The 72,089-nt window shown below is 39.8% G+C and overlaps 1 non-coding gene across 1 annotated transcript; it reads right to left on the bottom strand.

Moving 5' to 3' along the window:
- Positions 1-40,116: 40,116 nt before the first annotated feature.
- Positions 40,117-40,307, bottom strand: LOC130019561 (U2 spliceosomal RNA). Its single transcript, XR_008791865.1, has one exon. It is a non-coding gene; the product is annotated as a U2 spliceosomal RNA (small nuclear RNA).
- Between the last annotated feature and the right edge of the window lie 31,782 nt (positions 40,308-72,089).

Below are 72,089 nucleotides of genomic sequence, written 5' to 3' on the forward strand. Positions count from 1 at the left end.
AAACAGAAAAAAAAAGTAGAAGGAGTTGGGAAAGGCAATGCACTGGTAAGGTCTGCTACCACAAGAGCGCACCAAGCCTGATTCACTTTATGAAGGGCTCTGCTCTGGCCCGTTGGTTCAAGCAGCAGTTCGGAACCATGGCTCCTGGCCCGCCAGTCAAGTGGTGTTTAGAGGAGAAGCAACGTTTGCAATTCTCCAAGCTTCTTTCAGGGAACCATCAGGTTTCAAGAATTCCTGTGTGATTAAATCTATACGCAGAATCCACTGTTGTCTCAGAGAGCCTGCGAGCAGATGTTGTAAAAACACATAATGAAATCAAATAACCCAATAGCGCTCAGCAGATGCTGGCCTGCTAGAGCGGGGACAGGAGATGGCTGGACACCAAGGGTTATTAATAACACCCTGGACTTTGATGGTGGCTTTCATCTGAGCCTCCAAGCGCTGCACGGTCATTTAAGTAATCCAGGGAGTTATTTTCTTGGATAGAATCTTTAAATCCAACGGATCTTTTGAAAGTTTGTTGCTTTGAATAGTATACCCCTTCTGGATTGCTCTCCAGGGAAACATGATTTTGATTTACAAATCGTATGGAGATTTTATTTTTTTAAAAGTCGGATCATTTCTAAAAACAATAGAGAGCGCACCACCTTTGGCAATTTATGTGGAATTCACAAGGGTCTTCCCTCCACCCCCCCCCCCTTTACTTTTCATCTCCAAATCGCCTTTGTGGAATCACTGGAGCAATAGAATGTTTCTGTGCAGCGAGGCTAATCGGATCTAAAGATCCTGCCTGAAATTCCGGTAGCCACGGGCCCCAGTCTTGGAGCCCACTGGCGACCCTGCAGCATAAGCTGCACGTGCAAACGGTTGCACGCAACCAGTCTTTCTCTGCCACAGGCAGCTGGTGCAGGGTCAGGACCACAGCAATGAGGCGGCCCTGTGACCAGGAGAGCCAGTCGGTCTCTACCCGGAGAGGACTCAGGCTCGGGCCAGCCAGCCAGTCAGTCTTTGGGATTCTCCCCCCGGAGAATGAGGCCTGGGAGACAGGCTTCTCCTTGGCGCGCAACCAGGCGCGGTCCTCCCACCCAAGCTGATGCTGACACTCATCAGAGCCAGGCTTCACCAGCTACAGCTGCGATGGACCCCCGGCTCCTGCTCCACGGCCTGGGGAGAGGGAAGCACGCAGGGGGAGATGCAACGGGGAAGAGGCTTGGGCTGTGTCTCATTAACTTGTCACATCTCTTGCCTCCAAGTGTAGGAGGACGTGTTTTGCCTACTGAGCAGTCCCTGATTGTTTCATCACCGACTCCTGAGCTGAAAAGGGTTTCAGCGTAACACAGCCCAGATCCGGATCAGGAAAAAAGTCCTGCTGCCAGGAGCAAAACCACAGCAAAGGATGCGTCCCTGAGGGCGCAGGCATTCACCTGCTGGGCTCCCAAGCGAGCAAGCGCTGGCCCATCTGTCTCTGCAGATCTCAGCATGAGGACTGAGGCCGGACCTCCAAGGCCTACACAGTGGACTAACAAGGGATGTGTTTGCAGCTGTCAGGAGGCCGGTTGCTGCTGTGCTGCAGATCCTCAGGGCTGGACAATCTTTCTGGCTGATATTTTCCTTTTCCTTTGTTTTTTTTTTTTTTTTAAAATAGTGGGAAGCAGGAAATTTCCTTTTCTGGCAATGCGCAAATGTTTGTAATTACGAATGATGCCCACCAGGTGGCAGCACACAGCGTTTGGTCCCTGCGTTCTCCAGCAAGTGAAGCGTTGTTACCGGCTGGCCCAGGCAGCCCAGCTCGGGATTCCATGACAGAGGAGTTATGTGCTTTAGTAGAGTGTTTTAACAGTGTGTCCAGCTTCTCCCGGGTAATCCTCTTCTTTACCCAAGAAGGGAGATACAATTTTCTGCCACAATTCTTTTATTGACTTATTTTTTGACGGCACACCCGGGGATGCACAGGGGTGACTCCTGGCTCTGCACTCAGGAACTACTCCTGGCAGTGCTCAGGGGACCCTATGGGATGCTGGGAATCGAACCAGGGTCAGTTGCGTGCAAGGCAAACGCCCTACCGCTGTGTTATCACTCCAGCCCCTGCCACAATTCTTGGTAGAAGGCCAGCCTTTGTCGTTTCATTTGAAATCAGGCTATCTTTCCTTTGGTACTTTGTGCCTGCGGAAATGAATGTTTTTCTCTTGAGGGAAAGTATCTGCTCACCCCTGAATGATTCTTTTCTTCTTCTTCTTCTTCTTCTTTTTTTTTTTGGTTCATACCCGGTGTGTTCAGGATTTACTCTGGGCTCTGTGCTCAGGGATCAATCCCGGTGAAAGGCAAAGTGTCCTATCCACTGTATTATCATTCTGACCCTAATGATTCTTTTCTAAAGAATTTTCGTGAACTGCGGGTTTCCCTCTTGTCATTGATTGGTACATGTGGATTTACTGATCTCCAAAGCATTTGCCTGGCAAGATGAGGGACTGAAAAGGGGACACGAGGTCTTGCCCCTTGAAAGACTGAACATGTCCTCAGAAGGTACTGACAGCCAAACATACACAAAAGCCCACTTTGTGAGTGTAAAGTAGTTTCTCGTTTGCTGTCTCACTGCCTTGCCCTCTAGTTCCAGCAGGCTCCTCTGAGTTCTCTGAACAAGTCAGCGTCTGTTGGTCCGCTCTGCTGGACAAATTTTTAAAACCCAAATGTTGTTGAGTTGCTAATTTATTCCTCACAGCTGTGCTTCTAAACTCCCTTCACATTTCTCAAAGTCTTTCCAATCTGCCCCCGTGTGGCGACAGACGGAGCCCTCTGGTCTCATCTGTGTTCACTGCCCCCATTTCAACGCCCCTTCAAAACCCTCTACCCATCTTGTTTCATCAAGTCTTGCAAGAATCTTCTCCACGTGTTCCTCCTCCAGGTCTCTTATGACAATCCCCCCTCCCCCCCCGTTGATCTCTGACAGGGAGATTCTTTCTGTCTTAGAACCGCACCCTTGGCTATGTCCCCCAAGACATTCATCCACCCCTCCAATCCTCCACCACCCCCCCCCCCCCACCACCAAGTTCCTTCTATTGCGTTTACTGTTTGGTGCACGAAGGCTTATGCTTTTCCAGCCCTGTTCTAGCTGCCAAGTTTCAGTTATATTTTAGAGATCTTCTAGACTTTCCATATCATTCTTTCATGATCACCAAAAACTAAGTATATCCAGAATCAAAGTTGTCTCCTCCATGGACCAGGAAATAGCCATTGTTTCTTCCCTAGTGCCAATTTCAATGCCATCTCTCTTCCACTCACTTGGAAACTTTAATATGTCTGTGTTTTCTCTAGTTCCCTTTCTGCCAATTCTGATAAATTATCAATTCCATCACTATCCCCTCCTTATTCATCTCGGCAATATGGCAGCTATGGTGTACTTCAAAGATCCTCCTCATTGGAATCAGATGGGTGGCATTAGCTTCTCTTGTCATCTACGAGACATTGAGCAAGTAACGTTTACAACCCCATCTTCAGTGTCAATCAATACATAGCAATAAAAAAAATGACAGCATCCAGAGATTGTGGTCTCCTGGAGATCGCAAAATCCATCTCCCCTTTACTTATGCATAAGAAAAGCAAGTCAATGCCATGAGTTATGTGGTATCTATGCTGGCACCCAACACTGGAGTTATAGATCATTATGCTAAGTTCCCCCGCCCCTTTAATCTACTAGGTCCGCAGGAAGTCCCCATTAAGTGAGAAATGTGGCATAACACATGGAACCAACACTGACACTGAACAAGAGGACTGTCTCCCCTGATCTCTGGGCTACACAAGAGCAAAACCAATTTCAAAGTGGGCAAAGGAAAGGCATAGAGTTTAAGCAAGACAACTTGTGAGTTCTTGTCAGGATTACTGGCACCCTTCTCATCTTTCTGTAACAGTGCCCCAAATTTGCCGTGACAGGAACTTACTTGTCTTACCAACCCCTATCATGGATAGGTGCACTATGCACAAACCCCTGCCCCCAGGGCAAGTCTCTTTCAATCAGCACATCCAGTGTTCAAGTTAGTCACTAGCGGATGGATCTGTGGAGGTATGCAACCTGGACAGTATGTAGAGCTCAAGCTTTTGCTGGATCTGAGGAAAACTAGATGTGAGCCTTACCAATCTTGGCATCCTTCCTGCATTTGTGAAGGAAAATCTGCCAAACATCAGGCTGGTGCGGTGAGGATGGAGTAACAGAGAAGTAGAGAGATATCCTGATGACATCATTTGATCCCTGCATTAAGCTATTACTGAAACTAGCCTTTTTCTGGTATGCCTTATCAGTCAAAAATATTTTCTTATAATTTTAAGTGGAGGTTTCTGGTACTTGTGATCTTAAAATTCTTTGTTGAGATATTCCGGAAAGAGCAGGATAGATTTGAAGCTCTTGTCCTTTATATGAATGCATGTATACAGCAAATAGAGTATATATGATATATAAGGACAGGTTGTATGAAATATGGCATATATAATGATTATAATATACAACATATCCTTGAATAGCATTGTTTAATTACAACGTTGAAAAAAATTCTGGTCAATCTTGATCTCAATGACACTTTTTAAGGATCTTCTTTCTTTGAGACAATATATTGAGATACGTAACATATATACACATATACAACATATAGTAATTTACATAATATTTATAAATATATCAATATATATTTGCTCGAGCGGGCCCAGTAACGTCTCCGTTGGAGACTTTGTTGTTACTGTGTCTGGCATATCGAATACTCTCGGTAGCTTGCCGGGCTCTCCGAGAGGGGCGGAGGAATCGAACTCGGGTCGGCCATGTTGGCCGCTTGTAAGGCGAACGCCCTACCGCTGTGCTATCGCTCCTACATTTAAAATGATACAAATATTGTATTGTATAACAAATATTATGCAAGATTTATGATCAGGAATAGACAATAATGATGGCAGTAAAACCAATGTTTTATAGTCAAAGTTAGCTGGTAGTGTGGTTTACCAAGGTCTGGCCATGCTGAATGAGTTGCATGCTCTTATATCCAAGTTCCCCTGCAAATCTCTAAAGATATAATTCACCTGTTTCTCATGTGACTGCGTTAGTGATCCTAGTGTTCAACTTGAGAATTTAGACTTCCAGAACCATCACTTGATCACTTGACTTCCTGTTAATTGTCGATTTGCTGAAGTGGGCACCAGTAACTTATCCACTTGTCCCTGTCCTGTGCTAGTGTAGCCTAATGGCATCTGTTCTAGGAACATGAAGAGCCTCAAACCGATCGTTCAGGATCTTGATGAAGAAGTCTGACCATCTGGTAGGTGGGTGGCCACGCAGTCTTTTGACATCCCGTGGAATCCAGTCGGTAACAGCTCTAGTCCAGCGGTCATCTCCAAATCTCATTACGTGTCCAGCCCATCTGATTTCTGACGCCTTGGCAAACGAGACAGCGTCCCTGATTCTTGAACGTCAACGGAGGTCGTAACTCCAAATTCTTTCTCTCATTTGAGTGAAACATGATACTCCAAGCATAGCTCTTTCGATTCCTCTTTGGGAGACGCCAGAACCATATGATGCCCAAAGCTTTTATGGATTATTAGAAAAAGCATCTTAGAAGCATTTCAGAATGTTACAGTTTGCCATGGAATAAAGGAATTTTGCTCCAACTCGGGAAGTGCAGTTTAGGAGAACGAAGTCGCTTAAGCACAGCAGAAGGAAATGAGATGAGGAACCAACTTTGATAAGCACACTCTGAGTTTCATTTACCCAAATTCAGAGTTTGTGCTGGTTCTGAGACCAGAAAGTTACAAAGTTAAAAACTTCCTTAAAACAACATGAAAAAAAAAGAGCAGGAGTGAAGAGAAATGTTAGGTGCCCTGTCAAGCATATACATGGCTGTTGTTCTGGGTTTGTATACAAATTTTTCAAGGGATATAGTATTTAATAATCTATTTTCTGTCTGGTGGGTTTTCATAGTAGCACTTTAGAAATGATATAAAAGTCTCCACTACATTTTAATACGCTGCAACTTGAACCATATGTTTTATGAAGTCGTATGAACCCTGCAGAATCAATCGCCATATGAAGTTGAGCATGCATGCTGAACATTTTAGGGGATGTTTCGCTTCTCATTATACCAAGTTTACGATATATAGACTTCATCTCTCCCTTACCACTGAACTTCATGGTAAAAGTCTACTTCCTGTACATAGAATATTGCTATGAACTCAACATCTATTTAGTGTAACCTTGCAGCAATCATTAGGGCAGTTGGCCAAATAATTCAGGTACCAAGGCACATGGAAAAATTGGCCCCTTCCTCTTCTTTTGAACTTAGGCATAACCACGTGACCTGTTTTAGCTCCTGCAATGTGAGTGAAATAAAGTGGCAGAAGCATTAAAATCCAGTATGTATTTCTCATAAATCCCCCCAGCCCCACCTTCGCCCAACTTTTTGCCCTTTCCTCCGCTATATGCTTTATATCCCACTGATCGTTGGAATGGGGTTGTTTATTATATAAGTTGAACATCCTGGCAAGTCAATGAACAGGACCACAGTATATTCCATTTCCTATACATTAATCGCTAAAGCATATGTAGAACTTAAAGAAAGACAGTAAGGCAGCAACAAAGATCCAAAGGCAACTTAGTGGGAAATCAACCACAAGATTGAATTTGGGGGGTGCTTAATAAAGGGGGTGACTGAGAGGGGTACACTGGTGATGGGAGAGGTATTGAAATAATATTCATGCAGACCATTATTTATAGTATTATAAACCAGAAATGAATAACTGAATATATATCACTTGATCACTTGGTCACTTGACATCCTGTTACTCATCGATTTGCTCGAGCAGGTGCCAGTAATGTCTCCATTCATCCCTGTCAGGTGCTAGTGCAGCCCAATGGCTTCTGCTCGCTCCAGGAACACAAAGAGCCTCAAACCAATCGTTCAGGGTCTTGACGAAGAAGTCTGACCATCGTGTAGGTGGGCCACCATGCAATCATTTGTCGTTCCATGGAATCCAGTTGGTAAAGGCTCTAGTCCAGCGGTGGTCTCCAAATTGCATTACGTGTCCAGTCCATCTGATTTTCAATGCCTTGGCAAATGAGACAGCGTCCCTGATTCTTGAGCGTTGATGGAGGTCGGAATTCCGGATTCTTTCTCTCACGTGAGTGAAGCTTGATACTCTAAGCATAGCTCTTTTGATTCCTCTTTGGGAGACATGAATAGCATTCTCATCCTGTTTTCGTAGGGCCCAGGTCTCTGAGGCATATGTTAACGCAGGAAGAACAGTGGAATCGAAGAGATGTGCCCAAACCCGGAAGTTGTTCGTATTCTTAGCTATTTCTTTGACGAAATTGAAGGCGTTCCAAGCTGCTCTCTTCCTCCTGCGCAACTCAGGTGGGAGGTCATTCATCATGTTGACTTCATTGTCCTCATGAGATTAAGCTGTAACTCGATCTTTCCACGGTCGAAGTTGGCCAGCATTCTCTGATATTTGGTGTTATTAGAACAATGTTCATCAGTGAAGAGGAGGTGGTGTAGTTGCCGACTGTCTATCTTCACTACCATTCCTTCCCATTCCAGTCATTGCATGACGTTCTTGAGGGTGGCACTGAAGAGTTTTAGTGAAATGGTGTCGCCCTGTCAAACCCCTCTCTTTACGTCGATGATCACTTCCTTGTAGAATGGTGAGATCCTGGTAGTGAATCCATAATACAGCTCACGGAGGATCCTGATGTATTGAGTTTAGATGCCCTGATTGCTAGGGCTTCAATGACCGCTTCCATCTCAATAGAATCAAAGGCTTTCTTTAAATCAATGAACCTTAAACAGAGCCGCATCTTGAACTCCCGAGAAACCTCTATGAGCTTGATTATCATGTGGATATGGAAGATTGTGTTGAATCCTTTTTGGAACCCGGCTTGCTCACATGGTTGTCCTTCATCTAGTGTTCTGCCAATCCTATTCAGGATGAGTCCAGTGAACAGCTTGTAGACGATAGACAACAGGCAGATTGGATGATAGTTGCCAAGGTTGTGGATGTCTCCCTTCTTTTTTTTATTTTATTTTGCAGACTTTATTACATATACAGAAAACCCTAAATACTCCATTATGAATATTAGAAATAATTAACTTTCACTATGAGAAAATCGCAGGCAACAAAAAAATCATTCAATAATTTTGTTGCATTTCTATATGCAAACAACAGACTAGAAGACAAAGAAATCAAGAAAGCAATTCAAATTATTGATGGCAAGAAAAGAATTAAAAACCAAGCAATATAACAAATAAGGTAAAGCATGCATATATGAAAAACTATGTCAGTGATTAAATAAATAAGACACAAGGAATTTGCGAGGTATTCCATGATCATGAATTAGAAGTATCAATATTTTTCAAATGATCTTTTACCCATGTATTATCCAGATTTAATGCAATCACTATCAAAGTTCTACTGTTGTTCTTTAAGGCAATAGAATAAATATTACCAAAATATTGTGTGAAATTGCAACATCTCCTTACTTTTTTAAAAAAAAATTATTAGTGAAACACCATGAGGTACAGTTGTAGACTTGCAAATTTTTGTGCTTGGGTTTCAATTATACAATGATCAAGTACTCATTCCTCCACCAGTGCCCATTTTCCACCACCACGGTATCCCTCCCACCCCTGCATTCCCCCTGTCCCACCCTGCCTCTGTGGCAGGGAATTCCCTTTTGTTCTCTTTCTCCTTTTGGGTGCTGTGGTTTGCAGAAGAGGCATTGAGTGGCAATCATTTTTGGTCTATAGTCTACTTTCAGCATGTTTCTCCCATCCTGGGAGGATCCTCCCAACACCCTTTATTTGGTGCTCCCTTCTCTATCTGAGCTGCCTTTTCCCCTAGCATGTGCGGCTAGCCTCCAAGCCATGGAGTGAACCTCCTGGTACTTATCTCGGTTATTCTTGGGTGTTAGTCTCCTATTTTGTTACTTTATGTTCCCCAGATGAATGCAATCTTTCTATGTCTGTCCCTCTCTTTCTGACTCAATTTGCTTAGCATGATACTTTCCATGTAGTACCACTTGTATGTAAATTTCATAACTTCACCTTATCTAACAGCTACATAGTACTCCATTGTGTAGATGTACCAAAGTTTCTTTAACCAGTCATCTGTTCTCGGGCACTCAGGTTTTTTCCAGATTCTAGCTATCGTAAACAGTGCTACAATGAACAAACAAGTGCAGATGCCAGTTCGAATATACTTTTTTTGAGAATCGTCCACACTGTTTTCCAGAAGGGCTGAACCAGTCAGTATTCCCACCAGCAGTGAAGGAGAGTCCCTTTCTCGCCACATCCATGCCAACACCAGTTGCTTTTGTTCCTTTGGATGTGGGCCAGTCTCTGTGGCGTGAAATGATATCTCATTGTTGTTTTGATCTGCTTATCCCTGATTATTAATGATGTAAAGGATTTTCTCATGTGCCTTTTTGCTATTCAGATTTTTTCTTTGAGAAAGTTTCTGTTCATTTTGTTGCCCCATTTTTTGATGGGGTTGGATGTTTTCTTCTTGTGGAGTTCAACCAATACTTTGTATATCCTTGATATCAACCCCTTGTCAGATGTGTATTGGGAGAATATCCTTTCCCATTCTGTAGACTGTCTTTATTTTGGTCACTGTTTCTTTGGAGGTGCTGAAGCTTCTTAGTTTAAGATAGTCCCATTTGTCTATCTCTGTTTTCACTTGCTTGGCCAGTGGCGTGACAGTGGATGTCTCCCTTCTTGTACAGTAGAACAGTCCTGCTGGTTTTCCATTGGGACGGAACCTTGCATTTAGACAGGTAGCGCATAAAGAGCCAAGCCAGTGTATTGATGAGTACTGAGTACTGACGGCAGGTTCTTCAGGTGTTCAGGTCTGACCTTGTCTGGATCGGGTGCTATTCATTTCTTTACTGGTAAATTGGCATGTCAGATTTTGGAAGGGAGAATGTTGGGAATGACATATCCATCCTGTGGAATTTGGTATGTGGGCAGGTGGACGTGGCTATCGAAGTGATCTGAGTAGAAGTCATGGATAATCTTCTCCATTGCCCTTCTGGAAGATGTGATAGATCATTCAGGCCGTCGGAAGGGAGTCATCTTGGTCTTGTAGTTGGTGAAGGACAGGCAGGCGTGGGTTGCAAATGAATACATATATATATATTATAAAAAGCAGACACTTTTTAATTATAAAACATTGAGATTTCTAGGCTATTCTTGGTCAATATGACAGAATGTAAATCTTGGTTTATACAGAACTAAAAGCTATTACAACTTAATAGGCAGAAACTGGGAAGAAACAGATAAGCCCCTTAACCTCTAATTGCTTATCATTTTAAGAAACGAGCAAGACTGAAGAGAGAGTCTAGAATGTCTAGGGCACTTGCTTTGCTTGCATCTGGCCCAGCTTTGATCCCCAGCACCACTCTTGGTTCCCTGAGTACCTCCAGGAGTGCCCCCTGAGATCAGATCCAGCAGTAAGCCCTGAGCACCGTCTGCTGTGGCTCAGAAACAAAACAAAATCAACAAAATGAAATGATGCAAAGAAAAATTATAGAGGACAACACTTAAAATATTAGTTAAACGAATAATTTTGTTCGGATGTCCTTTTGAGATTGTTTCTGTGTCCTTGGTTTATATATCAAGGAGGGTGACTGTCGGGTTTAAGGTAACTATTATTTATGACTTTTCTGAGACATCTCCATGCTATTTTCCACAGGGACTAAACCAGGCAACATTTCCGCCAGCAGTGAATGAGAGTTTCTTTTTCTCTGTAAAAAGAAACTCTCAGATTGTTTCTAGTTTTCTGTTATGTGTCACTCTCATATGCACACCATTGTTCATGGCAGTACTTAGCACTCTAGGTGGGATGTGGAATCAATCCAGGTATCCAACCAACAACAGATGAGTGCATAATGAGGTTGTGGTATATATACATACAATAGAATACTATGTAGCTGCAAGGAAGAATAAAATCATGCAGGTTACTGCAACTTTGTTGGAACTGGAGAATATCATATTGAGTGAAGTAAGTCAGAATAAGAAAGACGAATACCAAATGATTTCACTTGTCTGTGGTATATTGGATAATAAGACAAGGGAAATCAAAGTGCCATAAAGGGGGCGATGCCTAAATTACCCTGGATGGAGTCTGAAGTATAGAACTGAGAATAGGGAAAGAGAGAAACGGAAACGAGGAAAGCAAGAAAAGGTAGATAAAGAATAATAGATTTAGGGGACAGGAACACTAGGCACACAAGTGGTGAAGAGGTGTAATGTTACTTTGTATGTGAGTCATAGAACCAACAAAACTGAAACCAAATTACAATAATCAAACTTAAAAATATCTCTGTCATTGAGACAGGCTATGAACTGTGGGAAGTTGGCATTGGTTATTGGATAAGTATTGGGAAAATTTATACCTGAAACTCAACTATGAATAACTTTGTAAATCAATAACTAAAGTGCCTAAATTTTTTCAGGTATTTATTTAAAACTTTGAAATATATTATGATTTGTTTTTCATGGCTGGAACAGTAGCACAGCTGGTAGGGTGTTTGCCTTGCATGTGGCCGACCAAATCAGCCTAGGTTTGATTCCTCCGCCCCTTTCGGAGAGCCTGGCGCTACCGAGAGTATCTCGCCTGCATGGCAAAGCCTGACAAGCTACCCATGACGTATTCGATATGCCAAACACAGTAACAACAAGGCTCGCAATGAAGACATTACTGGGCCCGCTCGAGCAAATTGATGATCAATGGGAGGACAGTGCTACAGTGCATTCTTCATATTATCAATTGAAACATTTTTGATAATCCTTTTCATTAGTAATTTTATAGAGGGACTAATAATTTTAACATGGTTGCAAGTGTGTGTTAGATAAACTTTTAGAGATTTGATTTTCTGTTCTAAAAGGAGTGTTTACTTTTTAATTCTTGATTAACCGCCTCTATACAAATTCATATTAGTGCATGTGTTTTGGATAGAATCACTTTTGATTAATAATTTATTGTTGAAGAAGCACATGGAAGGCAATCCTTGGAGAGCACTTACACACATTATTTTTATTGCTGTGTGAAATTGACTTAGAATCATCAGAAAAAATACTTTTTAAAAATGAAGACATTATCCTCAATAGAACATCTATAAAAAAATGAAATGAGATACTGGGTTATTTATACCTGAGTTCAGAATGTTTTACTTAATGGAAGATTTTATATCTTCACTGAAGTAAAGCCGTTTTTGTTAGAAACGTTCAGAATCACTGTCACTGTCACTTGTCCTCCCGTTGTTCATCAATTTGCTCAAGAGGGCCCAGTAACTTCTCCATCATGAGACTTGTTATTACTGTGTTTGGCATATCAAATTTGTCACGGGGAGCTTGCCAGGCTTTGCCGTGCGGGCGAGATACTCTTGGTAGCTTGCTCCAAGAGGGGCGGAGGAATTGAACTCAGCCATGTTGGCTGCTTGTATAGAGCAACTATCTTTTTTACTAGTTTTCTGCTCCCTAAATATATGGATTACACAACGCTGAGGGTTTCAAATACGTTCATGCTGTTATTTACTGTTGGATGCAATAGGAGTTCTGAGGGTGTCTATGAACAACTTAACTTTAATGGAAAACTATTCTATGCACAGAATTTTCACAAGAGAGGGCTCATGGTTTTCATTAGGTAATCAGAAGGGTCTACAAACATCACCTCTAATTTTCATCCATTTTCATTTTTAACTATGGCTTACCTCGACCTTTTTCCTATTCGACTGCTTGCTTTCTTCTTCCTCTTATTTGGTACCACTCTCCTTGAGAAAAGTTGACTTTGTAGTTTTTCTCCTTAGGATTTGATCTCCCTAAATTTTAAAAGCTATATGACACCTTCTTCTTCATGTGGTATGGTCACTAAATGGAATCTTCTAGTTAGTATGTTTAATGCATGCCCAATTTAAAATATGCTATTAAAACATATTCAAGTATATTAAACATTATATTTTATTTGGCCATAGAGCTCTCTTCAGGATTTTTTGTTGTCTTATGTTAATATTATGATCATGAGTTTTCATTCTATGAACAAACGTTCAAATGTGCTTTGGGGAATTTTCTTTGGTCTCTGCATTTCTAAAGTACCGCAAAATTATGGAAGGTCACCAATAATTCAGAGGAGATAAATCTATCTTGTTTGTTTTTTGCCAGTTGAGCTGCATAGTTCTCTTTAAAACATAGATAATTACGTGTACGTATTTTCTTTGTTCCTAGAGATATTTCAGACACATAAAAATTCTAGTAGTTACAGAAATACAGAATATAGCAACAAAATACTTTCTATTACTAGAACCTTAAAAGTAGATACTTTCTTGATTGTAGAAGACAATGACAGAATAGCACTGTAGCACTGTCTTCCCGTTGTTCATCGATTTGCTCCAGCGGGCACCAGTAACATCTCCATTGTGAGACTTGTTGGCATTGTTTTTGGCATATCGAATATGCCACAGTGAGCTTGCCAGACTCTTCCGTGGGGGTGGGGTACCCTCGGTAGCTTGCCGGGCCCTCTGAGAGGGATGGAGGAATCGAACCCGGGTTGGCCGCTTGCAAGACAAACGCCTTACCCGCTGTGCTATCGTGCCAGCCTTATCTTTTTAGAAACATGTATATATAAAAGAAAAAGTAATTTATGGAAAAATAATCTAAAGAAAAATAATTTTTCATCAAAAGATGTCGGAAATACAAGGGTTACAAAGAATCTGAAAGGTATACTACAATCCATCAAGCAGCAAGAAGGTTAGTGAGAAGGTGTACCTACATTCTCTTATTTCCTTCTTTTTATTTTTTGTTTTTGGGCCACACATGGTGATGATCAGAGGTTACTCTGGACCAGTCCTCATAGTGCTCAGGGGACCGTACAGGATCCGGGTACTGAACTCAGGTCAGCCACATGCAAACTAGGGACCTTACCTGCTGCACTATCTCTCCTGCCCCTCTCCTATGTTTTTGAAGATATAATTTGGGGTCAGAGTGAAAGGTTTAGTATAAGCAACAAACACTTTCTAACAGAAAGCCTTCTGGGTAGAATACAGAAAAGAAAGAACAGGGTAGAATATTTTGCACTGTACTTAAATCAATACCAGTGCTAGAGAACTCGAAAAGTCTGTGCAGTGATACTAAGAATGCTAAAATTCAGGGCTTTCTCATCTCGAGTGGACTGCTGGGAGGGCAGCATGGACTTCAACAATGGCAACTGAAATCGCAGCAGCAGAGTGATTGGCGATGTTAACGTCTTGGTTATCCCAAGGAAGAGACCACTCCTGAACTTGAGTTTGGGACCATAGAAGGTATCATAATGCAAGGTAGGTAACACAAATGTGCTTCTTGAAGCTTTTACTTCTGAAATTCATATTTTATGCACAATTAAAATTAGTTTAAATTTATTTCTTCTCCTCCGATTCATTCTTCTTTTTCTCTAAAACAAACATTTATAGCCTTTTGCTATTACTTGCTTTTTATTCTATTCTTCTCCTTGTCTTTAATTCCTCCTTCTATCATTTTTTCTCTCCCTTTGCCGTTTTCTGTCCTTTCCAAATCCCTCTTATCCATTCAGAGAAGCCCATTTTAATGCACTCAGCTCACAATCACCACACACTGACTTAGATTGTCTCTCCCTGGACTTGCTAAGGTCTTTTCACCCATTTGGAAAGAGCTGAATTCTACCTGGAACTACGGATTGGCTTTAAGCAGCTGAGAAGTTGCAGATGCATAGGGTAAAGATATTTGCATATACATGACTGTAATAAATACCCAGGCATGTTTTTTCATTTACCACTTACCTCTGAAACCCAAAAGGAGTTAAAGTGAAGAGACCTTAAACGTACATTAAAATTTTGGTAGATGAAACAGTGATCAGATGCACACGCATTTAGGTTCTTATGGCAAAGTACATAAACAATAAAAATATAAAGGAAATTTCTAGAAATTTCTCAACATGGTAAATGCAGGAAATGAAGGGAAATTGGCTTCCAAGAAAGCCTGGATAAGACTATGTTTACAGCTGTTAATGTAAACAAGGAAACCAAGTGCAGTGCTCACAGCATGAGCACAACATCATGTTTTTGTTACAGTGACTGAAAACTATGCATAAAAATTGGAAGATTATTTGGTATTTAAATACAAATGTGAATTTAGTTACAAACCTCTGAAGATGCATTTAATTTCACAATTACTCTTAACTCTGGCATCTTATAGCAGATATTTAGTCTTTAACCACCCATGCCTAATTTCTGACCTATCAGGATTTGTACTGATTCAATAAAGTAAATAGATATTTACGTCAAACCAGAAGGATATCACAACATTGCTAGAATGTTACGTGCCCAAAGGGAGAATGCTGATTCTGACAGCAGGGATTATAAATATTTGAAACTAATTAAAACCTGACACACTTTACTTGATGTATGCCATTTTCAAAATGTCTAATTGTTTGCACAATTTAAAATAAGGGGGGAAAACACGACAACTTTACTGAGCCAAGAGGGAGTTGTTTGAAATGGTTCAAGTTATGTTTAGATTCATAGAGGGATATTTGAAAGAACGCTAAGGCTGCTGTAAGGGAATTTTTTCAGATGCTTAAATGCAAATATTGTCTTAAAGTGCTTAAGACAGTCTTTAAAAGTAAGCAGGAATTTTTAAAAAATGATAGGGTCAGAAGCACAGAGGTGAAGGAGGAGATTGCTTGGGATGTCTGTTCCTGAAGAGTCTTGAACTCTTGGACATGGACTTTGTTCTTTACTGGGCCCCCAGGCAGAAAGAAGGTAAGACCAGCAAGGCAGGAGGAGGCCTGAGTGCGAGCCCAAGGAACATCCCCATCTCTTGCTCTCCAAACCAGCAGGCTATGGCTACCTTACTAAGGATGGGTGAGGCATCCAGGTTCATTTTGAGTACAGAACCCTGAGCAAGTACAAAATACCTATGCTGAACCCCATGCTTTTCCTTCTTAGAATTTGACTCTAAAATCAACACCACAGTGCCCACACCAAAAGATCAAGTGGAAACCACAGTTCTGCTATATCCTTTCTTCCTAAACTCTATCAGCTTAAATTTGGCTTATATTCATATTATATTATGTCTGAGGTAAGTGGAGTCTTATTTTAGTTTGTCCTTCTATAGCTGATGGTTGGGTTGCTCTGCATATCAGATTTTGTGGGCAAATATGGATACTTTAAAGACCCTTGTGTTTTAAAAAGTTAAATAAGGGGAAGTGATTCCAACTGTAGTGAAGACTTGCAATGGAAATACGCTGGTAAATGTTGTGGCACTGTTCTCCATGGCTTTTCTGCTACAGTTGAGGTAGGACCTGGTGCAATGTTCATTAGAGTGGAACATTTCTGCAGAAAGGGAAAACCTAGGCCTGAATTGGAGAAAGTTTCAGTTTCTTTAGGGAATTCAGCTTCCCATGGGTCTAAACGGTCTACTTGCTAACAAGAATGTTTTATCAAGACAAGAGGTTGCCTTCAGTTCGGAGTTTCAATCCAACTTAAAGAAATTCTGTACCAAAATTGCATTTAGCATTGGCAAGGGAGAAAAGGCATAGGAAAGAACTTCTAAAGACTTCTTGGACATCAAATGGCTATTTCACAACAACATTGTGATGAGTTAAGTGTAAATGAATCAGAAACATACGGACCAAATTTCTTTTGAAATTCACATGGGTTTAAGAAATTAAGGCAAAAAAGTTCTTGGCACAGAGTATTTTGGGACTTGCCAAACTTAAGCCATTCGAGAAAGAGTTGGAGATACTCTTTATGGACCCTGATTACTGCTGGCCTCTATCTTTTTCCTTCTCTACCCATTATCAAGGTGCTGTGGAATACAGAAAACTTAAGGATAGTCAAAGTGAAAGAACATGGTAGGTTCAGCAATACTCCAATCTACTAGAGAAGAACTTGTTCATGCCTTGAAGATCTCAGATTGACTTTTGAGCTAGAGGAGCCAGTCATTAGGATCCTGTTCCATTTGGCTAAACTGATCTCATTGTGGCTGCTACAGGAAATTAAGTAATTAGGGAAAGAGATTTTGTATTTTTTTTTTTTGGAAGAGAAGACCTTCGGTTCCAGCCACAGCCATGCTTAAGACCACTCTCCACACATTTGGACTAGCCTCACACATGAAGGAACCAGTAGAGGAACAAAGGTGTTCCTCTAGATCTCCAAGCCTGCTCAGATTGGGACTGGCCTCCTCCACTCAGATGCCCCATCTTCCAGTATGTAGGCGTTACACCCACGAACTGCCCCCGGCACCATGTAATCAATGGCCAAGACCCAGAGACTATAAAACCCAGCTCCAGGAAGCATTTTATTACTAGTTCTTACTCTGGAGAACCTGGCAGGTTACCGAAAGTATTCTGCCCACACGGCAGAGTCTGGAAAACTCTCCGTGGCATATTCAATATGCCAAAACCCGGTAACAATGATGGGTCTCATTCTCCTGACCCTGAAAGAGCCTCAAGTGTGGCACTTTCTAAAATCTCAGGACTAGGACTAAGGAGACGTTACTGGTGCCTGCTCGAGGAAATCAATGAACAAGAGGATGACAGTGATACAGTGATACAAGAAGAGAGTGGCGACTGAGTAGTGAATATCTATTCTCAGACAGGTAGAAATTTGTGTAGAAGAATTAACATATTTTCCCAGTATTGATCTCAATCCCTCTGTCATAGGGGGAACATCTTCAGGCCAAGAGACTCTGTGATATTATTGTTTGTTTACTGCATGCAGACTTTTTTTTTTATTTATGAGAGATGCCTATAATGGCTGGTGTACTTACTTGAAATAATTACAAAGGAAATGGTTTGCAAAATTACAAATTGTGTGTGTGTGTTTGTCTGTGTATGTGTGTGTGTGAAGTGTGTTAATCAGAAAGTATCATCAGAAGAAAGGGTCATTTCAACAATGCTTTGGGAGTTGGAAATTAGCTACATATTTGTAAAGTGGTTTCTACTGCAGTAATTTAGCCAAATGGAATTAACCTAGAAAATTGGAAAAGGAACCAGAGGACAGTTTTTGTAAGATTAGCAGAATGACAGATAGTGATACCTAATATCTACCAAATGACTGACAGTAAGAGGAAGACTCATAAGAGAAAAACTCATTTAGAGAATGTGGACTATGAATTCAACCTATTCCTTAAATTTCAGAAATAGTTCCTTGTGCTTAGCAGCATGGTAGTATGCAATGATCTCCCACTCCTTGATGGCACCTCAGGTCTAGCACATTCTTTCAGAGGTAGTTACAGAGATTGGATAAACCACCCTCTCCCGAAGAATGTGAGTGTGGTATCCAGCCCAGAGTAAGTACATGACAAAATGCAAATTTTGTCAGGTGAATTAAAGTTTATATTTTGGAGTTAACATTAAAAAACAGGACACAAAAATGGATGATCTGAAGAAATACAATGGAAGTGGAGGCAGAGACCCCTAAGAAAAAGAAGGTCAAAATGCATATTGAAAAGTTGAAGAAAGATTAATGAAGATGAGAAACTATTGTAGTTAGCTGCCTGAAAGTATTTCAAAACCTTTCCAAGGGATATTTTGAAGAAAGATATAAGGAAGCTTAGGAGTAGAAAAATGGCGACAGAGAGGTAGCAAGAGTAGATGTTGGCTAGAGTTGTGATCTGTTCCACAGGTTTTGTCTCCTCTCAGTGCTTTCCAACAAAACTTGAGCACCCATTATATGCCAGCAGAAAAAGGAGACAGGTAAACAGTGTATGCCAGCAGTGTAAGGCAACGACGAACACAGAACTGAGTGAAATAAAAACTAGAAGGAATAAATAAATTGCTTCTATCTGAGAAAAGAGGAGCTTGCATTTGGTCAGCTGTTGAAACAGAGACATTTCACTCCATTTCTTGCCTGACCTCATTACACACCTAGAGACAATTCAGCCTCAAGCTTTCAATGGGCCCCAGCTTCCCTGTCTGGTTAGTGCAGCAGTTGTCAGGAGTTTGCTTGCAACAGAATAGTTTCTCTTTCAGTTACGTATAGATGCTATGCCAAAGCCTAATGGAAGCCCATGTCCAGAACTATGCTCTCAACTGTGGCAAACTGCGTCAGAGAGCACAACAGTTCGTGAAGTGGAATCTTCACATGAATGCATGCCCACCCTTCATCCTTCACCTCAGCCATGCCATAGCAAGGGGCATTCTTTGGTAACCTTCAGGGCTAATGCAATTAATTAATTTCCTAGGCATCTGTGTCTACCATATGCAAGAAAGCTGTTTTCATTTCCTAAGAAAAAGCCATAGGAAACCAGTTGTCATTAGTTCAGGTGTTTGTGTCTTCCAACTATTTATTTTTTAAAGACAAAGACATTATGCTGTATATTTCGTTGACTGCGTTCATTGGCTTTTTGAGGTCCAAGGTCCTTTCTTTTTGTGTCTTTCCCAATAATAAGTACTTTGAGGCATCCTTGCCCCTCATTCCAGATCTTCTTTTCCTTTCTTTCCTTATTATTCAAGCAATCATCTGTATGTTTTCCCTCTAATTCTAAAGGACCTGGGCCTCTAGATATGTCTTGGACTTGTCGGGGTCACAGAATGGATGACAGAGGCTCTCTTCAATTTTTTTCGGGCTCCTTAGGATTCTGCCTAGTTGAGTTTTATTTGCCCTTTAGATTCCTGCCATTTACCACCACTTGCTTTTTCCATAAATTACTTTGTTTAAGTAATAGAATTTTTTAAAATTGAAAAAAATGAAGCTTTGACAGCAATAATATTTTATCAAAATTGGAAGCCTCAGTAATGTTTGTTGTTTAGGAATATTTTGTGGTGCTAAAGTCATTTTAGTAGTTTGAACACATTAAAATAGCCTGACAAGGTACCCGTGGCATATTCAATGTGCGAAAAAACAGTAACAACAAGTCTCACAATGGAGACGTTATTGGTGCCCATTGGAGCAAATCGATGAACAATGGGAGGACAGTGCTACAGTACTACTCAATAACTTGGCTCGGAAAATTGTCATGATATAGTCAATATAAAATACAGTTTATTTAGAAACCATTGGACCTAGTTAAGTTCATTAGACTTTAAAAATGTTGTTTATTTTTTTTTTGCTTTTTGGGTTACACCTGGCAATGTTCAAGGTTACTCCTGGCTTTGAACTCAGGAATCACTCCTGGCAGTGCTCAAGGGACCATATGGGATGCTGGAAATCAAACCCAAGTTGGCCACGTGCAAGGCAAATGTTCTACCCGCTGTGCTATCACTCCAGCCCCTAAAAATTTTTTTTTAAATAATTATATTTTAACAAAGGAGACTGTGAGTTGATGAGTTGTGAGGAATCTGACAGCACTTATTATATATATATATATATATATATATATATATATATATAAAAACTGGGAGGATAAAACCCAAATACTATTAGAATGATTTTCAGGAAATGTAAAAACAGAAATCACCACCATGAAAGAAACCTGCAATTTCTTCTGAGTTTCTCTCCTGGGACTTCCTTTATTACAGTAGCTCACTTTGGCATCTGTGAGTATGCAACAATGACCCAGTATTCTTCCTGTGTCAGACTCTGATGGATATGTTCTTTTTGCCACCCTAGTTCTAACTTTTGGCCTTTTTGTTCTTGATTCTTGACTCACCCCAATCTTTCCACTTACCTTATTCAAAAACCTTTAAATCAGAAAACCCAAGTATGCTCTTTTTTCTTTTCAGTTTTGCAGTTTTTCTCCGATGGTTGTCTGAGATGCTCTGTGCCTGGAAAGACATCTCATCTCTGAGTAGTACATGCGGTATCACAATTCTGGGAAGCAGAATGTTAGCGAAATTCTCCAATAGATATCCACTACTAAAGAATGTTATCAAGATTCTTCAGTAGATATCCACTACTAAAGGCAGAGTTGTGTTTAAGATATCTCTGTAGTTTACTTGGTGGGGTGTTTTCCTGTAACTAAAGGGTAAGCTAATTTGAAGACATACATCTTATCATCTCTGCTTCTCCAATATTTGTGTACCAGTGTACTTTATACAGAGTAGGTTCACCAATACTTGATATCATTCAAGTTAAGGAATAAGGGATTTGAGAAAATATATAATAGTAGAGTATTTAAACCTGTTCTATCTTAATTTGAAATTTTAAAGTATTGCTGCAGGATCTTTACTCTAGCTCTGTGGTTTTTAGCCTAGTTAAATATTGCCATTATTCCGAGATTAGTACCAGGAATTTTGCTCCATGACTTGGAGGCCAGCCACATATGCTAGGGGAAAAGGAAGCTCAGATAGAGAAGGGAGCACCAAATAAAGTGTGTTGGGAGGATCCTCCCAGGATGGGAGAAGTATGGTGAAAGTAGACTATAGACCAAACATGATTGTCACTCAATGCCTCTTTTGCAAACCACAACACCCAAAAGGAGAGAGAGAACAAAAGGGAATGCCCTGCCACAGAGGCAGGGTGGGATGGGGAGGAAGGGGGTTGGGAGGGATACTGGGATTAGTGATAGTAGAAAATGGGCACTGGTGGAGGAATGGGTCCTCGAACATTGTATAATTGAAAGCCAAGCACAAAAATTTCTAAGTCTACAACTGTACCTCATGGTGTTTCACTAATATAAATAAATAAATAAATTTTAAAAAATATTGTCATTATTTCTCAAAGGAGTGAATGTTATAAACTATTTAGTTTCTATATTAGTTGACAATAACTTGCATGGAGATAATAAACTTTTTGGAGATTAATGTACACATAAAGCTTGATCCTGAAGATGCACTTACTTAGCTAAAGTTTGGGTTTGTTCAAGTCTTTTCCTGGTTTGTGGGTCCCTTCCAGCACTTCTCACAGGAAGCCTGCAGATGCATTTTCTCTGTGTTCACCTGTGCCTGGGCATATCCTCAGTACCCATGTAGCGCTCTGTAAGCAAACACCTTTCTCTTCATACTTGAAGTCAGAACACTTAATAATACTAGGAAGCTGCCTTGTGTTATATAACAGTGACTTTTACACACAACATCTGAAGTTAACATTTTAACAGTCCAGTGATATGGAATGTGGTTAACTGGTATTGGTCTTCAAATTCTATTGCTTCCTTTTTTCTTTTGTAGTGGAATTACTGAGTTATAGCCAAAATAAAGTTTGATTTCTCAATTTTCTTTGTGGTAGGTTTGAAAGTGATTTGCCTTTGGCCAATAAAAGTGGAAGCATTGCATATCCCACAGGACATCTATGAAAGGGCATTGGAGCACTCATCTTACTGTTGGCTGTAATACAGACATGATGATCGGAGTTTGAGAACCTAACGGTAAACATCTCATGCAGAAAGTGACAGAGCAACAATGTGGAAAACTCAAACACTGATTTCACAGAGTACGTGTCCAACCCTGATCGCCCCATCTCCAGAAATCCTTTATAAAACAAAGTAAAATACCTTTAAAATGCTTTTGTCTATATTATAGGCAGTTCCATCTAAAATTGGTTCCAGAGAGACTGAAAGTTATGTGCTCTTTATGACACCAGTAATAAGCGAAGTTGGTATTTTTTAACTCTCCTAGTTTTCTCGACTTTTAGATGGAATGCCCTTGAAATTACATTTGAAGTCTAACTTCATTGAACTTCATTGTGTCACAATTATCCAGATACTACGGTTTGTTAAGTCTTCTTGTTTAAGTGTGGTTTATCCTTCTGTCACACATTTACTGTGATCATTAATTTGATTTGTGAATTGGTTAGTTACTGGTAATGTGAATGTGAGTGTTTTCCTGACAGCTACTTTTAGATCTACTAATGTTTTCTTTTAAAATTTTAAAGGATAATACATTCTATATAACAAGGAAGGAGGACTCACTCATCATTAAACTATAATTTTTGAAAGCAACATTTTCATAACAAAAATATCCAAGCACCAAGTATTAATGCTTCTAATGAATTAAAGAAGTACAATTCCTTTCATCTGTTGCACATGACATATGGGGATATAAGAAATTAGTTGATATTTAACTATTCTGTATTATAATTGAATCTTCTTCAGTTGTGTATTTTACATGAGAATGACATTTCCTCATTTCAAGATACACAGAGGAGGAAAAACTGCTTCTTCTATTAATAGTAGCATGGCCTCAGAGAGTCATAATTTCTTGTTTTGGCCTAACACTATTTTCTTTTGAGAAAAAAAAAACAGTGTTTGTACCTTTAGGAGTTTTGCTTATCCAACAAACATACATTTTTGTGTGGATAGGACAGTAACATTTTAAAATATTATGTTCTAAATTCTTATCATTGTGTTTTATCTTTCTGATATTAAGAAGATAAAATATACAATCATTGCTTAAATTTCCAAAATTTTGGTTAGTTTCACCAATTTTATACTAGCAGTGCTATTATACAGTCTCACTACCAAGCTCTAGTATCCTTCTACCATTATCTCAATTTTCCCTCCCTAACTTGTTGACCCCCACTCAGGATGAGAACGCTATTCAGGTCTCCCAAAGAAGAATAGAAAGAGCTATGCTTGGAATATCACGTTTCACTCAAATGAGAGAAAAAATCCGGAGTTCCGACATCCGTCGACGATCAAGAATCAAGGACGCTGTCTCATTTGCCAAGGTGTCGAAAATCAGATGGGCTGGTCACGTAATGAGATTTAAAGACGACTGCTGGACTAGAGCTGTTACTGACTGGATTCCACGGGATGTCAAAAGACCGTGTGGCCGCCCACCTACCAGATGGTCAGACTTCTTCGTCAAGATCATGAACGATCGGTTTGAGGCTCTTCATGTTCCCAGAGTGAACAGATGCCATTGGGCTACACTAGCATGCGACAGGGACAAATGGAGACGTTACTGGCGCCCGCTTGAGCAAATTGACGACTAACGGGAAGTTAAGTGATTAAGTGAATAATTAAAAAAAAATGATGGGTACTATTTTAAATAGATCTTAATATATTTTTAACTACTAAGCTACTCTTAATGCAAAGTAAGAATGCACCCAAACTTTACAGGTTATGGTTTAGTGGTAGCAGTTTCAAGTAATAACCACACCTTATGCAAGTTACTTACCTATCTGAACAACACTTTTGTATTTGGAAAATCAAAGGTTTGCTATGACCCTTTCAAATCTACTTTCCCAAACTCATATTCCAATTCAGATATCCTACAATCTATTGCTATTTGTTTGGTATTTTATTTAAGCATAAAACACATGATTCCAACAAAAACAGTTGTTCATGGAGCTGAAATTTTAATACATCTTCATTAAGAAAACATCACACAGGGAAATATTATGCAGAGGGAAAGTTGGCATTACATTTGGGCTGGGATCTGCAAAATTGTCACTGTCACTGTCCCTGTCCTCCTGTTGTTCATCGATTTGCTCAAGTGGGCCCAGTAATGTCTCGATTGTGAGACTTTGTTGTTACTGTGTTTGGCATATTGAATACATCATGGGTACGTTGCCAGGCTTTGCTGTGTGGTCAAGATACTCCTGGTAGCTTGCCGGGCTCTCCGAGAGGGGCAGAGGAATCGAACTCGGGTCAGCCATGTTGGCTGTGTGCAAGGCAGATGCCCTACCCGCTGTGCTATCGCTCCAGTCTGGGATCTGCAAAGCAGAGAAATGAAAGGTGAAGAGATTATGTTCCTTAAATCTGTGAAAGTTTGGCGTCACAAATACCATGGATATGTGATTCAGATGAAATTTGAAACAATTATTAGATATTTTCTAACTACCCAGAGGTTTGTAATTGTGTTTGACAAAACACATGGTTGACATCACATTTTTCGATTTTTATCCAGATGTTAGGTGTCATCTGAACCTAGCCAAAGGCGGTCAATACTTCACAAAAGCAATTGCAAGTGATGAAAAAAATCAGTTCCTTTAGTTGCCACAGAGAACATTAAAAAAACAAATTATTGACTCGAACTTGACATTCACATGGTGGAGTTCAGCCAAACTGAACTGTGTTTTATGACTAACTGGGTGATTATTGGTTAAGATCCTTCCCTTTGCTGTTTATGCGATCAGCCTGCTTTTTATTATTTAAAAATATGTCCAACCCTTTTTTTCCTTTAGCAGACAACCTCAATATATAGTTTAGGACTCTTCCAGCAAATGAGAGAAAACCTATCTCTAACTGACTTGAGCAAAAGTGTAATTTATTGGATAAACTAATTGAAAAGTCCAGGAAAAGATCTGGCTTCAACTGTGGCTCAGAGCAGCGGCTTGACTTGTATCCCTAAGACCTGGTTTTTCTCAATCTCTCTCCTAAACTTCATTTTTTTCTGATTTAACTCTATTCTCCCAAAACCTCTGCATACCATGGAAACAAGAGAACTCATATTTTCCTTGCTTGATACCTTGTGAGAAAGTGGACCTGCTTCTTAACCAGAAGCTTCTGTCAATATATCAACACACCTGTTCATTTCAGACAACTGCAACTGTATGCAACACATATCTAGACCAAACACTGGAATGGGAATGTGAAGACATGATGAATTACGATCTGATCATGTGTTCCATTCCACACTGGTGAGAATAGTGCCTGCATAGAAACAGGCAGGTGGGGATGGGAATGCAGGAGGGAAACTAGGGATATTGGTTGTGGGAAATAGACACTGGTGAAGTGACAGGTGTTGGAACATTATATAACTGAAACCCATGAACAACTTTTTTTTTTTCTATTTGAGTCATACCCAGCGATGCTCAGGGGTTACTCCTGGCTCTGCACTCAGGAATTACTCTTGGCGGTGCACAGGGAACCATATGGGATGCTGGGAATCGAACCCGGATCAGCCGCATGCAAGGCGAATGCCTTATCTGCTGTACTATGGCTCCAGCTCCTGAAACCCATGAACAACTTTGTAAGTGTGTATCTCACTGTGATTCAATTTTACAAAAAAAAAAAAGAATGGAAAGCTATGTTTACCCAAGAGAAGTCAGGGTTGGCTATCAAAAATAGGTGGCACGGTTGCTGGTTGGCAAAATCTGAATGTGCTCTACACTGGAACTTACTTAATCAGGGCAAATGAAACCACTTTGAACTTCCCAGTCACATGAACTTTCTTTCCATACTTTTAGAGGAATATAATACCCCACCTCTTATTTATATACTAACAACCATAACTCCTTCCAGTAGATTAGTAAACCCAGGATCAATCAGTCTTAGTACCATTTCCTACATCCTCACCTTTCCTTTTCTTCTGTTCATTTATTTAAAACTGGGTGGTGAGGTTGTACCATATATGCCAAAATGGTCAGGGCTTATTCTTGGCTCTCTGCTCAGGGCTCAGGAAATGCTCAGGTGCCATGTTATTCCTGGAAGTTCTTTGTGTTCTTACATTATCCCTTTCTACTAACTATTGACTTGGTTTATAAACATACTCGGCCCTGTAATATAAAACATACACATATATTCTTATGCATACCAGCAACATTAAAATTATCTTGAGCAATTTTCCCTTTCATCTGGTAATATACTGCCTCTCCTTTTTTATAAGGATCTCTACAACTCTTTTTCTCTACTTTTCCCATGTACCTCTGTACTACGGACTCTCAGCTTGCTCTCTTTTTTGCCTCTAAGGCATGATACTTTCTAAATTACTCAATATTTACTTCAGAAGACAAACCTCATCGCAATTTTTTGAGCAGGGGTTGATCCAAGAGAGGGAATTGGAAGTTTTCATTGTGAGGAACAAAATTTAAGCAAGTTGCCCCAGCATGCAGAACTGATAGAGACTTCAGGGCAATGCCCAGAAGCCTTTGACATATTTCTAAGTCTTCTACAGACACTCACGCAGGTTCCCTCGGGGAGACACATTTTCTCCTCTACTTTCTAATTCTCATGTAAGCACCTTCTATTTACAGAATCTAAATGGAAACATTATTGTCTAGGGAGATGCAGAAATGTGATTTCTAGGCTTTACCCCAGCAGTGCAAGGCAGAACTCTGAAGGATGAGCCTTACACTGAGTATTAATAGCCTATCTCTAGAACATTCTCATGCACAGCTATTTTGTCTTCCACCCACCCTTAAATCTTTTTCTTGAGCTACTGCTTGGCTCACATTGTGAACTCCTTTTGGTTTATCTCTCTTGATCTCATCACTTTCAGTACCTGCAGGATGTTGATGCATTAGTCTAAAACTCCTCCACAGATTTATCTCCATAAATTTCAAATTAGTGTGAATTTCTGCTTTTCAGATTATTCTTTTTCATATGATCACCTTTTCCTATCACCCAAGCTTAAGGGCCACACACTCAATTTGCTTAAGAGTGAAATATCTATTTCTACTTCCAAGCCTCTTTATCTTTCATAATCTGACTCATCTAAATATATAATCCATCAACCACTGCACCAATTTGTTATCCTGGTTGGCTCTTCCCCATCCCTGCACTGCTGTCTTGACTTCATGGCTCATCACGTTCCTGCTTCCAACCTCATCCACCCACCTTCAATCTTACCTGCTCAGTGATAAGTCAAAAAATTCTAGAACGATACTCTTTTCCTTAGAAGTGTTGAATAGCTATTTTAGAGGCTGAGAAAAGGAGCAGTCATTCAGCAGACAATTCTCAACAATTTACCAAAGAAAGTACACAGATGAATTGTAAGTTTATAAGAGACAAATGAAGTTGAGAATTGGAACAGTGAGAGACAATTGTATTCCAAATGCTCTGATTCTAATTACCCAGAATGAATATTCCAGTGTATCAATTGGGGTTTCGGCAGGGGAGGAGGTGGGATCTGATGAAGAATCCAATCTTTTATGCTATTTTTTTAAAGTATGGAGTTTATTAGACAGACTGGTTAAGTTTACAGGCTTGGTATTGATTTCACATGTATTCTTAGCTCATTTTTTATTTTCACTGTGTGAACCTCCATGTGTGGTCTCTTTAGATACCAGATAGAATATGGTGGTACACAAGAAGATGGTCAGAGAAAAACAGAATAAGATGGAAAACAGCTCCGCCAGGGATAATAGAAAAAATATCTCCCAAGAAGAAATAAAAATTTGCTAGATTTTTGCTACCCCCAAATGCGTTTGATTAATCAGAATCCTCATTGATAGTGGTGTTTTGGGTGTGTATTTTCTTCATCTGGGTTTGTTTGGGTCTATGGGCAAAAAATGTTTCTTAGACGTACCTAGGGACCAGAGATGCAGAGGGAAAAATGTTTGTGTTGTAATCTTTTCTAGAAGTAATGTTGTTCTTATAGACATGTCATTCCTGGATGCCAGAACTCTGATTATCAATCCTTCCTTCTTTTTGAAGTGAAGTAGGCAGGTAAGTAAGGAGGAACCCTGGCAATGAGCTCTCCGGAAGTAATAAAACCAAGATGAATTTAACTTAGTTCCTCTATTACTAGCCCTAAAGTAACTGAAGTATTAAGACCAGATCCATTTGGTGGACCCAGGAACTGAGGTCTGATAAGAATTCAAACTGGCACCAGCCCAGGCCCAGAGAAGGGTGAAATCACCTCTGGAGAGAATCTCCAGCAAGAACAAAGGGCTGTGATAAAGATATGAAGGTGGGCTACCTAGAGTTCCAAGCGCTTCTTCTTGGCAAAGCCATAGCAATAGACTTTGATCTGTGTACAAAGCTCAACATAGGGACAGTCTAGGAGGAAACCTATAACAAATTCGTATAAGGCAAGTGGGGGCCGGCACACATGCTCACCTGAGATATGTACTCTCAGCTCTCTCCCTCCCCTCTGAAGAAACTAACATTCCTTCCTGAATCTCTCACTCTGTGTCACTGTGTCTGTGTCTGCCTGCCTGCCTGCCTGTCTGTCTGTCTGTCTGTCTCTCCTCTGTCTCTCTGTCTCCTTCACACTGCGTAAATAAATAAGCTGATTTATTTCACTAATCATCTTCTCCTGAAATTCTTCTCTGAGAAAATGAGACATTCCTAGAAGACCTGGGTAAGATTTAGGACTGACTTTTCTTTCCTGCAAATATCAATTCCTACCTCTGGCCTGATTTCTGTAGCTCCCCAATTAATTGGGCAGCAGGAGTCATTTTCATCCTGGGCAAAACGAGTGGGACCCAGTCATGTGGGATTGGTGAGACCTAAAGTCAGAATCATGCAGGGGCTCATTCCCAGACTTTGGTTAGTTTAGGTTCCATTAGCCTTAAATTTCCCAGGAACTTCCCTGAGTGGTTGGGTATGTAGCGAGCAACCTGTAAACACAACATAAGGGGGAGGAATGCTGAATGGTCAGTATGATGCTAGAACTGCTTCCTATGCTCTGTCTCTGTATGGTGTTCTACTTTCCTGCCATTTTTTAACCATTTTTTTCTGGTGAAGCAAAAATAGTTTTTACTAAAACCTACTTAGGTGTGAGGGGAGAGAAAGAGAGGAAGTATGTGTTCAAGAGAGAACACAGGCTGGTCCAGAGTGAAAGAAAAATAGCAGAGAGACAAGCAAGTAGGATGGCATTCAAAGGAGAACACAGGCTTGAAGAGCAAGCCCATTTTTTGTTCCTTGATTTCTAGCCTATAATATTTCCTTCACAATTAACTATCATCATCTCCTCCTCCTTCTCCTCCTTGCCTATTCCACTCTTTTCCTTCACCCATCCTTCTTCTCCACTTTTTCCTCCCCCTTCCTTCCTCCTTCATGTCTTCTTTTTATTCCTCTACCTCCTCCTCCTCCTCTTCCTCCTCCTCCTCCTCCTCCTCCTTCAACACCAAGCAAGACACAGTGGAATACATTTTATGGAACTTCTACATTCCAACTCCATGCTGGTATTTGATTAACAATGAAGATTCTTGAAGAATAAAATTTGATTATTTTAATAGTTTAAGAAATATTTATGATAAATTTTTATATCAATTAAGGACTAAATCTTCCAGTAATTGATTTATATTTTCATTGACAAACCCTCGGGATTTAGTAATTTTTTTAACATGCTTGATTTGACTCTAAATAGTAAATATATTCTCTCATCTCTTGGAGAGAATAGGAATAACAAAGCTGATCCTTGAACGCTATTAGCAATTTATATTAATGTTTACTTATAGATGGGCTGGAGCGATAGCACAGTGGTAGGGCGTTTGCCTTGCACGCAGCCAACATGGCTGACCCGAGTTCGATTCCTCCGCCCCTCTCGGAGAGCCCGGCAAGCTACCGAGAGTGTCTCGCCCGCACAGCAGAGCCTGGCAAGCTCCCCGTGACGTATTCGATATGTCAGACACAGTAACAACAAAGTCTCCAATGGAGACGTTACTGGGCCCGCTCGAGCAAATCGATGATCAACGGAGGGCCTTTACTTTTACTTTACTTATAGATGGCTCTTTACTGAGTATTAGAGACTGTCGGTATATAAAGCCTGTGTGGCACGGTGGATTAAGACCACTTTCTAGAGTCAAACAATTTAGGCTCAAATTTAGGTTTTCACAGTTTCCATGGGCCGGAGCGGTAGCACAGCTGGTAGGGCATTTGCCTTGCAAGCGGCCAGGCTGACCCGAGTTGGATTCCTTCGCCCCTCTCGGAGAGCCCAGCAAGCTACCGAGAGTGTCTTGCCTGCACAGCAAAACCTGGCAATCTACCGTGATATATTTGATATGCCAAACACAGTAACAAGTGTCACAATGGAGATGTTACTGGGCCTGCTCGGGCAAATTGATGAACAATGGGAGGATAGTGATGGTGACAGTGACAGTTTCCATATAAGTGATTTTGGATTTCTTTTAGACCTCTATAAGTCACCATTGCTTTGTCTCTAAAATGAGAACAGTAATAACTTAAAACTTATGGTATTATCATGAGAATTTATGACCTGATAAAAATACTGTATTTAGATTCACTCTTAACATATTTAAAAATATGTAGTTGAAAATAAGATAAAGAACTATTTTTTTAAAAATAGTTTTAGGGGCCTTTTAGCTCTTCTAGTGAACTTTTCCTCTCCAAAAGTGAAGTTTATATTTGTTTCATAATGCAGATGAGTGTAGCTTCTTAGCTACTAGCAATTTTTAAAGAAATGTCATATGAAGTACAGTTTGAAAATTATTATGTATTCATCATAGAAGTCAAAAAGCACATTCAAAGCAAATTGCATGCATGTTTCCCAAAAGTGTTAATGTGCTAATCTGTTGGTTCCCTGATCTAGGCGAAAAGCCATAGTTTTCCACTCAAGCAAAATACCATAGTTCTTGAAGATTTCATATAAATATTACCCATGGTGTTTCACATTTTCAAGCCTTATACTTCATTAAATTCAACAAGCTAGAACTGGCATTGAAATCAGTAAGATGACTTCATTTCAGTTTACAACTGCAAGTCCTTCTAATAAGGAAGAGGGAACTAATTAGGCTATTAATTCACTTTAGTAAACAGTTGATTCTACATATAATGAAGAAACTCTTGCTCACCATAAGCAAGTTTTCTATTTTTCTCTTGGTAATCACTTAATATTCCTAAAATTCACAGATAGAACTATTGAATATTAAGAAAGAAGTAAGCATTCTATATTCAAGAATAGTATATTTTTAAAGAGTAGAGTGAGACAGAAAGAATCCTGGAGAGTGACATAAAAAACTACTTTGACTTTACCAAAGTTGAGTTGGAAGAATTAATTTAACAGACAATGGGTAGGTAAACGTTTCTCCTCTCAGTGACCAGTGCAATTTTTACTGTATAGGTATAAATTGATGGTTTTCACTTCTCAAATTGGTGTTGACTTGATCTCAGCTGAAGAAATCCTCAAGTTTTCAGATTTGTTCAATTTCTACTATTTATATTCCCAATTGTCTATTCTCAAGCTTTTTTTCTTTTTCTTTATTCATTCTCCCTCTCTACCCCTCCATCTCCTCATTTTACTTTTCATCTCTTTCTCTCTCCACTCTTTTTTCCCCTCTCCTTTTTTTATGGACTTCCTTTTTCTATTATCCAAAACAATTCCCTTTTGAAATTAATAATAACTATTTATTCACAATTGGATTTACAAGAAACTCAGAAGAATTTAATGCTACATGTTGTATTTGAAGATAACAGCTGGGTCATAGGTTAGAGATTTAGACATGCTCATGCATCCTTTCTTGGCTAAGTAAAACATTGTTTTTTCTTTTCGGACCACACCCGGCAATGCACATGGGATACTCCTGGCTCTGCACTCAGGAATTACCCCTGGCGGTGCTGGTGGGTGGTGGGCGGGGGGGGGGGGGGGGGGGGTATCCAGGTCAGCTGCGTGCAAGGCAAACACCCTCCCCGCTGTGCTATTGCTCAGCCCCAAATAAATCATTTTTGTTGCAAATGTACTCTAATGCTCTATAGTCTGAAACTTCCTTAATTGACATTCTTGCATTTTGCCTCAAGATTTATTCATAGCAACTACTTTTTCTTGGTCTCTATTGAATAGGGTGGCTCAATACTTCCTTAGGCTTTTTGTAGGTACTTTGCTTATTTTAATCTAGATTAGTACTTTGTACTAATTTTACTAGAGTCTCTTATATAAGGCCAAGAAAGTCACTAAGTTTCTTTTTTTAATTTTCTTTTAAATTTATAAGGTATCACTGTATAACTGTCACTGTCATACCATTGTGTATCGATTTACTCTAGTGGGCGCCAGGAATGTCTCCATTCATCCCAGCCCTGAGATTTTAGCAGCCTCTCCTTACTTGTTTTTCCCAACACTGACATATTGGAGGCTCTTTCAGGGTCAGGGGAATGAGACCCGTTATTGTTACCATTTTTGGCATATCAAATACACCACAGTAGCTTGCCAGGCTGCTCTGCTTTCTGGATGGGATACCTTTGGTATCGGTATTGTCGGCCGGCAAGCTATGGAGAGTATTCCACCTGCAAGGCAGAGCCTGGCAAGCTACTGTGGTGTATTTGAAATATATATATGTATATATATATTTCCCTTTATGATTTGTTGCCTACTGTCTAAACCCCATCAGATATGGTGCGGTGATTATGGAAAATGGGTAGGGAATGTCTTACGATGTGTCACACAGTCGCAAAGCAGTCATGCGGTCCAGGAATATGTTCACTCATATGTGAGGCTCGGCTCGAGTGTGTGGAAAGCAGCCTGGAGTATGGTGTTGGTTCGGTAGTGGGGTTCAGCTGCCAGGGCTAGGTCCCTTGGGGCGGGGAGGGCTCTCACCTGCCCCCTCTGGGGCGCTCCAAGTGAAAAGAGCCTGTTGTGGAGTCCGGTGGCATGGTTATGGGGGCCCTCATTTTATACTCCCTTCTGGGAGAAGCAGCCATGAGTTCTCATTTTATAAGGTAGTTCACAATATTTGATTACATTTAATATTCAAACACCAATCCCACCACCATTACAGCTTCCCACCACCATAATTGGGATGTTTCCATCCAAGCCCAAATCCCTGACCCAAAGCACAACCAAAACAATATATTTTGTATTGTCTGTTATGAAAAATCACTGAAAATGCTAAAAAAAAGTATCCATAAAGGAAATAAAGGAAACAGTGTGAAGATTGTTCTATTTTGGCCATTAAGACATTCTTTAGAATATCACTAACCTGTTGTCAAAAGTTGAGTGATGTGAGCTTTTATATATATGTATCAGAAAATATGTATATATACACACATATATGTATATATATATTTCCCTCTATGATTGGTTATCTATTATTTAATCCCACCAAATGTGGTGCGGTATTCTTGGAGAATGGGTAGGGACTATCTTATGATGTGTCCAGGAATATGTTCACTCATGCTTGAGGCTCAGCCCAGCATGTGGGGTGTGGCCTTGAACATGGCAGTGGTTGGATTGTGGGGATTTTTGGCTGCTGGGGCTGGGTCCCTTGGGGCAGGAAGGGCTCTCACCCGCCCCCCTCTGGGGTGCCCCAAGGGAAGCCACTAAGTTTCAAGGAAAGAAGTAAGTCTATCATTTATAGTGTAATATAGTTAGTCGTCTTCTGGGGTGCTATAGACATTTAACAGTTATTGAATGTTTGCTAGAGACTCATATTTTAGTGGTTCAAAGTTTCCTGAGTGTTATCTTCCATATTATCTTGACTGTTGATGATCACTTAATACGGCATTCAATTATAATGTACTATTCTATCAATAAAATTCAACATATATTTTTGGAGAAAATTTGGAAAATTCCCTAAAGCAAAGAGAAGACAATAAAATCATCCATAATCTCAACATTTATAAGTAATGCACTGGATCATTCAGGTGTTTTATTTTTTCAGTTTTTTTTTATATATTCTATTTTTGTAACCCAATTTGAGTTTCTCACTTGAAATTTCTTCCTGTTTTTGTTCAGGTAGCATTATCTGGTGAAAATTTCTTATATAAGGCCAAGAAAGTCACTAAGTTTCTTTTAGTCATGAAGACATGGACTAAAAGTAAAAAATTCCTTAAGTTTTGCACTACGATTTAGTTTATCTATCTACAGTTTTTCCATTTCTCACTCTTAGTAACAGCACCAAGATAAAAATTTATCCCTTTGGGAACCAGAGCCATATATATATATATATATATATATATATATATATATATATATAGTGGGTATAGTGGGTAAAGCATTTGCTTTGGACATGTTTGACCAGGTTTGATTTCTGGCCAGGAAGGTCCCTGGTGTGGAGCCAGGAGTAAGTCCTGAGAATCATGGGTGTGGCCCCCAAACAAAACAAAACAAAATAAAACAAAAACAATTCTCATTTTGGTGGTGGCAGGATCTAGTAGCTTTTTACATCAAATCATAATTATTAACACTATTGTAACCATTTTACCTAAACTATAGTGACATTTTTTAAACTTGTGTTTTGTAGTTCAACCAGCCTTATCTCAGAAGGTGACACTTGGGTGGCAAAAATTGAGAACTAAGTGGCACCAGAGCACAATATATGTTGGTGGATAACGGAATCTTGCCCCAATGACCTACAAAATCAGAAAATCGAAGGATCCACGTCATCCCATTGAAAGGCTACTACTACACTTTCAGTTCTAGCTTGCCAAAGAACATCATCACCTAAAATCTTTATCTTCTACTCTAACTACTCCAACTCTACAGCTCATTTCTTGTTAATTCTCTCTGTGTCATCTGTCCTGCTGATGCCACACTATTGTCATGCTGTTTTTCCTCTTCATGAAGGTGGGATGTGTTTCTCTCTCGCCCCTCAACCTCACACTTCTCTCATTCTTCAAGTCTTTTAATCTCTTAATGGTCTCTCCAGTTCTTCACAAAGACAGTAGTGGTATTAAATCATAATACTGTCCTTGATAGAAATTGGTTGCTCTATTTTTTATTAAATCTAAGAGTTATCTTATTTGTTCGAATTTACCATGACAGCCATGCTGTTTCACTCACCTTTGTACCTCTTGCACTGTCTTACATAACCCACAGTACGTATTCAATAAATGTTGAACGTTTAAAGATGGAAATGTAATTAATAAATGGTTAAATGGTTCATCTGAAGCTACAGGCATAATATCTTGCTATATTTGCCTTATACAGCATTGTAAGATTTGTTTTCCTATATCCAAAAGAAATGCTAGTTTTTTTTTTAATGCATGCCATTCTTGCTGGTATAAGATGACATCTCACTGTTTTGATTAACATTTCTCTAATAATAAGTGTTGCTGAGCACTTTTTCATATGCTATGATCCAATTGTGTGCTTTTTTTTTTGTGGTTTTAGGGTCACACCCGGAGATGCACAGGTGTTACTCCTGGCTCATGCACTCAGGAATTACTCCTGGTGGTGCTCAGGGGACGATATGGAATGCTGGGAATCGAACCCGGGTTGGCTGCGTGCAAGGCAAACACCCTACTCCCTGTGCTATGGCTCTAGCTCCCATTTGTGTGATTTCTTTGGGGGAAATGTCATTCATTTCCTCTACTTGTTTTGGAAGCGGTTGTGGATTTTAGCTTGAGTTTCTTGTGCTATGCTAAGATGTTTTAATATGATGTAGTTTCATTAATTTGTTTTTGTTTTTGTTATCTTTGACTCTGGTGTCAAATCACTGAAGACACTCTTAGGTTAATTTCCTGGAGAGTTCTGCTTATGTTTTCCTAAATGAATTTTATGGTTTCTGTTCTAATCTTCAGGTTTTTAATTCACTTTAAGTTAAATTTCATAAATGGTGAGAAAAAATGGTGAGATATCTCACATGGGCGAATGTTGAAAATATCAAAAAGACTGGAAAAAAAAACAACGTATTTAGAAATGTGTCAGAAAAGTATCCCTTATTCATGGTTGATTGGAATGTCATCTGGTTCAGCCTCTATGGAAAACAATACTAAGATTTCTCAAAAAAGTAAGACTGGACCTCATATACAACCCAGTGATTCCATTTCTTGGAGTCAATTCCTAAGACCTAAAAAAAACCCACTAATTTGAAAGGATATATGCAAATCTATGTTTATTGCACCCCTTAATAGCCAAGATATGAAAATTACCCAAATTTCCAACTATGGGTGAATCACTGAAGAAGGTGTTTTAGATATACACAATGGAATACTACACAGCTCTAAGAAAAGATGAATTCATGCAGTTTACTTCAATGTGTATGGTATTGGAAGGTATCGTTTCAGCAAAATAAGTCCTAGAGAAAAAGACAAATAATGGATAATATCTCTTATCAATGTAATGTAGGGAGACAAAATGAGAGACTAAACAGTGTTGAACAATGGCATGATAATACAAATCAATTATCAAACATTGTCGGGTAGGACTTTGGAGTAGAAGACCAGACTGAAAGAGACATAGGGACAGTAGACACGGGCACTTTGTTCGTGGTGGGATGTGGTTATTTTGTGTTTCAATACCATAAAATTTAACACTGTTGTAACTACCTCAAGTACAATAAAATAATTAAAAAAATAAAATGTAATAAAAGTAGAATCCACTTTTCTGATTTTACAGTTCTACAATTAATCTTTGAGGGGAACTAAGATCTCATCCCCAGAGACATTCTAACTAAGGTCTCATGCCCAGAGACATTCAGTACTGTCTATCTTTCCATCTTCCTTGCACTTCTTAGCATGATGTGACTGCCTTCTTAGAACACCTTCTTCTTGCTCTACTTCCAAGCTTTATGAAGCGTTTGTATTCAATGGGCTCCCATCTGAAAGTCTTATCACTTTATTCCCAATATGTTAGATTTAAATGATCCTGATCCCTTACAGATTTATTTCTTAAAGAAAGTTTTCTTGAATTCCTAAACTAAGAGCAATAAAAATAATAGTGCGTTGTAGGTTGTAGTAATTGCATGCATTGAGTGAATACTATATGACAAACATTGTTACGGGCACATATACTTATCGTTTCGTATAGTCTTCGTGGACCCCGAGCCAGGCTGTTTTCACTTAGGGCACCCCAGAGGGGGACGGGACCCAGTCCCGGCAGCCAACCTTCATTACCCAACCTTGTCACGCTCCAGGCCTCTTTCCACACACTTGGGCCAAGCCTCACGATGAGTGAAATCCCACGGAACCCAGGTAATGCGGAACTTTCTGACCTTGGACTCTGGACTCAACCAGTCCCTGGAGCACAGATCCTCTGCCTACTTCCCCCAGGCTCAGGTGACCCAGGGGTCACACCCATAAGTTACACCCTGCTGGCACCAGATAATCTCTTCATGGGTCACCCTCCAGAACTCACGGCTGTTCCTCCCAGATGGGAGTATAAAATGAGGCCCCCATAACCTGGCTGTTTTCATTTGAGGTGCCCTGGGGAGGGGGTGAGAGCCCTCCCCACCCCAAGGGACCTCACATATGAGCGAACATATTCCTGGACCACGTGGCAGCATGAAACACTTCTTACCCATTTTCCATAATTACCACACCATTTATGATAGAGAACTACACACACACACACACACACACACACACACACACACACATATACACATCATATATATCTCGAAAAGCCTGGCAAGCTACTGAGAGTATCCCGCCCGCATGGCAGAGCCTGGCAAGCTAGCCATGGTGTATTCAATATGCCAAAAACAGTAACGGGTCTCATTCCCCTGAGCCTGAAAGAGCTTCCATTACGTTGGGGAAGACGAGTAAGGAGAGTCTGCTAAAATCTCAGGGCTGGGACGAATGGAGACATTACTGGTGCCCGCTTGAGTAAATTGAAGAATGGGATGACAGTGACACAGTGACAGTCTTCATTACAACCCTTTAAGGCACGGACCATCAAAAATTCTTTTTAAAATATAAGGATAGGGAGGCTGCAGAGACAGAGCTGGTAAAGCACTTGCATTTCAATCGCAGACCCAGTTAGATATCCAACACTCCGTGGTCCCCAGAGTATTGCTGTGCATGGCTTTGGTGACCCCTGTTGAAGTGGCCTGTGGGATCTCTGGTTCTGCAGGACTTAACACATCATCCTCTTGGCCTCTCATCCAATCCCTAGACAGTTGGCCAAGAATCACTAAAGGGTTCCCACTACTTCTTTGGAAATCAAAAATTAGTAAATAAATAATAAAATTAGGAGATAAAGTAAGCAATTTATCCAAGTTATATAGTACAAAAGTGTACACAGCTCTTTCATAGTACAAAAGTGTACCATGCTATCTAGCCATAGCTCTTGTCACAGGACAATTTAGCATTCAATTGCTAATTTATGTTTTTCTAACCCCCTAAATTATAAAACATCAGTTAGATCACCTTTTCCATAAATCCTTACATAGTTCCAGGGACTGTGTAGATGATCGACAGATATTTGCTAAGTAAATGTATTTTTATTTGAGCAATATTCCAATCTAGTAATGAAAATGAAACTGTTTCTTTTTTTTTCTGAAGGAAATTATGGTAGTACACATAAGTATGCAACCTTTTAATTAACATTCTATTTCTCACTCTGCTATCTGTAATGATAGCGTTTACGTATGATAGTGTTGAGACACTGTTCTTACAGATGCTTGCTCTTGACTTCTCACGTGGTCTGATTTACAGAAGTATGTTATTTAGTCCCAGCAGCCTAATGTCTGGTTAGTGATCTGGCTCATTGTTCCATGTAATCCTAAAACAATATATTTTGTCATTTAAAGAAATATTTCTCAACATGTTTTCCTTTTGGCCCAGTGGCAGTGTTATGTCATTCTCCAGGAATGTTTCCTTTGTATCCAAAGGCAAATTTAACTTCAAGAAATGTTATCAGCAGTTCACCGAGAGGTTTAATTATGGGTTTTGAATGACAGAGAAGGTGAACCTATAAAAATTTAGGTTAAAACTACTAAGCTGAACATCCTGAGTTTGGTTGACTGCCAAAATATACCATGATAAGAGTTTTAAAAGCTAATAACGAAGGAGATTAAATTGGTGTCCATTACAGATTTGCAGAAAGCTATTTCTTTGCATTAAGACTTAACAGCTGAACTGAATAAAGTTTTCACCCTCCATTTTTTGTTTCATTTAACTGGAAATGCTATTTTGGCCCATGTTCCCAGTTTTCTTCATAGCTTTGGCATCATTTATTCTTCCAAAAGTATGGTGAAAATTCTAAGTAGCAGACTCTTGATAAGATCCTTTAATTCAATATGGGAAACAGTGGACAGGGTAAAATGGAACACTAAATAACTATATTTAAAGTTTTAAATTATTCCTATGTTACATATTTTGCTATTTTTAACTGTTCATCTACAGGCATCCCCGGGGACTGTCTCTATCTAGCGTTTCTAAATTCTGTGGTCAATCAAGTGTATGTTTCACAAAGTTTTATAGACGGTCCTAATGAAAACATTTTTTACAATATACAATAAGTTTGGGTAAGTTTAGTTTAATTTGGTGCTTTTCTTATTGTATTCATAACCTATATATATGCTTGCTCAACTAACTGCAGAGTTAGACATTTAACCATATTCTTAGAACTTCGAATACTGTTTTTTAGGAAACAGACGTTACACACAAATTTGTTAAAATAGAATGTTCTAGAAGCTATGATGAGCTTGAAATCAGAAGATCCAAAACCTATTATCTATATTAACAACTATTTTGGTCAATATTTGGTTACTCATTTTCATCTTTTGTTTCTTCAGTATGGTGTTTAAACCCTACAATGCCACCTAGAACTAAGTACATAGTTCCCCATTTTTTTGCATCTATGGAGTCAGTTTATTAATTTCTTCCTCAATATTTTCAATGCTATTATGGAACATCTTTTAAGGTTTTATAGTGCAATAAATCTATTTCTTAACAAACATTATATTCTCCAACAGGGCACATCATTCCTGAAGGTATTGCAATACCAAGTCACTGCATGGAATGGATGAAGCAAGCCAATATTCCATTTCCTATTCCCACAAAGCCTTTCAGTAGATTGCCTTCATATAGAAGACATATCAGATAGTAAAATGATAAGGGAAGATAGTACGTTCGATTTTAGTCAAAAGACCAAGAAATGAATCTCTCCTTATTTTTATCCTACATTTAAAATCAATATTCATTTTTCTCATTTGAATGTATCAAAGACATAGTTCATTATAATTCAAAATAAAAACTCAAAATATAAAAGGAAATTGATGTTTTAATTAGCCTATATGATATTTTTTACCTTATAAAGATGTCTCTCAATGAGAGGGCAGCCTGGGGCGAGGAGAGCAGGGATATGGGCGGGAACACTGGTGGAGGGAGGTTTATTCTGGTGGTAGTATCCGTGCTGCAATATTGCCTGTAGAAAACTCAATTATGAATAACTTTGTAAATCATGGTGCTTTAATTTAAAAAAGACATTTTTTAAGTAAAGGAATGGTTTCCTTTAATCTAATTAAATGTTCTAATAGATAAAAACTTGAAAAAATAAACATATATTCATATTTTTCATCATCCCATAAACTATAAGTTAGCAGCAGCTTGCCTAGGGAAAAAGGAGTGAGTGCATAGTGCATACTATTTCTTTAAATTCACAATTCCGAACACTTTGAAAGTGCATTTTGTAGCCTCAGTCTTGGAGATGAAGGTTAAAGTCATAACAATATATGTTCTTCTCTGGGAGCCTCTTCATTTATTTGTCTTTATAACCAAGGTTCCTGCAAAGTACCTGAGGTGAGTAGGTTCAGTTGATATAGGAAATAAGTGTTGGGGAATAATAGAGTTAGAGGTTTGGGATCAAAGTGGACAGAACACGGAGTTGAAATAGTTACAGTATGAATGAATGGGCTGGAGTGATAGCACAACAGGTAGGGCATTTGCCTTGCACATGGCCGACCCAGGTTCGATTTCTCTGTCCCTCTCGGAGAACCCAGCAAGCTACCGAGAGTATCCCACCCGAAAGGTAGAGCCTGGCAAGCTCCCCATGGAGTAGGCATATTTGATATGCCAAAAACAGTAACAACAAGTCTCACAATGGAGACGTTACTGGTTCCCGCTCTAGCAAATTAATGAACAATGGGAGGACAGTGCAACAGTGCTATGAATGGCCATCAGAATCTTTCAGTTCAATTCGCTTTCGACCTGACATCCGTGATCAGAAAACCACCAGACCAGGTGAGGTTATCTATGATGTTGTAAAATCATTCTGTGAAGTATATGATGCCAGAGGCATTTTTCTCAGCAATCTGATCATAGGATAATTCTTTTAGAGACATTCTGGCATGAATTAAGTTCTGACTTCATTAGCATTTAGTTCAGTAAACCTGAGAAAATTGTATAAATATGCTATGTCTATTTTTCCAGTTGGAAGTGAGAATGAGTAAATAATCAGATCATGAGTGTCGAAAGTCTGTGGGATGATAGACATGTTACAAATAGCATGGCCTTGCTCTCAAGCTTGCACATGCAACAAGTCAGACTACCGGTAACAGATCTTTCTTTCTAGGTACTAACCTTATCCGCATACCTATAAAAGTGTTAATGAAGGTCTTGGCATCTAATTTAGAGTAGTCATGAATAACTCCCAAAGCAACTAAAGTAAGACCATTGAATAATCAAGATCATTGCTTTGTATGACTTCCTGTACTGTGCTTCCATTAAAAATCTGGCAAGGCAAAAGATATTTTATTTTATTTTATTTTTTAATTTTAATTTTATTTTATTTAAAAATTATTCTATTTTATTTTTTTAATTTTTTTTTATTAGTGAGACATCATGAGGTACAGTTGTAGACTTACACATTTTTGTGCTTGGGTTTCAGTTGTACAATGATCAAATACCCAAACACCCATCCCTCCACCAGTGCCCATTTCCCACCACCACGGATCCCAGTATCCCTCCCACTCCCCCAAACCCCCATCCCACCCTGCCTCTGTGGCAAGGCACTCCCTTTTGTTCTCAAAAAGATATTTTAGATGTCAGAAACCCACTGATGATGACTACTGTTTGCACAGAAGCAGTAAACTGACCATCTTCCTCTAATCCTACACTTGTTATGCACAGGATATAGGGAGAGGTAGCTAGTTACTAGGCTCAGTAAGTTTAGGATATTCATAAGCCGATTCTCTGCCCAGTGAAGATCAATGAAATGGGAGCAGTTGCCAATTATATGAATCAGCCATTCCCAGAGCTAAAGATCGACCTTTTACTACAATGCTGGCTGGATGGGAGACAAAAAGAAAATAAATAAACCAGGTTTCTGAGGAAAACAAGTCCTGTCTGTCTGGCTGGCATAAGGCTCAACACAGACACAACTGTCCTCCCGGTCCTTTCTGTGAAAGGAGCCGCTTCAGAGCCATCAGCTCTGCAGAAACCTCAGTAAAGGGAAGAGTGTGGCCAGCAAAGAACACATTTTCCACAAGCTGAGCAAACACGGCTTTGACGTCAGGGAGGGAGCGCACATACGGGTAACAAAGGAGACGCGCACACATGGGAATTTTGTGGTACCTGGGCGGCTGCCCAGAGCACTAAATCCTGGAGTTGAGAACCCCTTTGAAGACCCTTCGCAACTCTTGGGGCTTTCAAAGAATCATAATTCAAACCCCCCTCGGAATGTCATTTCACCTTGTTCTTCTGCCTTTCCATTGTGCCGACTGTCCCCAGTGAGAGGCTGCAGCCCAGGCATTGCCTGGGGAGTTGGGGTGGGTTGCAGCAGATGTGCACATCTGGATCACCTGCTGCTGATCCATTAGGTCCCAGCCTCCCTGTGGTTTTGGCTGCGGCAGGACATTTCTGGGGGGTTGCCTCTCGCCAAGGTAATTGAACAGTTTAGAGTGAAGCTCTAAAGTCCTGATTAAAACATTCTGTGATGCTCGGGTTAACCCGTAAATTTCATTTACTGTTCGTGTGTGCGTGTGTGGGTAGGGTATAAAATCATCCTCTTTCATTCATGAAACAGTGCCTCTTTGGCTATGGACCTTACCAAATGTTAAAGTAGAAACTACATAGCAAAGGAACGGGGAGAACTAAGAGTGTTTTTGCATTATTTTGTAATATAAGCAACGTTAGCAAAAGGCAGCCTTCATTCTCCAATTCTTCCACGTGTGAATTTTCTACAGAGTTCTTCTACATACAGAAGGAAATCCGATACCTACATCATGACTTTCAACCTTGTCCTGCCCTATTCTATCCTCTTGTTTTTAATCATTAGATGGCAAGTATACAATGACACTGCACATCTGTTTCTGGTCTTGGAAGATCAGTGAAGACGGAAGTGATTGAGAGCTACATTAGGTGAAGCAATTACAAAGAAATGTTAAAAAGTAGATGTGTGCCATTCCCACATTTTATCTAATATATCTACATCTGGGAAAGGATGATGTGAAGCTCAGTTGATACTGTAAAGTAGGGAAGGTGACTTTGCTGATATGTTAAAATTGAGCAAAGAACCTACAATGTTCTAGCTGTAAACACTGCCTTTGAGAAAGGTATCTGGATGTGGCAAAAGACATTGATTTTGTTCACCTTTTGGTGTCTGAGTTTGCCCCTATGTGACTATGAATATATAAATGTATTTTTGTATTTTATTTTTAAAATGATTATTATTCTCATTATAATTTGGCTTTGCACTTTAATGAGATTCCTGACATTCTAGTTATCTAAAAGCATCTAGGTAATTTTTTTAAAAAAAATACTAGACTCCTTTTCAACAAGCATAAGTACTTGCAGAGACTGGCATATAAGCATTAAACCCAGTGGAAATGCAATTTTTAGTTTAAAGAATAAACATATGTTGAGAATTGCAAAAGTCAAAGCCCTCAAAGTAAGGTTAAGTTGCTTTTTAGTACATTGAGCGTACATATTTAGAAGTCTGGGGATTTACAATCAGCTAGAGGACTATAACTTTCTTTTTTTTTTTTCTGATTTGGTGTGTGTAAATTTGTAGCACAAGTGTTTCATTTCTCTAGACATTTGCATTTAATTTGATGCTGATTTTGATGTGAAAGAAAAAAGCTAAAGGTAAGGAGATCATGCTACAGAATGACTGCATTACGTCTTGCGGACTATCTTAGCGTTTTTAGCTGTATGTTGTAATGATACTGTAATCTCAGCAATATGTGTGCAAAAGCTGTTCAAAAACTCTAAGTATTTTGACCCTAAAGTGAGTGTTTCCAAAAATAATAAATATTTATGCCTTATAAAATAATTTTATCATAGCCTACATCTTATTTCATCATTTTAAAGTGGACTCTATGACTTAGCCTTAATTCTCATGCTTTTAAAAATCACTTCTGCTTTCCCTTGTATTAATAATGACAAAATTAATAATTTTTCTCAAAAGTCCTTCTTGTAGGGTGTCCTTTTTCCTCCCCTCCCCTCCCCTCCCCTTCCCTAATATTTTCTTTTCTCGGTGACTTGCCACTATCAGAAAGTGAACATTTTTTAAATGGGGGAAGCAAATAATTAGAAGGCAGAAGTACAATGCTGCAGTGACAATTAGGTTTTGAATGATTTACAGACTGCCTTTGAGAAAATTTGGAAATTCTTAAGCATTAGAGATTTGACTCTATAAGGATATTTTTCAGCTATTAAGGTCAATTCCTTGGAGACGGATCTGGCAGCCACCCACGGAACAAAAATCATGGAACGTGAGGCAGATTCTGCTTAAGGAAGCACACACAGTGGAAATTTGGGATGAACTTTACCAGCAGCGTGCTTGGACAGACTCTGGCTCCACAGCTCCCAGCAGGTGCCCTCAGACACACTGCGCCCCAAACAACGTATCGTGGAGTTTGATAAAAGGAAGAGAGGAAGAGGACATACTTTTGTTGTTTCTGTTTACAGAAACCAATTCTTTGGTCTTCAAAGGTCTTAGCCTGTAGGTTGTTATTTTTCACTTATTCCCCCTAAAGAATGTGGAATGGGGGAAATAATTATAAACACCCCTTACTTCGGCATTGTTTGATTTTCTAAAAAATTAATAAAAACAGCTCCTAGCAGCTGGCCGAAACAATTATGCTCTTCACAAAAGCATTTGCAGATGACACTGATGTTAAGAAAATAATTCTTTCAATTAGTGTGTGGCCAGTGCACCTGTGAACTGGACTCATCCAAGGAAATATAGCCATGAATGTCAGTGAGAACAATACAGGAATTCATACACTATGGCTTCTTCTATTGCTACATTCTCACAGATGTTAATCCTGGGGTGGGAAGGCTGAAAGGGATACCTGGTTGTGTCTCAGAAGCAAGAGAAACATGAGTCTCTATCAGGAAAACTATTAATTTCCATCTGCCATCAGCATCATCTCTGTTATTAGAACTGCTTCTTTTTATGATCTTCCCCAAACTCAAATGGAAAGCATTGGTCCTTGTACAGTTTCCTCTGGGGCACACTGACAATTTAGCAAGTCCTTAATCCTCAAAAGCATTTATTAAAATTTTATGTGTGCGTGCGCACACACACACACACACACACACACACACACACACACACACACACACACACCAGGAAAGGCTGATTCCAATCTCCACTTGTTTTCCATACTTGTCTTGCTTGAGTGGGCCCAGTAACGTCTCCATTGGAGATTTTGTTGTTACTGTGTTTGGCATCTCGAATACGTCTCGGGGAGCTTGCCAGGCTCTGCCGAGCGGGCGAGATACTCTCGGTAGCTTGCCGGACTCTCCGAGAGGGGTGGAGGAATCGAACTCGGGTCGGCCATGTTGGCCAATTGCAAGGCAAATGCCCTACCGCTGTGCTGTCGCTCCAGCCCATACTTGTCTTATTATGTAGAAATTTGTGATACCTAAATGTCTCACTCAATAACATTAATTATATTACTTTTACAAGGGTATAAATCTTCATCGATGTGGCTTATTTTGTGAAATTTGTTCTGCCGCTTTCCTAGTCTTTCAATAGGTATTTTATGCATTTGCTGTCTCTAAAAGTTTGTGAAATCAATTTGTGTCTCTATTATTTTATTCTTTATTTTATTTTTACTTTCTTGATAAAATAAGACTGTAAAATCAAAAAAAAATTTTATGTGTGCACCAGCTTGCATAGAATCAAGGATAAAATGTGAATATGACCTAACTTCTGCCTTGGAAATATTAATTGATTTGCTGTGTTTTGCCATGTTGGCTGCGTGCAAGGCAGACGCCCTGGTTGGCTTGCACGCAGCCAACCCGGTCGACCCGAGTTCGATTCCTCCGCCCCTCTCGGAGAGCCCGGCAAGCTACCGAAAGCATCTCGCCCGCACGGCAGAGCCCGGCAAGCTCCCCGTGACGTATTCGATATGCCAAACACAGTAACAACAAAGTCTCCAATGTCAGTCTCAACAAAGTCTCAGCGTTACGCTCGAGCAAATCGATGAACAACGGGAGGACAGTGACAGTGACAGTGTTTTTCCATCTTTCCTTTAGTTATATGTCTATACTGTGTCATCATCCTAGGGTTTCCAGAACTATATTTTTGTCTCTGGGAGCAAACTATATCTGACCTTATGAATTCATTTTATGGCTACACAACAAACCAAAAAATAATGGTTTAAGACCATTTGTTAATGCACATAAGTATATGGTCCTCTGGGTGGTTTTGCTATGGAGACAGCTTGTTCTCTGCAGCTCTCACACATTCATCTGCGCCCAGCTTGTAGCTTGGTGGGGACTGGCTAAGTCGAGGGTGGTCTCCGTTACAGGTCTAGTGATGGGTCAGCTCCTGGTTGGAATGTTGAGATTGGCAGGATTGAATTGTTTCTTATCATCAGGAAACACCCCAGGCTCACTCCAAGAGTCAGAAAGCTTCCAAGGAAGCAGAGAGACCATGAAGACTTTTCAGTGCCTAGGCTCACAACTGGTAAGTGGTCTACTCTGCTATGCTCTAGACCATTCCAGATTCAACAGAAGGAGAAAACCATTTAGCATAAGGAGCAGAAAAGTCATATTGTAAGGAATGTGGATGTAGGGTAGAGGAAAGAATGAAAACTATTTTTACAATCATATCCTTCTATTTCATTGGCATGGTCTAGAAAAAAATCCATTATATTCTTATACCTTCTTGAATTTTATGAATCTTTCCCAGCAATAAAGTCTCTAATACTCACCTAAGTATCCCTTAATATATATAAAATCATAATCCTAAGGCAAATTAGCATATTATTAAAAAACTGCTTCAAAAGGGAGGGGTGGGAGGTTATAAGAATCTCTCAAATCTTTTATGTGTTCAAGTGCCGTGAATGGCTTAGCAGTTCTGAGTCATATAATTTTATTTCAAGGAGTATAAGGATTCAAAAGTTTCTCTACATTTGTTAAAATGATGTCTCAAATATTTTCCTGTGAAGTGCAAATTATAGTGCAAATCAACCATCTGGAAAGAAGGGGTAGGATGATAAAAGAAAAAAGCATAAGTATTTTTAATAAATGCATAAAAGGCACGGTCCTCCCATTGCTCATCGATTTGCTCGAGCAGGCCCAGTAACGTCTCCATTGGAGACTTTGTTGTTACTGTGTTTGGCATATCGAATATGTCATGGGGAGCTTGCCAGGCTCTGCCGTGCGGGCGAGATCCTCTCGGTAGCTTGCCGGGCTCTCCGAGAGGGGCGGAGGAATCGAACTCAGGTCGGCCATGTTGGCCGCTTGTAAGGCAAACGCCCTACCACTGTGCTATCGCTCCAGCCTATGCATAAAAGGGTACTTGTATATTTATCAACTTGTGAATGAGACTCCTAGAAATAAGTGTCATAGTGGTATCATAGTGGCCTTATACGTGTACATGTTCTTAGAGGGCAATTAATAAGAAATCTTAGACCTTTCTTTCCATATGGCTTCCCCAATACTACAATGCTAGTAAATGTCATCACTTGAGAAAGGACAGCTTAAGCTCATGCTTAAGAGTACATGCTCAGTAGACATTAGGGTTATTGTTTCTTTGATTTGGGGGCAATTTGCTAAGTTAGGTGTTCCAACTCTTTTTGTGATGCTGACCCATTTTCCCATTCTGACCTTAGCCCCCTTATTAGCAAATCGAAGCACTTAAATGACTGAAATAATTATTACTCTAAGAAAAATATATTTACCATGCACTTGTGGTAAAGTAAACACTTTGTGGCTACTACTGAACACTTTCAATAAATAACTCCATAAATGTTGTCTTAGCATGGGCCAGCCAGCGGTGTTTCCATAAACCAAACTTTACTGAGAATTCCTGTGTGTATGTGGAGCTGTTATTTAGAGAAAAAGAAGTGAATGAGGAATATTTGATAACGTGAAAACCACTAAGAAAATGTAATATGGGTAAGTGAAGTCAGTCAAAAAGGGATAGAGACAGAACGATCTCTTGCCGATGTAAGATTTAAAGATATGCGGCAATAGCAAGAAGGATTCAAAGGTAATAGGACTGACCCACACAACTGAGTTGGTAGGGATGTTAGAAGTCAGGGGTGCTGGCATTCTTGGTGGGGAGGGGGCTATATTGGTGATGGGTGTTGGAATTTTGTCCAGGAGAAACCATAATTAACAGTGTTGTAAACTACAGAATTAATAATATTTTTAAGATAAAATGTAATATGGGTATGACAGCATGCAGTCTTTTTATTTTCCTTAATAGTTCAGACTGTTACCTGATAAATCTCTAACATTACTGAGTTTAAAAAACTGAATTAAATAAGGGAATCTGACTATAATTGGAGGACGACCTCCACTGGGGTAGAGCCAAAGAAAGAGACATTTAAAGTGACTTTTTTTTTCTTTTTGGGTCACACCTGGTGATGCACAGGGGTCACTCCTGGCTTTGCACTCAGGAATTACTCCTGGCGGTGTTCAGGGAACCATATGGGATTCTGGAAATCGAACCCGGGTTGGTCGCATGCAAGGCAAACACCTACCTGCTGTGCTATCGCTCCAGCTTCTTAAAGTGACTCTTAAGCAACAGGAAGGCAGAGTAAAAAATACAGAGAGTATTACCCTGGGAAAGTCCCCGAAGATGCTAGAGAAACTGAAAGAGCAAATATGGTGAGGCATAGTGACAAGGCTTAGCATGGTGAATAAAAAAAGTGGATGTCAAGTCCAGAGGCAAATCACAGGACACTTTGCAAATCAGGAGAAGGCATCTGGATTGTATCCATTATGCCGTGGAAGTCATCAAGGGTTGTTAGAAAGGGAAGTCGTGCTATAACCTACCTTCCTAATGGATTAATGGATTATATTACAGTGGGTAACATGCAGGTTATTTGGAAGATGGAAATCCTTGCTATTGTAATGGTTTGCATGAGAGGTGACGAGGGCCTGCACCAGGTGGCTGCCACAGAGCCTCAGAAAAGTAAACACATTTGAGTGTTGTCTTGAACTAGAGTTGAAAAGGCCTGATGATGTTATATTTAATGTGGGGAGTGCAGGAAAGAGAGGTAGCACTCTATCACTGTAGCACTGTCCTCCCATTGTTCATTGATTTGCTAGAGCGGCACCAGTAACGTCTCCATTGTGAGACTTGTCGTTACTGTTCTTGGCATATTTAATATGCCGTGGGGAGCTTGCCAGGCTCTGCTGTGTGGGCGGGATACTCTCGGTAGCTTGCCGGGCTCTCTGAGAGGGATGTAGGAATTGAAACCAGGACTGCTGCATGCAAGGCAAATGCCCTACCCTCTCTGCTATTGTTCCAGTTCAGGAAAGAGAGGTAGCAAGAATAATGCTTAGATTGGGAGTCCTGAACAGTTGAGTAATGGTTTTGCTTATTCATGAACGTTGGGAGGTGGGTTTGTAAGGGCATGTGACAGAAAGCATGTACCGAAGTGGTTGTCATACTTCTTTGAAATTCCATGTTCTCTTAAAGACACATGTAGTGATATTCCCTACTGATAAAATATTTTTTCTCTCAAAAACTCACTTATGAAGGCCTAGAAAGGTAGTAGGGTGGGCAGGGTGCTTGTCTTGCAATGGCAGACCAAGGTTCCCAAGCACTGCCAGGGGTAATTTCTTTTTTATTTCTCTTTTTCTTAATTTTTAATTTTATAAGGTAGTTCATAATATTTGATTGCATTTAATATTCAGATACCGATCCCACCCACCATCATACCCTCCCACCACCATATTTCGGATGTTTCCATCCCAAACCCCAATCTCTGCCCCAAAGTGAACCAAAATAATGTATTTTGTATTGTTTGTTATGAAAAACTGCTGAAAATGCTACCAAAAACTATCCTTAGAGGAAAGAGTGTGAAGATCGTTCTGTTTCAACAGGGGCCATTAAGACCTTCTATAAGAGATCATTAACATGTTGTTGAAGGTTGAGCCTTGAGTGTTTATGTATATATATGTTATATATAATATGTATGTTATACATAATATATTATTTATATAATATATATATATATTTTCCCCTAAGATTGGTTGCCTGCTATTCTGAACCCCATCAAATGAGGTGCAGTACTCTTGGAGTATGGGTAGGGTGTGTAGTGTGAAGTGTCACGCTGTCCAGGAATAGGTTCACTTTGTGGGTGAGGCTCAGCCCCAGCATGTGGAGAGTGGCCTTGAGCATGGCGTCTTTGAGTTCTGGAGGTTCTTGGCTGCCACGGCTGGGTCCCTTGGGGTGGGAGGGGTCTCCCCCCCACTGTCCCCGGGGCACCCCGAGTGAAACAACCTGACTCGGGGTCCCTACCAGGATTAATTTCTAAGTGCAGAGCCAGGAACAGCTCCTTAACACTGACTGGCGTGGTCCTCTAACCAAAAACCAGCTAACCAAACAAGCAAACAAAAACTCAAGACAATAATAACTGCCTTGTGAACAGAAAATTGTGGAAATGCTGTGTTTCTTCTTAGGTGAGCTAGAGGAGTCTTGAAGAAAAACACATGCTCTTTCAAATTCCTTCTGTGACTTCCCTTCTCCTAGGTGCCTTACCACATAGCAAGACCTTGAGTAAGTGTCTCATTTGCTTCTTTTAGACCAACCAGTGTAGACAGCAAATGTGAGTGTCAAGACACTTCCCACGGACCCTAATTTTTACTTATTATCACTTAACTATTTGAGTTTTCCCAATGGAGTCTATTTGGGACTGAGCATCGCAAACAAATACGCAAATTCTGCTGTGTCCTGTTCAAATTCCTGACCTATCAAAGATGTGGATATAAGGAAATGGTTATTGGTTTGCACCACCAAATTTGAGGAGGTTTATTTTTCAGAAATAACTGCCTAGATAACTAGAATGATAAGCTAATCGCGCTAAACATACAAGCACATGTGCAAGAAGTTTTGTTATATGATTCTTAGATAGTAGGGAATTTGACAACACAGATTTTTTGGGGGGGTGATGTGGGGTCTGGGCCACGCAGTGCTCAGGACTTTCTCCTGACATTATACTTAGGATTCACTCCAAGGGATTGGAGACAGAACTCTGGTCAACAGTGTGTAAAGAAAGAGTTCTAGCTACAGTATTATAATTCCGGTCTAAAGACACAGATTTGAGGGTTTCATGTTTAGAGTGAGAAAAATCAGGTAGAGGTCAACGATTCCCAGTACTCAGAAGAGCACTCCAATATTTAGTGGTCAAACAAATGAAAAAGAAGCTGGCAATGAGACAAATATGAAAGAGCTTTCCCAAGACAATAACTTTTGGATCTTTTGGTTTAACATTAAATCATTTTATTTACTTTATCAGTAATGTATTATCATTAACAGTTGCATTAAAAGAATCAGAGAAAGCAACGGAAGATCACTGTTTTCTACATTCTGCCATAGTATTCCCTGGTAGTATAAAAATGTAGATATGGTTTTACTCTTTTTTATTTGGTGAGTGCTTTGAGGCCATACTCAGTGGTGCTCAGGAGCTCGTTCAAGCACCGTGCTTAAGGGTAACTCCTGGAAGTGCTCAGGGGACCGTATGCAGAGTCAGGAATTGAACCAAGGTTTCCCACACTCAAGTCAAATATTATAATCCTGTACTACTCTTCAGTCCCTGAATTTATGCTTTTTAGATGCATGAATTTTGTGACATTTGGCCAGTGCTAACCCAACTCTTTTTCCATATTGTTTCAGAATATATAGTTCCCCCTTTCTAAGACAGCATGCAGTGGCCTTCGAATATAGAGCACAAAGAAGACACAAGTGTTCAGTTAACAGCAATGGTTATAAACGGTGTTAAGAGACATATTAGAATCTATTACATCTGGCCTCTTGTTTAATGGCCTGTGCTGTGGTCTTTGGGATGTCCAAGAACTTAAAGTCTACACTTAATGACATCATGGATAAACACCAATAGTATTTGGGAAATAGAGGCTAACCAAACCTGTGTGTAGAGATATCTAGAATGTTGATTTTTATAATAGATTTTTTTTGGCTTTTTTGGGTCACACTGGCAATGCACAGGGGTTACTCCTAGTTTTGCACTCAGGAATTACTCCTGGCGGTGCTCAGGGGTACCATATAGGATGCTAGGAATCAAACCCGGGTCAGCCATGTGCAAGGCAAATGCCCTGCCTGCTATACTCTTGCTCCAGTCTCAATTTTATAATAGTTTTATAACATTTTATAAAATATTTTATACAAATTATTTTATAATAGTTTTATTACATGACCTATAACTTACCTTTTTATCAATCTATTACACAATCAAAATGTTATGGTAAATCCCAGAGTACCTATGAGCTTAAAAGGGTGAAGATATCTATATTTAATAGTACATTAAGACTTGCTTTTTTGTGTTTTTGGGTCACACCCAGCAATGCTCAGGGGTTACTCCTGGCTTTGCACTTAGGAATTACTCCTGGTGGTGCTTGGGGGACCATAAGGGATGCTGGGGATCGAACCTGGGTCAGCCGTGTGCAAGGCAAACGCCCTACCCGCTGCAGCGATAGCACAGCAGTAGGGCGTTTGCCTTGCAAGCGGCCAACATGGCTGACCCGAGTTCGATTCCTCCGCCCCTCTCGGAGAGCCCGGCAAGCTACCGAGAGTATCTTGCCCGCACGGCAGAGCCTGGCAAGCTACCCGTGATGTATTCGATATGCCAGACACAGTAACAACAAAGTCTCCAATGGAGACGTTACTGGGCTCGCTCGAGCAAATCAATGAACAACGGGAGGACAGTGACAGTGACATTAAGACTTGAATTTTTATTGGAAAAGTTAGTTGATATGAGTGTAATTTGTAAGTTTTCCTTTGCCAGCATTTTCTGTACATCCAAAGAATTATCAATGGTCACGTGAAAGTCAGAGGCAAAAATCTACTGAGGATATACCAGCATCTACTTCAAAAACTGGTAGGTAGTGATTCTAAAAGGCACCTCTGCTAGAAATTGTATAACATGTGAAGCTGGAGAAGATGTGTTTACATGTCACTCTATGAAGTATGACTTTTCATATGGATCAAATGTCTGTTTTTCTAAATTAATTTCACTGGTTTATAAACAGAGTTACTGAGGTTAAATTGGTGAACAATAAACGGCACGTATTTTGAGTGTAAATTTGATAAGTTTTGACATATGTATACAGCCACAAAACTACCACCACAATCAAGATAATGAATGTGTCCATCGCCCCCAAAATCTTCCTCATGCCCCCTTGTGGAACATGGTCTATTCACGAGGAATTTATTCTGGCATGTGCCTGAGAACATTTGAGTGCAAGTTATATGCTGCCTGTTGGTTGTATTCTCTTCCAACATTCACAATGATATAAGATTCCAACTTTTCTTGTGAAGAATCTTAGTGAATCAGTTAAAAGCACCATTTAAAAAAATTTTTTTTTATTTTTCTTTTTTTATTAGTGAAATACCATGAGGTACAGTTGTAGATTTACAATTTTTTGTGCTTGGGTTTGATTATACAATGATCAGATACCCATCCCTCCACCAGTGCCCATTTTCCACCACCATGGATAATATCCCCCCACCCCCATCCCCCCATCCCCCCCTGCCTCTGTGTCTGGACAATCCCCTGTGTTCTCTCTCTCCTTTTGGGTGGTGTGGTCTGCAAAAGAGGCATTGAGTGGCAATCATGTTCAGTCCATGGTCTACTTTCAACATGCATCTCCCCTCCTGGGAGGATCCTCCAAACACCCTTTATTTGGTGTTCCCTTCTCTATCTGAGCTGCCCTTTCCTCTAGAATGCCCGACTGGCCACTAAGTTATGGAGTAATCCTCCTGGTGCTGATCTCAGCTATTCTTGGGTATTAATCTCATATTTTGTTACTTTATATCCCCCAGATGAATGCAATCTTTCTATGTCTATCCCTCTCTTTCTGACTCATTTCGCTTAAACATGATACTTTCCATGTTGTACCACTTGTATGTAAATTTCATGACTTCATCTTTTCTAACAGCTACATAGTACTCCATTGTGTAGATGTACCAAAGTTTCTTTAACCAGTCATCTGTTCTTGGGCATTCAGGTTTCTTCCAGTTTCTGGCTATTATAAAGAGTGCTGCAATGAACAAACAAGGGCAGATGTCACTTCGACTATACATTTTTGCCTCTCTGGGATATATTCCCAGGAGTGGTATTGCTGGGTCAAATGGGAGCTCAATTTCTAATTTTTTCAGAATCGTCCATACTGTTTTCCAGAAGGGCTGAACCAGTGGACATTCCCACCAACAGTGAAGGAGTGTCCCTTTCTCGCCACATCCACGCCAGCATCGGTTGCTTTTGTTCTTTTGAATGTGGGCCAGTCTCTGAGGTGTGAGATGGTATCTCATTGTGGTTTTGATCTGCATCTCCCTGATGATTAATGATGTAGAGCATTTTCTCATGTGCTTTTTTGCCATTCGGATTTCTTCTTTTTTTTTTTATAATTTATTTATTTATTGAATCACTGTGGGAAAAGTTACAGAGCTTTCGGGTTTAGGTCTCAGTCATGTAAATATCAAACACATTTCCCTTTACCAATACTTATTTTTAACCCCGAACCCCAATAGACCCCCACCTCCCACCCCTCCCAATTCTTGTGAGGCAGATGAGTTCTAGTTAATACTCTATCTACTTTGACTAGATAGATTGTTTCGATAGAAGATGCACAATTATTGTTTAGAGTTTACGACCCACCCCCCACAATCAGATATGCTGAAACAGCGTTGTGAAATGATTTGCTTTCTACAACTTGGTTTAAGAATAAAATGATGTCGCGGCCGTGCGGTTTTGAATTTCTGCTATTTTACTTATTGACCCTGGAAGAATTTCTATTAAAAGTTAGATAGTTAAGAGATTGGTTTCTCTGCCCTGGAGTCGTGGCCGTGCCGGGGAGCCGCTCGTGGGGGGCAGCTGGCGACCTCGGTGGAGCGTGGGGGACGGCCCACAAAGCCCCCCTTCCCATGAGGTCCCTGCCGCTCCCGCCAACCCCGGCTCAACCCTGCTGTCCACAAGGCTCCCGTGCGGCCGCCATCTTTCTTTCCAGAGAGGAGCGGGCGGGCCGGTCAACACCCTTTCCCCTCCGGGCAGGCTTGGTGGCGCGGTTTAACACATAGTCCATTTGCTTTTCTGCTCCAAGCGGCTGGTTCTCTGTGCTAAGTCCTTGTGCCTCCGGGGCCGTGGCCGTGCTGGAGAGCCGCTCGTGGGGGGCAGCTGGCGACCTCGGTGGGGCGTGGGGGACGGCCCACAAAGCCCCCCCTCCCATGAGGTCCCTGCCGCTCCCGCCAGCCCCGGCTCAAACCTGCTTTCCACAAGGCTCCCGTGCGGCCGCCATCTTTCTTTCTCGGATTTCTTCTTTGAGAAAAGTTTCTGTTCATTTCATTGCCCCATTTTTGGATGGGGTTGGATGTTTTCTTCTTGTGGAGTTTAACCAGTATTTTGTATATCCTGGATATCAACCCCTTGTCAGATGTGTATTCGGCGAATATCCTTTCCCATTCTGTAGACTGTCTTTGTATTTTGGTTACTGTTTCTTTGGAGGTGCAGAAGCTTCTTAGTTTAAGATAGTCCCATTTATCTATCTGTTTTCACTTGCTCAGTCAGTGGCGTGGCATCTTTGAAGATACCATTAGCTTCAATGTCATGGAGGGTTTTGCCAACTTTGTCTTCAATGTACCTTATGGTTTCTGGTTTGATGTTGAGGTCTTTAATCCATTTTGATCTTACTTTTGTACATGGTGTTAGGCAGAGTTCTGAGCCCATTTTTTTGCATGTAGTTGTCCAGTGATGCCAGCACAATTTGTTAAAGAGGCTTTCCTTACTCCACTTCACATTACTTGCACCTTTATCAAAGATTAGATGATCATATGATTGAGGGGAGATGTCAGTGTATTCAACCCTGTTCCATTGGTCTGCAGTTCTGCCTTTGTTCCAGTACCACGCTGTTTTAGTTATTACTGCTTTGTAGTACAGTTTGAAGTTCGGGAGGTTGATTCCTCCCAAAAAGCACCAATTTTTAAAACTAGACCTTATTTTGTATACTTTTAAATATTCTGCACAATGAAATCAAAACTATAAAGAAAGCATTTGAGGGCATTTCCTGGGCCACACAAGCTGTGTTCAGTGCTTTCCTCTGGCTCTGCACTCAGGAGTGGTGATATTTGGGGACCATCTGGGGTGGCAGGGAAAGGACAGCACCTTTCCTGTTGTCCTATCTCTAGCAGTGAGGAAAGCATCTTGCCACAGCACAAAGCATAATGATGTTGCCTTGGCCGAAAAAAAAAACTTATTGACGACTTATTTGTGAATTGAATTGCTTACTTTTCCCATAAAATTCTTTATTTTACTCAAATGAAATAGTAAGGGAGAAATATAGTTTTTAGACGTGATTGCTTTGCCTGGAATTTCTTGAAGTGAAATGAAACGAACCTGTCATGTTTGTTGTCAAAGATAAAATTTAGCTCTCAAATAAATATTAGAATTTTGAAAATCTATTTTGATATGAACAGTTTTTAACACTGAAAAAATGTAATTGGATTAGTAATGAATTAAAAAATATCAATTTGGGGGATAGGGATTTGGGATCACACCTGATGTTACTCAGGGACTACTCCTACTCTGTTCTTGGGAATGCCCCTTGATGGTTCTCATGGGGACATATGTGGCACCGGTGGTTTGAACCAGGGTCAGTTGGATGCAAGACAAATGCTTTAACTTTATATTATCTCCCTGACTAAAAAAATATGGTTTTTAGATAGTGTTCAATGAAATATGTAAACGTTGGAAAATATCAGCATATCTCACCAAAACAGTATTTTCCTAATGCCTATTGCATGATATTACTTATCCAAGGGGAAAATATCAATTCAAATTATTAATTTTATTAATGAATTTTAATGAATTTTGGAGCTGGAGCGATAGCACAGCAGGTAGGGCGTTCGCCTTACATGCGGCCAACATGGCCGATCCAAGTTCGATTCCTCCGCCCCTCTTGGAGAGCCCGGCAAGCTACCGAGAGTATTCGATATGCCAGACACAGTAACAACAAAGTCTCCAATGGAGACGTTACTGGGTCCGCTCGAGCAAATCGACGATCAACAGGAGGGCCTTTACCTTTACCTTTACCTTACCTTTTTAATGAATTTTAATACGGAAGTGCAAGTTTACTGATAGGATTTAAAATTTTACATTGTAACTATAGTGTTTAAATAATTTACCTCCCACCAGGTTTTGGTGTGATATAAAAAAAATATTCAGAATTGTCTAAAAGGCTACTAGAGTGCTTTATACTTTTCCATAATAAAAATGCTACATAAGCCTGGATTTTCATTATATATTTTCTTGATCAAAAGTCTGGGAACATTGGTAGAGGGAAGTTGACACTGGTGGAGGGATTGGTGTTAAATTATTGTATACCTAAAATGCAACTTTCAATAACCTTGTAAGTCATGGATCATTAATAGAATATTTTTAAAATCTTAGAACAGCAAGTTTAACACAAAAGCAGAGTATGTTTCTTCTCTTAAATTAAATATAAAGTATATTTACTAAACCAAAAATGTCAGGTTCTCATTATCAATGTAAAAAGACCAAAAGTCCAAGAATTTCTGCTCTAGATGCCTGGTTACATTTGTGATCATTCTCTTTACTTTACTGTCACATAAACTCTGAGAAGAAGATGCACAATCCTTTAATTTTCCTTTATATTTCAGATTTATTCACACAGGACGTGGTCTTAACAGCTGAGAGTCTGTCACCTTGGTTGCTCTGCTGCTTTATTTCTCAAGAAAACTCTCAGGAGAAAAGTACAATTCCTTAGAGGAAATAAAGTTCCACTTCCTTGTCTTCTAGGAGCAGAACCCATCTGGGGTCCTGACTTACCTTTCCCTTCCTGCCAGGAAGAAATGCTGCCTTGTCAGGTGGACGCTTGCCCAATCTCCATTCTGCATGACTCCTCATCGATGCATTAGCTGAGTCATCTCCCTTTCATCATTAATAATAATAATGCATCTTATGACTATCCCCATATTTGGGAATATGGGCTTATCCCCTTATTTGGAAGCGTATCATTCACAGTTTATTCCTTTGTCCTAGCCAATTTCATTTTAGCCTGTTAGCCGTGTGCTTTGGTAAGTGAAAATGTGACTACATAAAAACACAATTCTTGCCCTTATGACGATTATAATCAGCTTCACTGACTATTGTAAAATTACTTATCTACACAATTTGCTCAAAACCATTTAAAATAATTGATTATAAAAAAAGTCACCTCCAATTCTGTTAATTGACTATTTGGAGTATGTCTACTCTACATCTCTAGAGACTATATTCTTCCTTGTCTGAACTTCCATCACCTGTTGATCATTGAGCTAGTTATGGGGCTGGAGCAATAGCACAGTGGCTAGGGCATTTGCCTTGCACACAGCCAACCCGAGTTCGCTTCCTCCGTCCTTCTCAGAGAACTTGGAAAGCTACTGAGGGTATTCCGCCTGGCGAGCTTCCCCTGGTGCATCTGATATGCCAAAAACAGTAACAAGAAGTCTCACAATGGAGATGTTACTGGTGCTTGCTCAAGCAAAATCGATGAACAATGGGAGGACAGTGCTACAGTGCTAGTTACTGCACTATTATTTTATGCAGCTACTTCTAAGGGGCACTGTGAATAATGTGAGCACAAAAAACTTATCTGGATCACCACCTTTTCCTATCCCAGATTTGTGTAGGACAAACATTTTTAGTGCATCTAAAATGATTGCCAGCACTCACTAATCAATAAAATAATTTATTTTACAAATTATCAATAATTGGTGCACTATAAGTGAAAGACATGATTATTATTAAATTTTGCTTCTTGGATAGCAGGGAATTTTCTTATGGTCTGTTTCGTGGCTAAAGTTATTGCTTACTCTCTTTTGTATGGAAGCAGATTAGGCTAAATGGCTAGCTATAGGTTGTTTCCAGTACTCTTAGAAAGTTAGAGTGAGCGCCAATAAATGCCATTTCTTGATGTCTGATATTCGGAGTGAAGAGTACCGAAACAATGACTTTGGGGAAATTCATGTTTTTAAGAGAGGGTACTGATTGTATGGAATTCTAGTCTATTTTATTTGTTTATTGTGCTCCAATTGGAAAAGGAAACTGTTAGCTTGAACAAAAAAAAAAAAAGGCAACGGGTCAGTGGGTAGGGTGCTTGCCTTGCATATGTTCAACGTGGGTTTTGTTCTTTGCACCCCATCTATACCCCCAAACTCACCAAAAATTATCCTTGAGAACAGAGCCAGGAAGAATCCCTGAGGACTACCATGTGTGGCCCCCAAACAAAACAAAAGTAGGCCTTCAGGTGAAATTCCTGAATTTCTCTTTACAGTGAGGGCAGATTCTACCTTTTCTGTCTGGGAAAAAGCCCAGAGATGATGATCAGGCAGACACTGGAGACTGTGACTTCCCTTCAGAAGAAGCCTATTTTGCTTCTTGCATGCCTTGCACGACTTGCACGTATCAGAAGAGTTTTCCCAGTGTGTAGGTAGTATTATACAAGTAGTATAGTATGAGTAGGTAGTATTATACAAGTGTTTGTCAGTGGAGGATCTTTCCTATGCCTCTCTCTTCTTATCTGAGTATAGAATAACAGTGCGTCTTCCAAGCAATTCTAGTGATATCACCATAAATTAGACCAGGACACTAAAACCAGTGTTACGAGAAAATCATTTGGTGTTTCTCAGTGTTTCTGTGATACGTTTCTGTGAGTTGACTATGAATGTTCTATATCAACACACAGAAACATGCTGCATAACAAACATATTCATAGAAAGACTCACTTCATCTTTGAAATTTACTTCATTGTTCACAAAACCTATGTGGATATTCACTAATGCATCACAACTGAAATGTGAGCAGTGGCCTTCTCATTGATAACCAATCTGGAAATGTCATTATTAACTGAAGAAAGATCGTACCACCCGAAGTCCACCTTCTGTCTCTCATTAAACCTCTTGCATGGCATCAAGATGAAAACAAATGATCCAGTTCCATCTTGTGGGTGTTAAAGAGAGCATTAGACTTAACTCCTTTGCGTGAGGAGATTATCTTCTTAAGAGCAGGATAGGCCGGGGCTACGGTGCCACCTGCAGGTCAACCTGTACCTGTGGGGTGAGTGCATCAGCAGCCTGAAGGTGCCTTCAGACTTCCAAATACCTTCGTCAAAATTTAGGTGTATGGAAGACACACCCACAAACCACCTCCGACTCAGCTATATAAGTTCATTTTTTGGCCTTGTTTCGGAGACCCCATAAATCTCAAAAGAGACCAAAAGACACAGTTAGGACCTGTAACGCAGAGGTAGGTAGGAACCTGTGACTGAGAGCTCCAGGCCTGCTTGGATTGGGACTGGTCCTCCTCCCCCCGGGTCCCTAGATTTCCAGTAGCTTGGCAGTCATACCCACAAACTGCCCCTGGTGCCATGTGATCTCATCAACGGCCAAGACCCAGGGACTATAAACTAAAACTCCCAGAAGAAAGTGCCACAGGATGTCCTCATGCCATGCTGTCTTCACCAGGGAATCTCGGAGGGGGGCAGGTTGAGTCTCCCTCCCTGCCCCAAATAGAACCCCAGCAGCTGAAAACCTCCAGAACCCAACTGCCACCATGCCCAAAGCCACTCTCCACATGCTCAGATGAGCCTTACCCAAGAGGAGACAAGTCTCACTCAAGATGGGATGAGCCTCACCAGAGAGCAGACTAGCAGGAAAACCCAGGTATGCGGGAACCCGTGACTGAGATCTCCAAGTCTGCTTAGGTCGGGACTGGGCCTCCTCCTCCTCCCTGGTCCCCAGTTTTCCAGTAGCTTGGCAGTCACACCCACACACTGCCCCCGGCACCATGCAATCTTGTCAACGGCCAAGACACAGAGACTATAAATTAAAGCTCCCAGAAGAGAACAACACAGAATTTCCTGGACATTATATTCTATCCATAACAAGCAATACAAAGCAAATCATCTAGCATTGCCTTTTCTGCAGGTTTGAGTTGTGGTGAGACTGGTGTCGAAATATCAAATGTAACCAAAGTCGAGAGAGTATGACGGAAATTGTCTGCCACACAGGCCGGGGAAGGATTGGAATGGCAGTGGTGGGAGAATACTAGAGATTCTGGTGGTGGAAAATGTGCACTGGTAAAGGGATAGGTCTTTGAGGATTGTATGACCGAAGCTCAAACATGAAAGCTTTGTAACTGTATCTCACGGTGAATCAAAAATAAAAGGGGAGAAAATAATAATAAAATAATAAAAGAAAATTAACATTCAGAATAGAATAAAAATAAAAAAGTAATGTGGAGTTCACGCCCAATTCAATCAGCTTAATCAATGGCTGAATCAATAGCAATACTCTTACATTAGCACTGTAGCACTGTCCTCCCATTGTTCATTGATTTGCTCGAGTGGGCACCAGTAACACCTCCATTGTGAGACTTGTGACTCTTTTTGGCATATCGAATACGTCACGGGTAGCTTGCCAGGCTTTGACCTGCAGGAGGGATACTCTCGGTAGCTTGCTGGGCTCTCCAAGAGGCATGGAGGAAACGAACCCAGGTTGGCCACGTATAAGGCAAACACCTTACCCACTGTACTATAGCCCCAGCCCACTCTTACATTATTAAAAAAAAAGAACAGGATATGAAATGAATGACAGTTTTCAAAGGAAGTGAAAATCACCTCTCTTGGACTGAATCACAAAGCTCCAATCAAGGCCCTTGATGACAAGTGAAATTAAATAAAACATGAGTGATGAAATACTGCAATATGTTTACGGTGTGCTAGACCAGAGAGCTGATAATTAACTGCTGCCCAAACAGCAGCTTGGCAGTAGTTAATTTCTATAACCATTGTTAGTTGAAAGCACAATTAAAGATCTTTCCGTTTTTTTGAGGAACCAGTCTAGTGGGGAAAATGATACAGGGAACTCAAGGACCCTTCAAGTGCAGGGCTGTTCCCGGGTCTTTAGTCTGACCCCTTGTTAGTCTCCAGCTTTCGCATTCCTATCTGCCTTGGTAATGCTGTTTGTGCTTCACAGTCCCAAGGCAAATGTCTCTGTGTGTTTTTCCCTGGGCTACCACCCACAGAACCGACAAAATCTGAAAACAAATAAATGCAGATGCGCACAATTTAAATAAGTTAAAAAACATGTTTTTATTATCTGCCGAGATTCTTACCCTTAAAATAGTTTTGGTTTGACTCTTCTTCAGCCTGCTGTTTTGCTGAATTTGAAGCAACCCTGCAGAGAGGGAGATAGCATTGAGAACAGGAAACACATTCCTCAGAGGAACTTAAACAAAATCCACATATAAAGAGAACCCCGAATCTAAAAGGAGAACTTAAGGAGATCCCACTACTACTTGAGGTCTCTGTTTCTTGAGCTGTGACATGAAGATTGAACCGGATGATCCTGTGGTCCCCTCAGTTCCTCTGCTTTATGGACTTATTGTTGGAATAGAATTCAAAGAATGTGTGGAAGTTAAGGTCTAACACATGTGATTTTGATGGGAGTCAGAAATAGAAGACATGATCAGACTGTGTAACCTTTTACCCTGAGCCTTCTTGTTGCATACATAGTGTCAAACGGGGGACAGATCCAAGCCTTAGGGGCCAGGATCTGGCTGAGTGTACTCGTCAGTTGGTGGAAAACTAAAATGGAACTGTGGATGGTCATTTCTATTTTGGCTTTTTTATTTTTAATTTTTTGTCATTCTACTCCATTCCCCCATTGAAGCCATCCTCACAATTCAACTTCCATTTATTAAATGGATCCTCAGAACACAGGATATAGTTATGTTTCTAAAAACTTCTGTCGAGAATTTCTGTTTTAGGTATTGTGTTTTATTTTTTTACTTGATTTTTTAATATGTATGTATATTTCTGTTAAATTTAGTCACTGTGCTATAGAGGCCCACGATTTCCCCAGTAGACTTCCTTCCTGAAATGATTCAAAGATCTTTATAATCACTTTCAAATAGTCATTGCTCTGTCTCTTGGTTACAACTATCTAAGGCTAAGTTGCATGGGAAATATATTAATTATCTATTTTTTGGCTATGTTTCATTGCTTCTGAAAACTGAACTCTAGTCTATTGATTGCATGAATGTTCCATTTTATTTACTTATGGATGGGGTTTAGTTGCACTGTCATCACCCAGATGGCCGGGCCAGCCGTGCGCAAGGCAAACGTCCTAACCCTGTGCTATCACTCCAGACGGTAGGGCATTTGCCTTGCACACGGCTGATCGACGGACCCGAGTTCAATTCCTCCACCCCTCTTGGAGAGCCTGGCAAGCTACTGATAGTATCTCGCCATCACGGCAAAGCCTGACAAGCTACCCGTGACATACTCGATACGCCAAACACAGTAATAACAAGTCTCACAATTGAGACGTTACTGGACCTGCTCAAGCAAATCTATGAACAACGGGAGGACAGTGACAGTGACAGTGGGGTTTTAGTTATTTTTTTTCTATAATCTTGTAAAGGATATCTTTAAACAAGTATCCCTGGGAACCTCATGAAAGCTATCTTAGGATGTTACTCAGAGTAACAGAGAATTTGTTATGCATAGATTCAATTGCCCTTACATCCACTATGGTTCTATTTTCACACCCTTTTGTATGAACGACTTTGTTTTTATATAACTTCATGTTGATCTAAATGCGATTTGAATATGTATTCTTCTAATTACTTTTGGATATTCATAAACTTGACAGAGATGATGTGTTCACCAAGTTTCTTTTCATGCTCATGGGGGCATGACAACACTTTAGAGTTTCCCTTATGATTAGGTTGTGGTCATATCAGTTCTGACAGGCAAAATGTAAGGAGGAGCATTGAGGTTCACGGTCCTCCCATTGTTCATCGATTTGCTCGAGTGGGCCCAGTAACGTCTCCGTCGCAAGACTTGTTGTTACTATGTTTGGCGTTTCGAATACGACACGGGGAGCTTGCCAGGCTCTGCCGTGTGGGCGAGATACTCTCGGTAGCTTGCCGGGCTCTCCGAGAGGGGCGGAGGAATTGAACTCGGGTTGGCCATGTTGGCTGCATGCAAGGCAAATGCTCTACCACTGTGCTATTGCTCCAATATTAATATGTATTGTTCTTTGGGAGATTCCTAGACTGGTGTCATTTTACTAACTTCACTCTTTTTCTTTTCCACGATTGGGGAAGATGTGTTTTGGGCAGCAGATAATCATTCTCATACTTGATTTAAAGACTCTATCATTAGCAAATATTGTCATCATACTAAATGAAGTATCCAACAATATAGCAATATAGTATTTTAAAATATAACAATATGATATCCTTGCCTTATGAATTTCCTACCAAAACTTGACACGTAAGAGTTTGGGAAAATGAATAATTTACAAAGGATTCTTCTAGTTTAGAAACTATTTCTAGAATCATCTTAAGATTCACATGTGAGAAGAGTTTCTCCTTTCAAGAAAGAACTATGCTACACTATCTAAAGTCATTATTGCTTTGTAACAAAATTAGAGGTTTTTAAGTTTTAGTAGACATCAATAAGTATAAATTATCTGGCTTAGGCTTTAAGAAAAATAAGATGCTTAAGTATTCTATCCCAGCAATGTACTCTTCAGAAAAAGTATTTTTTTATTCCTCTAAGAAAAGAAAGACTAGGAGTTAGAACATCTAAGATAATATGCAAAAAGTTTTTCAGCATATTGCATTATTATGTATATAACCTGAAAGATGCCTGAGTAAGTTTTACTATAGAATCAGAAACTACCGTTTAATCTTTCTTAAAGGAGGAATATATAGGTCTTTCTCCTAAAATAATTTAATTTAATTTCTTGAATAAATTGAAAATCATCCAACCTCAAGCACATTTTTTCCCCTCTTTGATTCAGCACATAGCACTTGATTGCCTTACTTGGTCATGCAAGCTTTCAGTTATTGTTTTGTTCCTTGGTGAAAGTTTTGTTCCTTGATGAATTACTGGAAAAAACAAAACAACACATTTTTTAAAAAGACTTAAAATATATAACCCTATAATTTTAGAATTTTTGAAAGAAATATATTTTCATTCTGCCTCACACCCATATTAAAATTAAGAATTGAAATAAACGTGTCATTCTTAAATTTAAGTTTTTTAAATCCTTAAATACCAATGCCATTAGATTCAGTTGCTTAGGTGCCAGTATCCAAAGTTGGGTGCAGCAAATAAGCTGATGGAAAACATGAAGAAAATTTTGGAATTCTTTTTATCTACTTTTTAGCCTAAAAATTAAGAAAAATAATTAAGTATAGTTAATAACTAGTGCATACATTGATGTTGACTTATATTAAAGTCGGAAGGAAACCAATTCTTACAAAATTGATAGGTGACTTAAAACGTTCTTGGGAAGGGAGGATAAAATGAAAATAGTACTACCCATGCAAGAAGAAACAAAATTGACTTATAACCCCATGTCTAATGCTTAGCACCTGTATTTCATCAGCCCTTTTAAGAAAATAAAAAGCCAACAATTTGATAATCAGCTATCACAAGAAGGTAATGTTTAAAATTGTTAAATGTTAGGTTAGGGGCCAAAGTGCAGGGGCTAAGGAACTTGCCTTGCTCACAACTGACCCGGGTTTATTCCCAAAGACCCCATATGGTCCTCCAAGCCTGGGAGAAATGATCCCTGAGTGCAGAGCTAGGAATAATCTCTGTGCACCTCTAGGCACGGCCCAATTTTTTTTTTTAAATAACAAATACGTATCTTTGAATTTTATTTATTTTGGTTTTGTGGCCATACATGCTGATGCTCAGGGGTCATTCCTAGCTCTGCAATCGGGAATTACTCCAGGTGGTGCTTGGGGGACCATATAGTATGGTGGGTATTGAACCCAGGTTGACCTGGTGAAAGGTAAATGCCCTCTCCACTGTACTTTTCCAGCCCCTAATAAATAAATTTTAAGAATAAAGTTACTAGGATGATTATTTGAAATGTGAATTAAAGGTATTTACATTAATGACTATTTGCACCATTATGTGATGGTGTGAATAAGATGGTAAACTTTGAAAGAATTGCTTAGAGTATGAAGCCATTATGATTAACAAGATTTTAGAGATAACATTTACTACATCCATTAGACTCCAATTACTCCTTTTTCCACTTACCTATTATCCTTCCGTATGGCATTCCTGGTGAATGTCCACAGGTCATTTTGTTTGTTTGTTCTGTGTCTTTACCAATCTTTCGTTTATTGTCTTGGGCCACATCTGGCAGTGCTCAGGGCTTTGTTCTCAAAGATAATCCTGGCTTTGTGCTCAAGGATAACTCCTGGTGGGGTTCAAAAGGGCCACACATGATGCCAGGGATTGAGCCTGAGACAATCTCATGCAAGGAAAGTGCCCTGATCTCTGTAGTATCTCTCTAGGTTCATCAGTTTTATTTCCTCATATTGTACATGTGGTGAAATACTTTTATTTTTCCATCTCATTTTTTTCACATACTCCCTTCAAACTATTCCATTTTGTTGTAAGCATTCCCTTGCTTACAATATATATGTATGTATATTGTATATACATATAATATACATATATATGCACACATATATACATATATATGTATATATACATATATACATATATACATATATATATAATGCTATCATCGGGCTGGAGCGATAGCACAGTGGGTAGGGCATTTGCCTTGCATACGGCCAACCTGGGTTAAATTCCTCTATCCCTCTCAGAGAGCCTGGCAAGCTACTGAGAGTATCCTGCCCACATGTCAGAGCCTCTCACAATGAAGACATTACTGGTGCACACAAGAGCAAATCGATGAAGAATAGGAGGACAGTGTTACAGTGCTATATATTATGCATACATATATAAAAATGATATACATATGTATTTATCACTTTATCTTTATTTAAACATTGATCAATGGACAATTCATAACCTAACTACTGGGAATAATGCTACATTGAATATTAAGGTTTATGGAACTTTTCAGGTTTATGATTTGATATTCTTCAGAAATCTATCCAGACATGAAGTTAATATTGAGGTAAAGAGAGCATTTCAAGTTAATTATTTCACATTTTTTACATATCTGTCCTGACATGGGATTGCTGGATTATACGAAAGTTCTGTTTTTAAGTGACTTTTTAAAAGAAGCTCCATGTTTTCTGAATTAGATTTTTAATATTTAATACCTGGATTATTTTTTATTTTCTTCCTTGTGTATTGATCCTTTCTTTATTACACAGATATGTATTAAACATCTGATATGCTATATATTTTCAAACATTGTTTTAGAATAACTCCTTGATTATGTTGAAATTCGTTGACTTAAGATGGTGTCATTGCAGGTTTGAATGAGAACAAGTCTCAGTTATGCATCTACCTGCACCCATGTTTACCTTCTCCCCCAGGATTTTTTGAGGGAATTGGGCCCCACACAGCAGTACTCAGCATTTAGTCTCAGATCTATGCTAAGGCATCACTCCTAGTGGTTCTGGGGCGGGGGGGGGGGGGGGCAAAGTGTGCCGTCAAAATCAAGCTGGCATCAGCTCCATGGAAAATAAGCCCCTTTATCCACTGTTCTGTCTCTCCAGCCCTTGCTCACTACTTCTGTTTTCATCTCATCCATCTAATGATAATGAGGTTGTTTAACCAGGGATTGAGTTTAGATTTCTCTAGAACATTTCTCCATTATGTTCCCAACTCAACTAGAAGTACCATCCTTTTTTAAAATGGGCCTGAGAGTAGGTAAGGCTTTTGCCTTGCACACTGCTAATCCAGGATTGATCCCTGGAGCCACAAATGGTCTCCTGAGCACTTCCAAGTGTGGTCTCTGAGCACAAAGCCAGGAGTAAGCCCCGAACACAGCCAGATATGGTCAAGAATGCCAAAACGTAAATGAATAAAATAAATAAATAGAACAGAATAGAATACTGTCCTCCCATTATTCATCGATTTTCTTGAGCAGCCCCAGTAACATCTCCATTGTGAGACTTCTTGTTACTGTGTTTGGCATATTGAATACTCTCGGTAGCTTGCCAGGCTCTCCGAGAGGGGCGGAGGAATCGAACCTGGCTCGGCCAGGCTGACTGAGTGCAAGGCAAACGCCCTACAGCAATACTTAAGATTGTTTTTGCTTGTTTTTTTTTTTTACTTTATATTTACTTGGTTCCCTAGTAAACACTGGTATAATTTAGAGACTGAATTGTTAAAATCTAGCATTATCTGACCATATTAAGGAGGCAAGAAGGCCTTGAAGTGTTGGGTAGAGGTGATGGAGAACTTGGAAGCTTTATGACTTTAAATACAAATTAGCTTTGTTTGCCAAGAGATCTTGTAAGCACTTGAAGAAAACAATAACCTCAACATCTTGTTATTGTTTATTTCAAATTGAAATACTAGGTTTTTCATGTTCTAAAAGAGAGTTTTAGTACTAGACATCCTTTAATTGCCCCTTTCACTCTCCTGAATTCCCACCATAGTACATCAAAAAGTCCTGTGGGGAACTGGGGACCAGAGTGATAGTACAGTGGATAAAGCACTTGCCTTGCATGCAGCTGACCCAGATTTGATCCCCAGCATCCCAAATGGTACTGCCAGGAATAATTCTTGAGTGCAGAGCCCAGAGAAACCACTAGTTATCACTGGGTGTGGTTCCACAACAAAAACAATAAAATAAAAAGTCCTGTGGATATAAGAGATACAGTAAGAGAAGAAATAAAGTGTATTAGACCTGACAACTGATAGGAAACATACTTCCTACTAAATGATTGTAATTATTTCCCAAGAGCCTGGGGATTAAGTCTCTATTATAGCACTGTAGCACTGTCCTCCGCTGTTCATCCATTTGCTCAAGTGGGCACCAGTAACATCTCCATTGTGAGACTTATTGTTACTGTTTTTGGCATATTGAATATGCCACTGGGAGCTTGCCAGGCTTCGCCGTGTGGGATACTCTTGGTAACTTGCTGGGCTCTCCAAGAGGGACAGAGGAATTGAACCTGGGTCGGCGGCATGCAAGGCAAACGCCCTACCTACTGTGCTATTGCTCCAGCCCATATCACATACAAAGGTATTTAAAACAGATTAAAGGCTTCTATTCAAGATTGGACCAAACATTTGATCAAAATAAGATATTTTATTCAGGAAAAGGAGTTACTTCTTATTTTATGTTTTTATAAAAAGATTTGTGTAAAAGATAGTAACATTTTGTATTATATATTTCAGTCAGTATATGTCAAGTGACATCACTTCTAAATAACCTAGAGCAAGAAGCATTGGCCAGGAACATTTGAATAGTCTCCCAACAAATGTAACTTAAAGATCAGTATTGATGAGTTTTATGTCTACAGAAAAGTGTTTCATTCTTTAAATTTAGTGACACATTGGATGCTTGGTGTTGGCTTGAGGGATAGAGTATGTGAAATAGACAGGTTCACCTTCCTTCTGTGGAAGTTGTGATAAACACTGTTTCGTGTGCCTACTTGGTCAACCATATATATTTGGAAAAATGTCTGTTCATCTTTTCCTTGCATTTTTGGTAGTGTTCTTGAGTTTCTTTTTGTTGAGCTTTGTGAGTGCTTTATATAGCTTGAATGCTTTCTATAGCCCTTTTTCTGTTCTGTTTATCACCTGGAAAGTTCTGCCTTTGTCTTCCTCGGTGTATTTCAGGTCCCTAGTATGATCTTTTATATAAGTTGTACAAATCACAAACAGATCCCAAATTATCATGATGCCCCTGAGAGTTGCATATATTAATTCATGCAAAAGTTTAAATTTATCAGAGGCAACAAAAGATTTGTGCAACATTAAACTGTGTCTCCCTCCAAACTACCACCCCTGTCCCACCTTTGTCCTGGTTTAAGGTTATGTCATTTTTAAGTGGGTGAAATTTAGTCAGATCATCAGATTTAGTGGAGTGATTAGTGATGTAATAAAAATATGGGTGCCAATTTATTTGAGGAATTAATGTTACTCTTTCTTCCAGAGCCTTAGAGTAAGAAATTCCAGACTGACGCCAAGACTAGACAACTTTGTGAATTGGCATCTAATAGATGTTTCCCATTTGGAGCTTATACTATACAGAAACTCACCCCCTTTCATTTCACTTTAATGTTATTTTCTTTTCTATCCTGAAGATTGGAAAACGGCACCAATTTTGAAATTGTGTCTGATTTTTCATGCCCACATTCCTACGGCTTTTTCCTTCCTTAAGTCATTAGTGAAATAGTTGAACACACTTATTGTCTGTTCAAACTTGTCTCATTTTTTCACCTGAATGTTTTCCAAAAATCAGTTCTCTTACTAGACAGTCCCAGAGAGAAGTTCTGTGTACAACGATAAAGCTTGCCTTCTGGCTTACTTAGGAATTTATTGATAGTACTCACTTCAGAATATCCATAACATGATGACATCTTTACATAGCAAACATGACATCTCCTTTGTTATAAGCAACAACAACAACAAAATAAAAAGACACCTTAAAGATTAGGAGAAAAGTTTTTCTCACCATTCTTCAGCTGTTACAATTTTAACATCCAAGATATGTTTGAAGCACTTCTAAAACTTAAAACAGGAAAATTAAACTACCCCATCAAAAAGGGACAAATGGATTTATAAAGATAATATACTGTGTAAATCATGCAACTGAACTGGGTTTGATCTCCAGCATTCCACAGGGTCCCCAAACCCACAAGAAGTGATCTCTGCATACTGAACCAGAAGTAAGCTCTGACTATAGTTAGCGTGACCCAAAGACAAAATAAAACAAAACAAAACAAAAGAGGGAGAATAGATAGACACTTTATCTAAAAAAGATGCAAAGATGGCCAATGGATATATGAAAAAAATGCTCTTCATCACTCTGATTACCAGGCAAATGCAAATCAAAATAATGAGGTATCATCTCACACCTGTGAAACTGGGAAATTAAAAACAACAACAACAACAACCAGTGCTGGTATGGATATGAGAAGATAAGAAGCATTCATTTTTCTACTGTTGGGGGAAAGATTGACTTGCTCAATCTCTATAGAAAACAACAAGGACATTCCTTGAAAGACTAAGGATTAAGCTTCCATATAACTCGGCATTCCCACTTCTTGGCAACTACCTCAGGAGTCCAAAAATCTATTTCTGGAAGTCATGTGTAAGCCCGCCATGAAGAGAAAGGGGGCTGGAGTGATCAGTGTGGCATGGGGATTGGCTTTTGGACCCAGGTGAGATATTCTCCTCTAACATGTACCCCTAAAACCCTGCTGCAAAGAGCAGGACTGCTCTGCTTTGCTCTGTCACCCCTCCATAGCTAATCCTTAACATACAAAGACATAGTACAAAGACATTGTAACTCAGTCTAATAACTACACACAAAAAATGTAGAAAACAACTCCAAGCTACAAAGGTCACAATGGTAAAGCAATATAAAAGCCCACCAGACAGTGAGTGAAGAAGCTAGCCCAGTTAATTCAACCAGTAATGATGAACTATATAATTTCTATGATAGAGAATTTAGAATGGAACTGTTAAGAATGCATTAGGAGC

This window comes from Sorex fumeus, unplaced genomic scaffold (genome assembly GCF_029834395.1).
Source record: "Sorex fumeus unplaced genomic scaffold, SorFum_2.1 ptg000008l, whole genome shotgun sequence".
Classification (NCBI taxonomy): domain Eukaryota; kingdom Metazoa; phylum Chordata; class Mammalia; order Eulipotyphla; family Soricidae; genus Sorex; species Sorex fumeus.